The following is a 56,562-nucleotide window of genomic DNA, read 5'->3' on the forward strand; positions in this document are numbered from 1 at the left end:
AGAGGCACTAGATTGCTCTCTGATGTTTATCAAAGATGCAGCGTTGCTATTCTTGAACCAGCAGAATATGAAGAGGCTGAAAATGATCCAAGATGGATGGTTGCAATGCAGGAGGAGTTGAGAATGATTGAGAAAAATCAGACATGGGAGCTGGTTGATAGACCTGAGCACAGAAAAGTCATTGGTGTCAAATGGGTGTTCAGAACCAAGCTGAATGCAGATGGCTCCATTAACAAGCACAAGGCAAGGCTAGTGGTGAAAGGCTATGCTCAAGTGTTCGGTGTAGATTACTTAGAAACTTTTGCTCCTGTAGCAAGATTGGACACTATCAGGTTGCTGCTAGTATTGGCTGCTTAAAATAGGTGGTAGGTATTTCAACTTGACGTTAAATCAGCTTTTCTCAATAGATATCTACAAGAGGAGATTTTTGTTGAACAACCGGAGGGATTTATAGTAAAGGGTCAAGAGAACAAAGTTTATCTCCTTAAGAAAGCTCTCTATGGATTGAAACAAGCTCCAAGGGCTTGGTACAGCAGAATTGATCAACACTTGCTGGACCTAGGCTTTATGAAGAGTTTGGCTTTATGAAGAGTTTGAGTGAGTCCACTCTGTATGTTAAGCATGCTGATAAAAATATTGTGATTGTCTCACTTTATGTAGATGATCTCTTAGTAACAGGAAGCAATGCAGCACTTATTGAGCAATTCAAGAAAGAAATGACAAGGGTGTTTGAGATGACAGACTTGGGAGCTATGGCATTCTTTCTTGGCATGTAGATCAAACAAAATCAGCAAGGCATTTTCATATGCTAAAAGAAGTATGCTAAGGAGATCCTAAAGAAATTTCAGATGGAGGAGTGCAAGCCAATAAGCACTCCTATAAATCAAAAGGAGAAGTTTTGCAAGGAAGATGGAACTGAGAAAGTGGAGGAGACTAACTGTAACACCCTAGGCAAATCCCACATCGGCAAAACACAGGAGAGATGCTGGGTTTATAAGTTGGTGGTTTGTAACTCCTAGTGACGAGTTTTAAAACCGTGAGGGCTTCGGCCCAACATCTCTCCCGTGTTTTGCCGATGTGAGATTTGCCTAGGGTGTTACACTAACTACAGAAGTCTTATTGGCTGCTTGATGTATCTCACAGCAACAAGACCTGACATACTACATGCTGTGAGTATTCTGTCCAGATTCTTACATTGTGCTAGTGAATTGCATCTTAAAGCTGCTAAACACGTGCTTAGATATGTCAAAGGAACATTTGATCATGGAATTTTATTTCAACAAAGCCAGGATTTTCAGTTTCTTGGTTTCTCGAATAGTGACTGGGCTGGTTCCTATGATGATATGAAAAGTACTTCAGGGTATTGCTTCACACTTGGCTCAGGAGTATTTTCATGGAGTTTAAAAAAAGCAGGAGATAGTGGCTCAATCAACTACTGAAGCAGAGTTCATTGCTGCTCCAGCAGCAGTGAATCAAGCTTTGTGGCTCAAAAAATTATTGGCTGATTTGCATATGGAACAGAAGGAAAGCACAAAAGTCTTTATGGATAATCAGGCAGCTATAGCCATTTCCAACAATCCAATTTTTCATGGAAAAACAAAGCATTTCAGTATAAAGTTGTTCTTTCTCAGAGATGTTCAAAAGGATGGTGCAGTGTGCTTGAAGTATTGCAAGACTGAAAACCAGCTAGCAGATATCTTCACTAAAGCTTTTCCTAGAAGCAGGTTTGAGTTTCTAAGAGAGAAACTTGGAATCTCCACCCACTGATGCAAGGAGAAGTATTGAATGTGTGCATCAATAGCTGTAGGGTTGCAGATATGGATGCTAACATGGCTAGCAGAGGTAGCTGCATATGTGAAAATAAGGCTGCAGGCTGAGGTCTAAATGCCAAGTGTCTTTAAGATGTAACGGCCCGGCCCACTAGTGATATTGTCTGCTCTAGGCCGAAGCCCTCACGGTTTTAAAATGCGTCACTAGGAGTTACGAACTGCCAACTTATAAACCCAGCATCTCTCCGGTGTTTTGCCGATGTGAGATTTGCCTAGGGTGTTACAATCCACCCCCCTTATGGGACTCAGCGTTCTCGCTGAGATTTGCCCCACCATCGCTGAAGGTTGCACGCGGAGCGGCTCTGATACCACAAATGTAACGGCCCTGCCTACTAGTGATATTGTCCGCTCTGGGCCGAAGCCCTCACGGTTTTAAAACGCGTCACTAGGAGTTGCGAACCGCCAACTTATAAACCCAGCATCTCTCTCGTATTTTGCCGATGTGAGATTTGCCTAGGGTGTTACATAAGATCAGATTGTAAGTGCTGCAACTAATATTCAGTGCAACATATGCTCTTTGACCAAGTTTTTAGGAGATTTATTTTGATTTTCTGTTATTTACTAGCTGTTAAAGTTAATAGCTAAAGTTTAGGAAGTTTGTTCCTTTTATTTCTGATTTTTTAGTTGCAAACTCATGTATTTAAGCAGATCATTATTCAATAAAAAGAATAACCTTCTCCCATTTTCTTTGGTTCCTAATATGCTCTCTTTCTTAGTTAAGTTTGGCTAAGCTAAAATTCCATCATAAATTCTACTACTTTTTAAACAAGAAGACCAAAATGTGCTGTAGAATGAATAAGTTCACTAGCAGTAAGCTCCTGATAGAGCAGGTTTCAGGTTTCCAGGATTCAGTTCACTACTTTAATTTTCAGTAACAAATTCTTCAAAGTTTTAAAACTTCATAATTAGTATAAGAATGTATAAACATTAAGACAAAGTTCATAGAACTACACAACAATCAAATGGTTGTATAGGATTGAAGAAAGACTAACTTGACAAAGCAGGGCAATGATAATAGGAAAACCTGAAGCAACTGAAACAAGAAAAGAACTTCCTGGTCATTTTCTACATTATTCTGCCCTAGACAATAGGCTCAACTGGGGTTCAAATTCAAGAACTACAGCTCTATAGTTTAGGCATTTTATATAACGATGATGGCTCCCACTGGTAGGTTATGAAATGCAGCACTTCCTCATTTTCTCCAGCGGCCGATAACCCCTCCCATTAGCCTCCATTTCAGACGACGATTGAGAGAGAGAAAAAAAATCGAAGTTTTTTAGGTTCGCAGCTACGGGCTTCAATTCGCCCAATGCCAGCAACCGTCTTAGCATGTAGTGGCTTCCTGTGAAGTCACCAACACCCTAGATCCATGATGCAACCTTCAGCCAACTGATCCTTCGTCTGTGACCATGACCCATGTGCTGAAAGTGAGGTGGGGACCCGCATGAACAGTGCCTGCAATAAAAGAAAATTTTATTTTCAGTTTTCCTTTTTGTTTTTTAAGTGTTTTGGGCTTCAAATTAATTTTTTAATGTTTTAATTTGGATCCTCTTTTACTTTTTAACCTCTGGATCCTCAGCTCAAAATACTAAAGAGTAAAGGGAAACAAAAATACTTATCTTGGATTAGACATTTAATTACAAGATGAATGAATGATGAAGAAAATAACCTATTACTTTAAATAACCTTTAAAAAAGTAATAAAATGGACAGTTACGAAAAGAAAATTGTTTTAATTACTTATGGAGAAAGGTATTAATGGAACTAAATATGTATGTATAAATGAACCAATAGTGCTTAGTGGTTAATGCATTATATCCAAAGGCATTTAGCTGTTTAGCACTTGAAACCTTATCTCCAAGTGAGCTCCAAATTGGGTATGCTATTGAGTGGATTTTTAATTTGAGATTTGATTCTTGGGTAGATTTTCTTTAAATGCTTTCTTTATTATTGCTTCAAATGTTATTATATGTAACCTCTAGTTTTAATGTCAAGGTAGGCATGGCAATTGCCAATAAGAGTGCAGCTGATGGTATCGTCAATGGGAAAAGAATAAAAGAATTTTGATAGCTGAAAAGAGTGCTTGAAAAACTACATAATAGGGCGAGGCTTACGGGGAGTAGTCTCTGGCGATGAACCTAAACCAGAACAAATAGATTGCAACTGCAAGGATTGGATCAAGAAGAATGCTTTGGCTTTACATGCCATTCAAATTTCTTATGAGGAAGATACCATTTCAAAAAGAGGTTGCCTAATGTTGCCTCTCCTAAATTTGTATGGGAAAAATTGGCTGAAATTGCAATCGGAAGTAACCAGTTATAAGGAAGAAGGTAATTTTATGCGTGCACACATACGTGCGCACATGCATATAGGCCTATTGACCTAAAAAAATCAAATCTTTTTGTGTTTTCGTAATTTAATTAAATACTTTAAATCTTGACAGAATCAATTAAAATTTTAAAATAACAAAAATTTTATCTAATTTTTGAATTAAATCTTGGGAAAGCTAACCTAGCATATTAGGTGGATTATTTTAATATTATGTTGTGGGACTCTTGAGCAACATAAGCATCCTATCCACAATCAACAGTTAAACTAAAATTAAAAAATAATTAATTGTTTTTAATTTAGAAAATTGTATTGCTTACTCTCATTTGCAATCCTTAAATTAAACTAGGACTAAGGCATTTCACTATAGAAGAGGAGACATGCCAGAGAACCAGTTGGCGAGGAGATTATGCACATCAAGCCTAGACTTTAGCTTCTGCACCTTCTGCTAATGCTGAAGTCCTTTCCACTGCTGAACCATTTGGGAATGTGCCAAATCTTATTTGGAGATGTTTTGCCTTGTTTTTGAATTTTTATTATGCCTGGACTATTTGAATTCTTACTGCTGCTGTGATATTAGAATTGGTAAACTCATTTTCGAACATATAAGTGCGTCTTTTCTCTGTTACTTCTTTTCCCTCTTTGTGTACACATTTTAATCCTTTTGAAAACACTAGAGTTTTGGAAAAACATTGTTTTTTATTAAATATTTACCTTATTTCTAGTTAAATTTTGTTCCAATCCTTTAGATATGGGAGATGTTTCAGAATATTTTTTAGTTAATTTGTTTGGTTTGTCTTAAAGTTAGTGTTTAACTTTCTCAATTTACGTTATTACTCTTTAGTTATATAGTTAACTAGGGTTACCTTTTATTATTATTATTATTATCCATATGTCAAGTGAGATATGAGACTTACTTATTTATGATACTCTTTCGTCCACAGATGTTAGCCATAATTTTTTTTTTATTTTGTTTAAAATTATCTGTCACATTTATAATACCAAAGATAATTAACTATTTTTTTTTCTAATTTTACCCTTTTTCTTTGTAAAATATAATAAATATTTATATAATTTTTTAGAACTAATATTATCACCTCATTCTTAATTAAACCAGCTATTTATTACTTTCATATTCATTTCTTCATATTTCCAAAAAAGGGTAATTATCTAAATTATTATTTTTTTTTTATGAAAATGATATCATCCAATCATTTCTTTAATCACTATAAAAACTTTAAATGTGACTATTATTTATAGACAGAGAGAGTTAAAAAAAAAATGTCAGCCAGAATGTCACATAAGATATGGCACACTTTGGTGTGCGTATCCGCAAGTATACGGGACGTCTCAAGTAATAGAGTGATAAGTCAAGTATCGTTCCAACGAGGATTTGCCATTTGAGTACCAAACTATGAATGAAGCAATTATTTTGGCTAATGATTGATGAATAAATGGTAAATATAAATGAGCAAGGTAAATTGATTAATCTAATTGGAATGGGTAAAGAGCAAACAAATAAATTCTAAATCTAGTTTGCAATTAAACTAAATTAATAATGGGTAATTTAAATCAAAGTCTAATTATGTTAAAAGTGATTCCAGAGTTGGGGATTTATGCATAAATTAATTGGGATTTTTCTTGGGCATTCCAATTTTTGGGGAAAAATAGAGTTTGAAGGTGATTAATTCTAAATTCCTTTGATATATTTTTCAAGCAAACCAAAGTGTGTTCTAAAATAACCAAACCTACTTTCGTACGATATTTGATTAATTTAAAACCCATTAAGTTTTGTAACCAATCATTAATTTCTCTTAAAACCCTAGTTTATTTCTAAATCTAGGTAATTTTAAGTTCCAATCCTTGATTATCTATCAATGACTTTCACCTTTCGGTCCTTCAATCAAAGATTAACACAATACGCAATGGGTACCAACATTAGGCAAGTAAATCAAGCACACAAGAAAGGAATTAAAACTTATATTTATGTAAAATAAGGAAATACCCAGTCCAAATTCACAAATTAATCTAAATCATATTTCCCAACTCTGAAATCCAAAGAGTTTACTCACTCATAATGGTATTTACAAGAAAGATTAATGGAAAAGTAAAGAAAAACATGATAAGAGGACTAAAATAGAAAAACTCAGGTAGAAGAACCAAAAACTCTGGTTTCTAGAGCTCCAAAAGATGGTTGCAGTAGCTCCTCCCCCGAAAAATGGCGTCTCCTCCTCTCTCTATTTTTATTTCTTTCCTTTTTTGTTTTCTCTCCTTTCCTCCTATGGCAAAAAACTAGAAAATAATGAATTTATATGGTCACAAAAAGTTGCCCTAAAAGTAAATAAGAGCCAAGGAGTGGATAGAAAATGAGGTATAAAATTATCCAAGTCGTGACATTATTCACGTTACGGCGATGCAGCTTAGGTGCGGCTTATCCTAAGCGACTTCTTAGCAAATTTCAGCCTCTAGTTGCACTGTCTGCTTAAGGTTAAGCAGACCCTCAGCAAATCTCGGCAGACTTGGAGTAAAATGGACTTTTCTGCTCATGCTTGACTTCCAGCTTGACTTGTGCTGCACCTTAAGCACTGCCTTTTTACCCTAAGCAGGATCTTAAACAATTCTCAGCAGGTTGTAGAGTAAAAGCTTGAATATGTAGGATTTAAGTCGTGCTTGACTTTCAACTTGAACAGGCTTAAGGTTAAGCTTATATGACATACCCTAAGCAACATCATAAGCAAAGTCTTAAGCAAATTTCGGCTAACTTGCTCTTTCAAATTTTGATTTCTTCAACTTTCCTCCATGCTTAAAGAATTCCAAATTTCTTCAAATCACTTCCCAATGCACTCATTGATCTTCGATTTGCCACAAAATCGTATCAAAAACAACAAAATTACAAAAATCAAATATAAAGTACCTAAATTTAATAAATAAGCTAAAATAAAGCTAAAAACATAAAAGATACTAAAATATAAGGGCAAAATAGATGCAAAACTACCCTAAAATACCTATATGAAATGAGTGTAACACGCTTCTCCAAATTCAATTTTAATTTTAGATAAAATTTTTTGACATTTTAAAATTTCGATCGCTCATGTTAAAATTCAAAGCGTTGAATTAACTTGTAAGAAGATGGATTATTATTTTTATTTTTGGTTTTCTTTTCCTAAAGAGAATATGATTTTGATCTGAAATCAAACTAGTCGGTTTTGTCTAATTCAAGGCTGCTTCATTCATGCCAGTTTCAACCTAATTTTGGATTTGGATTAGATTAGTTCGGTTCCTAAGCCTAAACTAGACCGTAGGCAAGCTTGCCTAAACTAGACCGTAGGCAAGCTTGTTTTCAGCCATAAGCAAAACCATTACTGACCGTTAATCGCTAATATTTTACTGTTATTAATTATTGTTTAGTTAATTTTCCTTTTCTCTATTTTTTTATATAATAGAGACAAATAATAACTCATAATTAATAAATATAAAGACTCGAAGTCCAGACTTTTTCATTATCTGTATTTAATTTAAATAGAAAAAGAACAATTAGTTTACCTTTATTGAAATGGAGTTGGGTTCGGTAAGTGACGTGCTGATGTGACAAATATAGGCGAAGTTGGAGTGTTGATTTGGAGGTTAGGGTGCTGTCTGTGAGCTTCGAGAGCTAGGTTTGTTTAGGTGGGTTTGGATAGGTGAGTATGATCTCGCGGACGAGCTTGAGGAAATGGGTGAGTAGGTAGGTACTGTGGAGGTGCTGGTCTGGGGCGATTCTGGTCGAGGGTGAAGGGAAATGGCGGCTTTGTGTGGCGTCGATGAAAGGGCTTAAGTGAGGGTAGGGAATGGAGGGAGACGAAGAATATAGCATTCAAGGGAGAAAGTGAGCAGATGGATTGGAAAGTTGGTATAATTAAGGGTGTGGAAAGTTGGTATAATTAACAGTGTGGAAATGGAGCGATGATTTTTTTTTTGTTAAATAGAAATGGACACGCGTATCTAAAATCAATGATGAAAATGGACCACACCTCAAAACCATTATAATTTTGAATATAAAATAGTAAAATTAAAATTAAAATTAGAATTAAAATAAAAATTAAAGATTAAAATTAATTTTCCTAATGTTTTAATTAATTTGAATCAAAATTAATTTGGATGCTCCTTTACTTTTAGCCATTGCATAACTTCTCAAAATAGTAAAGAAAAGGGGGGAATAATACTTATCTTGGCCACATAATGCATTAGATACCTAATTAAAAGATGACTGAATGATTATGAAGAAAAGAACCTATTAGTTTAAGTAAGTAACAAAACATAGAAAGAATTATGAAAAAGTAAAAGTGGATTTAATAATTTGAAAATTTGCAATTTGGTCCCTCAATTTTATTTTATATTATACTTTAGTCCCTTGATTTTTAAAAATTAATTATTTAGTCTATCAATTTTGCACTATATTACACTTTAGCTTTTGAATTTTGAAAAATAAATTATTTAGTCCCTGTAATTTTAATATATAGGATAATTAGTCCTTTTATCAATGGATGAAATTATTATAATTTTTAAAATTATGAGAACTAAATTGTTCTATATATTAAAATTAAAGGAGCTAAATAATTCATTTCTCAAAAATTAGGAACTAAAATATAACATAGTGTGAAATTTAAAAACTAAATAATTAAATTTTCAAAATCTAAGGACTAAAGTGTAATATAGGGCAAAATTCAAGGACCAAATTGTAAAATTTTCCTTGACAAATTCTTCACAATTCGTATGAAAAGAAAAATGCTTTCATTGCTTGTGGGGGAAAATAATCAATGGATTGTTAATTAGAACTAAATATGTATATAATAGTGAACTAATTGTGCTCAATGCATGGTTAGCGCATAATATCCAAAAGGCAATTAACAACTCCAAGTGATCTCCAAATTAATTTGGTATGCTATTGAGTGCATTTTTAGTTAAGGGTAAATTTTCTTTATTATTGTTTCAATTCTTATTTTATGTAACCTCTTGTTTTAATGTCAAGGTAGGCATGGCGATTACCAAAACAAGTGGAGGTGATGATATCGTCAATGAGAAAAGAACAGAAGACAATTTAGAAACCTGGAAGGAGTGCTTGAAAAACTACCTTATTGGGCAAGGCTTATGGGGAGTAGTCTCTGGAGATGAACGTAAGCCCGAAGAAATAGATCGCAACTACAAGGATTGGATGAAGAAGAATGCTTTGGCTTTACATGCCATTCAAATTTCTTGTGAGGAAGATACCATTTCATATTTGATGAGGAGGTTCCCCAATATTGACTCTGCTAAATGTATGTGGGACAACTTGGCTGACATGCAATCAGAAGTAACCAGTTATAAGGAGGAAGGTAATTTTATGCGCACATAAAATATATATAAATTGAACAACAAAAAATTTCTACTTTCAATTTGATCCTATTTGATATTGATAAATCTAATAATAATTTTCTTTTTTCATTTTTTCGAAGAGAATATGATTCTGACCTGAAATTGGACTAGACAGCTATAGTCCAATTCAAGGCCACTTTTATTCATGCCAGTTTTGATCTAATTTTGGTTTTGGATTAGATCAATTCAGTTCCAAGTTTGAACTAGATGGTAGGCAAGCTTATTTTCAGCTATTGGCTTTTTGCTATGGCCGTTAATTATTGTTCGGTTCATTTTTCTTTTCTCTATTTTTTTTTCACATATATAATGAAGTTTCAATGAACGAATAATAACTAATAGATTATATGATAGAAGGTATCGCTTTTTTTTAAAAAAAAAAAATCTTCTTCTATAGATGATAAATCACATAATTAATGAATGAAGAGATCCAAATTTTAGACTTTTTCACTCTTTTACTTAATTTTAAACAGAAAAAGAATAATTAGTTTAAATTTTTCTTTTTTTTTTTCTTTTAAGGTTGAATTAATATGTAATATATTTGGTGATAATTATTTCTCTTTTGCATGTTTAAATATTAATTGATGCAGCAACATCAAGCATCCTCGAGTACAGCAGCCTGCACATGGCAGTGGAACAAGGTGACTTGAACACTGTGATGGGATTGCTGAAGAGGAATCCCAATGATGTGAGAGCTAAGATAACAGTGATTGGACAAACAGCACTGCATGTAGCTGTTTTGGCTGAAAGAGAAAAGATTGTAGAAGAACTGGTGAAGTTTATGTCAAAAGAAGATTTGGAAATGAAAACCAACTTTGGTAACACAGCCTTTGCTCTTGCTGCCCTGAATGGAATGATAGATATGGCTAAGGTCATGCTGAAAAAGAATCAAGATTTGGTTACCATAAAAAATGATTACAATGGCCAAATTCCACTTGTTACGGCTTCTTTATATGGTCAACAGGAAATGATACGCTATCTTTCTGAGCATACTCCCATCCATTTTCTTCAACCTCGAACTAATGACAAGAATGGCGCCACACAACTTAATTGCCTTATAACAAATGAGATGTACGGTATGTGTACACACTAACATGTAGACATGGTCACTGGTCTGATATTCAAAGTTTAGGTGAATTGGGATAAGACTATAGAATAAGTTTCAATTATGAATTTTGTTCTGATTTCAATTCGGTTCAATTTTGATCGAGCTCATTATTTAAAATTTATTTAAATTTTTCATCATATATATATATATATATATATTCTAAAAATTTATTTTTTATTTCATCAATTCAATTCTTATATTTTTTTATTATAATTATAGATGAAGCATTGGATCTGCTTAAAAAGTATCCACAACTTGGTTACACCCAAGATTTTCATAACAACTATGCTATCAAATTGTTAGCCAATGAACCTTCGGCATTTTTAAGTGGAAGTAAGCTTGAATTTTGGAAGCAATGGATCTACTCATGTAAGTATATGTATCTCCCAGATTTTTTTAAAGAAATTAGTCTATTATAAATGAAACAATATAAATATGTGAGACCCATATGCAAAATAGATGAATCTTATCATACATCTGCATCTTATTCCATAATGAACCACGTTGCCATGCAATAATTATTACTTAGCCAAAATTAAATCTATTCAAATTGTGTCTTAGGGGTAGGGTTTTGAAGAGGTAGGACGTAGGTCAAGTATATTTCCAAGACTGTGTTAGAATATATATGTTTGGGATAAGAAATTTGATGAAATAATGAGGAAATATAAACTATATATTTTAACTTGAAATTTATATATTTAATTAATTATAAGGTGTGCCGAATGTTTATCTTGGTGAAATGTCCTCTCGGGAGCCTAATGATGAGGAGAATGGCCAAAGGTCTAATAGTCCAGGCTCAAATTATGGGAAAATCAAAACAAAACAAGGTATATTGTGCTAAATACTCAAATCATTTTAATGTGGTGATGTTGTTGATTTGTTGTAGCAGCAATTAACTTTGCAAATCCAATCTTTTAATTGCCACAGTGGTCAATTTATTACATCGTGTTGTTTGGAGATTCTTGCAATTTCTTGGTAAGCAACACTCTATACAACTTTTTTCTGGAAATTCCTATCTAAATCAAAGTGTATATACTCAATCACTCAGTAATCAACATATCATATTTATAGGCAGGCCTTATTATATTTTTTAATAGAACCCACATTGTGATTTTAATTTTAAATAATGTGTCTGTTTTAAATTATATGTATACTATACACTGAGCGCAGGTAAAAGTAACATTTTATTTCTCAACTTATTGTATTGATCTCTCCACTAATTTTGTGCTGCATGTTGCTAGGATTAGTTGTTGCGTTGATCATGGCTTTTGTAGATGGTTTCTAGAGCTAGTTTTCTAGCTATAGTTCTATTTTAATAAAATTTTAAGCTTATCAAAAAAAGCTTACGTTGTATTGATTTATAGTATTCAATCATTTTAGTCCCTAAAAGCATCAAAGATTTAAAGCTCAAACACGCTAAAGCCTTGCAACTCCTCAAAGTCATTGTCAAGGAGATCCCAACATTAAGCAATGAACAACTCAAGAATATTGGCTTGGATCAAGTGATCTATGATGCAATCAAGTGTGGTTCATTTGAGTTTATCAACGAGTTGATCACATGCAATCCAGTAATTATATGGAGAGCTGATAAAAGAGGAAGAACACTATTTGCACATGCAGTCACACTTCGTCAAGAAAAAATCTTCAACCTAATCTATGGATTGGGTGCAAAGAGACGTACATTTGTGATTCAGAGTGATGTGTTTAGAAACAATTATTTACATTTGGCTGCCAAGTTGTCTCCTTCCTTTCAACTTGTTCGAGTCCCTGGAGCAGCTCTGCAAATGCAAAGGGAGCTACAATGGTATAAGGTAATCATTTTTATATTTAGAATAAAAAAAGAAGAAAAATGCTAATATCGGTTGAGAGTGATGCTCATTTATGCTAATGATTGACGTGGGTTGTACGTAGTTTTAGTGGTGGAGTCGACATCAATCAATAGCATCTATATGTGTCAATGGTAACAATTTACAAATAGACATTTTCAATGGCTCGACTGGAAAAAGTTAGGCTTGGCTTGAAAAGGTCTCTGAGCCTGTGAATAGGTCTATGTATAATTGATGCTAGCAGTTCCTATGAAAAAAAAAAAGCTTGAACTTTGGATGAGAGAAAACCATACTTGATTATTTCAGGAAATAGAGAGCATGGTACCACCAAAATTTGGAGAAAGACTCAATGAAAATGGCCTCACACCCGTTGCTTTATTCACTAAGGAACACAGAGAATTGGTAAAAGAAGGTGAGAGGTGGATGAAGAACAACACAGCATCATGTATGGTTGTCGCTGCTCTCATTGCCACTGTCATGTTCACAACAGCATTTACAGTTCCAGGAGGGAACGATGAAACAGGGTTTCCTATTTTCTTAGGTTATGATGCATTCTTGGTATTTATAGTTTCAAATGCATTATCACTCTTCTCTTCTCGCACTTCTGTACTAATATTCCTAGGAATTCTCACAGCACGTTTTGCAGAAATAGATTTCCTCGAGTCCTTGCCTAAGAAATTGATTCTTGGCCTTTTCACTCTTTTCTTCTCTGTGGTAACCATGATGATAGCCTTTGGTTCCACCCTTTTTATTATTCTGGAGAAAAAACTTTCTTGGATCGCTATTCCCGTCACTATTCTTTCCATAATCCCTATTGTTTTCTTTGTATTCTACCAATTTCCTCTCCTGATTCAGATGGTGAAGAACACACACAAACGTTCAATCTTTGACAAACCAAAGAAATCATAATTAATTCGATTGTATGTATTGGATTTGTAATCTTTCGTTTGTTCTATATATGTATGTCTCATTGGTTATCAAGTATCTACTTTCTTATCTGTGTTTAAGTATTTAGAATGTCTTTAGATATGTATTTTTCTTAAAATCCCACTGACTAAATTCCAGAAGTTTTAAGCAAGGACACCAAAATGTGTGGGCTTTTTACCGTACAAGGGTAAGTTCAAAATAAAAATTACAAAACCGTACAAGGGTAAGTTCAAAATAAAAATTACAAAAAATGGGTGCGATATGAAAAATTTACGAGATCAGAGTGAGAAAAGTCAAGAATCCTAAAAACACTAGTGTCAGTAGCGTTTTAATGCTTTGTGCAAATTAAAAAAAAAATAAAAAAAAAAGCTGGACGCTACTATAAGTAGCGTCCAGCTTTGTTTTAATTTTTTTAATATTTTAAATAAAATATAAATATTATTTTAATAAATAATATTATAATAATTAATATTATATATTATAATATTTTTATTATAAAAAATTATTTTTTAATTTAAAATTAAATTAAATTTTAATTAAATAAAAAAATATAAAATATTATTATAATAAAAAAATTAAAAAAATTAAATGAAAACCTGGACGCTACTGTAAGTAGGTCCAGTTTCTTATTTAATTTTTAATTATTTTATTTTTATATTTTAAATAAAAATATAAATATTATTTTAATAAATAATAGTATAATAATTAAAATCATATATTATAATTTTTTATTAGAAAAAATTATTTTTTAATTTAAAATTAAATTAAAAAAATATAAAAAATTTGTAATGTAATTTAATTTTAATTTTTAATTTAATTTAATTTTTAATTGAAAAATAATTTTAATTTTTTATTTAATTAAAAATATTATTTTAATAAATAAAATCATAATATTTAATATTATACATTATAATATTTTTATTATTATAAAATATTATTTTTTTAATTTAAAATTAAATTAAAATTTAATAAAATAAATAAAAAATAAATAAAAAATTTAAGAAAAATTCGACGCTACTTATAGTAGCGTCCAATTTTTTTTTAATTTTTAATTATTTTATTTTATATTTTAAATAAAATATAAATATTATTTTAATAAATAAAATTATAATATTTAATAATATATATTATAATATTTTTATTATAAATATTATTTTTTAATTTAAAGAAATATTTTTTTTTTATTTTTTATTTTATTAAATTTTAATTTAATTTTAAATTAAAAAATAATATTTATAATAAAAATATTATAATATATATTATTAAATATTATAATTTTATTTATTAAAATAATATTTATATTTTATTTAAAATATAAAATAAAATAATTAAAAATTAAAAGAAAAATTGGACGCTACTTACAGTAGCGTCCAATTTTTCTTAAACTTTTTATTTATTTTTTATTTTATTAAATTTTAATTTAATTTTAAATTAAAAAATAATATTTTATAATAATAAAAATATTATAACGTATAATATTAAATATTATGATTTTATTTATTAAAATAATATTTTTAATTAAATAAAAAATTAAAATTATTTTTTAATTAAAAATTAAATTAAATTAAAAATTAAAATTAAATTACATTACAAATTTTTTATATTTTTTTAATTTAATTTTAAATTGAAAAATAATTTTTTATAATAAAAAATTATAATATATGATTTTAATTATTATACTATTATTTATTAAAATAATATTTTTATTTTTATTTAAAATGTAAAAATAAAATAATTAAAAATTAAATAAGAAACTGGACGCTACTTACAGTAGCGTCCAGGTTTTCATTTAATTTTTTTAATTTTTTTTATTATAATAATATTTTATATTTTTTATTTAATTTAATTTTAAATTAAAAAATAATTTTTTATAATAAAAATATTATAATATATAATATTAATTATTATAATATTATTTATTAAAATAATATTTATATTTTATTTAAAATATTAAAAAAATTAAAACAAAGCTGGACGCTACTTATAGTAGCGTCCAGCTTTTTTTTTATTTTTTTTTTAATTTGCACAAAACGCTATCAATGATAGCCTTTTGAGCATTAAAACGCTACTGACACTAGCGTTTTTAGGACTCTTGACTTTTCTCAACCTGATCTCGTAAATTTTTCATATCGCACCCATTTTTTATAATTTTTATTTTTAATTTACGCTTGTACGGTAAAAAGCCCAAAATGTGTTGTAGAATGAATAATTTCACTTGCAGTATGCTCCTGACAGGGGAGGTTTCAGGTTTCCAGGATGCAGTTCACTACTTTCATTTTCAGTAACAAGTTCTTCAAAGTTTTAAAACATTATTGTTAATATAAGAATGCAAACACATTAAGATACAGCTCATAGAACTACTCAGCAATCAAATAGTTGTTAAAATCACAAATTAATCTATGAGCAATATAAAATTCTTGACAAATAAGATTGAAGAGAGACTAAATTGACAAAGCAGGGCAATGGTAATAGGAAAGCCTGAAGCAACTGAAACGGGAAAAGAACTTAATTCTCCCGGTCATTTGCCACATTATGCTGTCCGAACAACGGGCTCAACTGGGTTCAAATTCCAAGAAGAAGAAGAAGAAGAAGAAATGGATCATTATCCCTAATTACTTGGGGTGATGAATCATTTCTTGAGAACTAAATACCTCCATGTAGTTCATACCATATCCAACATCTACTCCATTTATCATCTCTAAATTGAACAATGTGTAAGTAGTATCAAAATATAGTTGTTCCAGTACAAAGAGTGACACATGAACTTTTCCATAGACAAAATTAATTTTGTGCACGCAAATCCTCGTAAGAGTTAGTTTAGTGAACTTCTCATGATAAGCACTTACATGTTAGTTCTAAGTATAGTTTATATCTCAACTTTGTAATAATAGTTGCTTCTTTTCATAAGAGAAAGAATATATTGAACTTTTTCGTAGATAAAAGTAAATTTGAGTATGCCATCTTCATGCGAGTTAATTTAATTAACTTGTCTCGACAAGCACTTACATGTTAGTTCTAAGTATATCTTATATCTCAACTATGTGAGAATAGAATGGCATAAGGAAGAAGTTAGATGCATTATGAAAGAAAAAAAAAATTAAGGGGTCTCCTCCCTTTTACCAAGGGCTTTTAAGGCATACTAATAGCCTTAAAAATTCTAAATCTAATGGTCTAAAATGAACAACTAAAATTTATAGTTTAGATTGTGCCATGACAAATTTGTCCTTTCTTAATTTTAATAGCCCTCAAGCCAATGATCTTTATTTTGGACCTAAAATATTGTGCCAACTTTGTTGCCCTTTTTATTTTTTAAATGCCCTCAATCCAATGGTATGAATTTTAGACCTAAAGTCAATGGCTTTGATTGAAAAAACCAAAATTTGTCTTTATTTTTTTTCTTTATGCCAATATTTTTATTTATAATGAAATTGTTTTTCACCGCTTGAAATGTATAATTAATTTAGACCTAAATAAATTAAATTAAAATACTCAAATTTATGGAAATTTATTTTTCGAAAAGTATAAGAATATAAACTTCAAATTTGCAAATAAAAATTAAAATTAAGCTAAATTTTAATTAAAATTAAATTAAAAAAAATAAATTGAACTTACACGTAAAGTTAATATTTAAATTTAAATTGAATTTAAAATAAAAATCAGATTAAAATTATAGATTAAAAATTAATTTTCTTAATGTTTTAATTTGAATCAAAATTGATTTGGATGCTCTTTTACTTTTAACATTTGGATTCTCTGCTCAAAATACTGATGGCTGTCGAATCCACCAGAAATTAAATTAACTGAAATTACCAATTATAAAATATTTTCTGCAGTAAGTAGTAAATTCAGGTCAAATCCTAGAAACTGAATTATTAAATTTCGTGCACTTATATAATGGAAAAAGAAAAAAAAAGGTTGGGGGGTAATTCGCAGTCCAAGAAGAAATCAGAAATCAGAAATTAAGAATTAAAATTAAATATGAAACTCTCAAATTAAACAAACTTCAGTTCAAGGTAATTCGCATTCCAATGCATTGATTCGATCATAGACAAAAGAAATACAATTATCTCTTATTGAATACTTAACGTAGATTCACCAAATAGTGAGTTAAAATCCCTAACTTCTCTATACTCATCAATTCGAGCCCAGCAATCTTGTTGACTCTAATTATTAACTGAATTGGTGTTAAGCAATCCTCATCAAATTAATAACTGCTTTAAGAATAGGAAGTAGTTAAGCTGAACAATAATTTATGAAGCATAAATTATTTAATTCACCATATTCTTTTCTTAGGTTATTATCAAAAACTGGGATCATAATCAATAAAATCTAATTGCTACTCATTTTCAATCTTACACAACAATTACGGATTATGAAGATGAACTAGCAATTGATCACATCAAACAATTAACTAATAGGCCTTTTTAGCAAATCATTCAATAGATCAAAGACAATGAAATTAGAAAACAATAGATATTCAAAAGACATAAATTAAATTAAGAACCTGGTCTCACAAATCACGCAAAAGAACTTGAATCCCTTGAACTGAATTAAGAACTTAGCCACTCATGTTCATGGCTTACAGAAAATTAAAGAAGAAAATTGAAGAAATCTAGAATGTGAATGGAGAACGAAGGTCTGATCCCCCCTGTGTCGGCTGCTGCCTCTTCTATTTATAATAAATGGCCTAGGGTTAGGTTTTTAGAGTCCCTGAGGTGTTAAGAGTCTTTCTCTCTATAAAAAACTGCAACTGGAGCAAAATCAGGAAAATGATTGTCGATGGATACACGGCCCGTGTATCACTACACGACCCAGGGCTGTGTAACTTACTGGAGCTAAATGGGTATGTCTTGCATTGGCACAGAAGGTTACACGGGTCTCCAGGATTTACACGGGTCAAGTTACACGGCCCGTGTACTTTGTTTCTTCCTCGGCTCTTTGGATTTTTTCTGGCAGAATGTTACACGGGTCCGTGGTTGTGCTTACACGACCCGTGTACTTTGTATCAGCAACACTTCTCAATCCTTTGACCTTTCCAAGCTTCCTTCCACACTTCTATGCTCTGGAACTTACCAAAACCCTGAAAAATACAACAAGAGTCAAATTAATGCCAATGCTAAAAATTTCTCTATTTAACACAATTATTTCAACAACTCTCTAAACATATGCCTAATAGATAATTATACCTTAATCAACTGAATTAGGCATAAAGATACCCTAGAAACACTAAATGTGATGGGAGTAAAATTAATAAATTATGCACTTATCAAATTTCCCCACACTTATTCTATGCTTGTCCTCAAGCATGACTTAAACTCTCAATCAACTCCATTTAAAAGTTCACTTAACTCCATCCTATCACAACATTCTCTAACAAAAGATTAAAGGTTTGAAAGAAGAGGCAAGTAAGGTAATAACCATTACAACAAATTCCATCAACACCATACCAATATATCAACAATTCTTCAACACAAAACAAAAGGCTTAAAATCAATTAAGCTCACACAATTAAAGTTTCATAAAATTTTAAATCAATACATACAAAAACACAAGGCTAATTTATCAAGGTACAATAATTATAGCTCTTTGCAAATCTTAGGGGAGATAGAAATGGTTTTTTTTTTTTTAATTTGAAATTGGTACTTCTCTCTCGTCATAGTTACTTTTTTTTTTTTTAAATGTTACCTTCAGAAAAGTACCTTGCTCATATCCTAGATAGCTTTTAGCCTGAGAATCGACATGGGGTTTATGAAGACCCCTGGTTACTTTGCTTAACTAAATAGAGGAGCAATTTTCAAGTTCAGTCTTTTATTTCCCCTAATTTATGCATCTACGTACTATAAAGTGCCCTGATAGATTAAACAAAGTTCTGAAATATGAATGACATTAGTTTAAGGCACACATAACTAATCATTTCACCATTAAATCAAGCCTAAATGATTTATGCAGGAAAAAAAAATTACTCTATGGTATGGAAAAGAGGAAAAATCCATCATTAAAGTTACTATTACCTTGCCTAAAATCTCGAAAATTCAACCTAAAATAGAAAAATCATTTCAATGACAAAGCACTGCTCTCTGAGAATTAATATAGAATAATGAATCAAGCCTATGAGAACATTTTTTTTTAATTTTTTTTAATTATAAAAAATTGCAGCAATAAATTTCTCCTCCCCCACACTTAAAACTTACATTGTCCCCAATGTAAAGCCCAAATCAAAAAAAAAAAAAAAAAAAAAAAAAAAAAAAGAGAAAAAAAATGCTAGAAAATAAAATAAAATAAGATAAGGGAAAGAAAACAAATCTGATTGTGGCTAACAAGCCACCCATGGGTTGCCTCCCAAGAAGCGCTTTTGTTTATCATCGTTATCTCAACATGGCAAAGGTCCTTAATCCACATAAATTGGGTTACTCAATTTGAGCTCCTCCACTGAATGCTCCTGAAACCCCTCATAAAATGGCTTGAGTATATAACCGTTGACCTTAAACACTTTGTTAGTTCCTAAACTTTGAATTTCAACTGCACCATAAGGAAACACATTAGTAACAACAAAGGGTCCAATCCAACGAGAACTCAACTTACCAAGCATCAGCTTCAATCTGGAATTATACAATAAAACTTTTTGTCCAACCACAAACTGCTTCCTTAGAATTAGTTTATCATGAAATGCCTTGGTCTTTTCTTTATAGATCTTAAAATTCTTATAAGCCTCAAGTTGAATTTCCTATAATACCTGCAATTGTAATTTTCTTTCCTCACCAGCAGTATCCAAATCCAAATTACAATTTCTAACAGCCCAATAAGCCTTATGTTCCAACTCAACAGGAAGGTAACACAACTTACCAAATACCAATCTGTAGGGGGACATACCTATTAGTGTCTTATAAGCAGTCCTGTAAGCCCACAAAACATCATAAAGTCTAAGGCTCCAATCTTTTCTATTTGGCTTTACTGTTTTTTCCAAAATAGACTTGATCTCTCTGTTAGACACCTCTGCTTGCCCACTTGTTTGAGGATGATAAGCTGTAGATACTCTATGGAAAACACCATATCTCCTCAACAGTGCCTCAACAGTTCTATTATAAAAATGCGTGCCCCGGTCACTAATCAAAGCTCTAGGAATTCCAAACCTGCTAAAAATGTTTGACTTGATAAAACCTACAACAGCTTTAGAATCATTAGTCCTGGTGGCTTTGGATTCCACCCATTACAAAACATAATCAACAGCAAGTAATATATAAGCAAAGCCAAAAGAAGAAGGAAATGGGCCCATAAAATCAATACCTCACGCATCAAAAATCTCACAAACAAGTGTTGGATTCTGAATCATCTCATTCCTATGGGTTAAACTTCCTATTCTTTGACATTGTTCACAATTTTTGCAAATCAAATATGAATCACGAAATATAGTGGGCCAGTAAAAACCACTGTCTAATATTTTTCTACCTATTCTCTTGGGTCCAAAATGACCTCCACATGCATGGGCATGAGAAAAAGCAAGAATAGATTGAATCTCATTATCAGGAACACATCTCCTAATAATTTGATTTAAACAAAATTTTCACAAATACGGGTTATCCCACACATAATACTTAGCCTCACTTTTCAATTTCTCTTTCTTAGTTCTACTCAAATCAAAAGGCACAACCTTAGTATCCAAATAATTCACTAAATCAGCATACCAAGGGATTATACCTTGCAATTTAAATAACTGCTCATCAGGAAAAAATTCCTACAAAGGAATTGGCTCTTCTTATGTCACTAACCTGCTCAAATGATTTGCTACCAGGTTCTCAGCTCCTTTCTTATCTTTGATTTGAAGATCAAATTCTTGCAGTAGAAGAATCCATCTAATCAACCTCAGTTTTGCTTCTTTCTTTGCTAAGAGATACTTCAACGCTGTATGATCAGAAAAGACAATTATTTTAGAACCAAGCAAATAGAACCGAAATTTATCTAAAACAAAAACTACAGCGAAAAAACTCTTTTTCGATCTTAGAATAATTGCGCTGAGCTAAATTGAGTGTTCTGGATACATAATAAATCACATGAAAGAGCTTCCCAACACGCTGCCCTAAAAATGCTCTCACTGCTTAATTACTCACATCACACATAATTTCAAACGGTATAGTCCAATCAGGAGCCTGGATAATAGGGGTTGATGTCCATGCAGATTTCAATTTGTCAAAAGCCTCCTTGCACTCTTCACTAAACTCAAAAGAAACATCTTTTTGCAAGAGTCTAGACAAAGGCAATGCTATCTTAGAGAAATCCTTAATGAACCTGCGATAGAAACCTGCATGACCAAGAAAAGAGTGTATTTCCCTCACAGTTGTGAGGTAGGATAAGTTCACAATTAAATCAATTTTAGACTTATCCACCTCAATACCCCTATTAGAGACAACATGACCCAAAACAATCCCCTGTTCCACCATAAAATGACACTTCTCATAATTCAGAATAAGATTTTTCTCAATGCATCGCTCAAGAACAGAAGTCAAATGATGTAAACATGCATCAAATGAATCACCATACACAGTAAAGTCATCCATGAACACCTCAATGCAACTATCAATGTAATATGAAAATATGCTCATCATGCATCTCTGAAATGTGGCAGGTGCATTACAAAGCCCGAAGGGCATCCTTCTAAAAGCAAAAGTTCCAAAAGGGAAAGTGAAGGTAGTCTTCTCTTGATCCTCTGGTGCAATCACAATTTGATTATATCTAGAAAAGCCATCGAGAAAGCAGAAATAAGACTTACCTGCTAACCGCTCAAGCATCTGATCAATGAATGGCAGTGGGAAGTGGTCCTTCCTTGTTGTTGAATTCAGCTTGCGATAGTCTATGCACATTCGCATCCACTCTGAATCCTTGTTGGAACAAGTTCATTATCTTGATTTGCTACCACAGTGACTCCTGATTTTTTTGGCACTACTTAGACTGGACTCACCCATTTACTGTCTAAAATTGGGTAAATTACTCCTGCATCTAGTAGCTTCAAAATCTCCTTCTTCACAACCTCCTTCATCTGTGGGTTCAACCTCCTTTGAGCTTCTCTACTTGGTTTAGCCTCATCCTCTAGTAAAATCCTATGCATGCACACTGATGGACTTATACCTTTGATGTCAGCTATTATCCATCCAATTGCTTCCTTGTGTATTCTCAGAACTCTAATCAATCTGTCTTCTTGAATCTTTGTTAAATTACTTGAGATAATAACTGGAAGTATCTCATTGTCTCCCAAGTAAACATACTTCAGATGCTTAGGTAAAGGCTTGAGTTCAAGAATTGGTGCTTGCACAACAGAAGGTAACAATTTTGTATGAGATATAAGTAAGTCAATCTTTGATACTCCATACCTTTTTGGAACAGGAGGTAATGACTGCATTGCCATTACTGCATCTTGAACCTCTACACTTAATGGCAGATTGGTACTGATTTCTTGAATTCCTTGACTAATCACCACTTCTAACTCATCTTCCATGCTTAACTCAAAAACATCCTGCATAAATGTATCAACAACATCAATAGAAAAAACAGAATGGTCAACAGCAGGATACTTTATGGCATCAAAGATATTAAATTTGACAGTCTCTCTATCAAACTCCATAGTTAAGGTATCATTATCCACATCAATTTTTGTCTTGGCAGTTTTTAGGAAAGGTCTTCCAAACAAAATCAAAGCTGACTTTGATGTGGGAACACTGTCCTCCATATCCAGAATGTAAAAATCTGCAGGAAAAATCAATTCTCCAACCTACACCAACACATCCTCAACAATTCCCAATGGGTAAGCATTAGAACGATCAGCTAACTGAATAATGACAATGGTTTCTTTCAAAGGACCTAAATTCAAAGTTTGAAAAACTGAATATGACATCACATTAATAGATGCTCCTAAATCTGCCATTGCACATTCAAATTTAGAATCACCTATTCTGCAGGGAATAGAAAATGAACCTGGATACTTACACTTAGGGGGTAATTTTCTCTGAATTAATGAGGACACATTTTCCCCCACACTGATCTTCTCATTATTCCTCAACTTGCGCTTTGTAGTGTATAGTTCCTTAAGGAATTTAGCATACCTGGGAACTTGTTTGATCACATCAAGTAAAGGTATATTCACCTCCACCTTCCTAAAAGTCTCCAAAATTTCTTTCTCTTGTTCTTCTTTCTTAGTCTTAGCCAACCTGTAGGGAAATGGAGGAAGAATAGAATTATTAACCTTATTCAGTTTAGGTTCAGTATTTACCTCAACTTTAGGAACTTCAGACTCTTTTGCTCCTTGCTTCTTCTTTTTTATTGTCTCATGTGGAGTCTGATTATCAACTTCTTTCCCACTTCGTAACAGTATAGCACTTGCATTTTCTCTGGGATTCATGACTGTTTGTGATGGGAGCTTTCCAGAACCTTGAGCTTCAAGTTTGCTCACAGATGAAGCTAACTGACCAATCTGCCTCTCTATATTTTGAATGTTATTTCTGATCTTCTATTGAAACTATTGTGTATTGTTAGCCAAAGCCTTAACAATTTCATCAAGTGACATACCTTGATTTGAGGGAGGCAAAGGTGGAGGTGGTTGATTCACTTGTGGTCTCGGCTGATGGTATTAGTTTTGCACCGGTTGATTCCCATAACTCAGATTGGGATGATCTCGCCATCCTGGATTATAAGTATTCGAAAAGGGATCATACCTGCATTGTGGCTATCCATAATTTCCTACTGCATTAGCATGTTGCATTGATTCATCCTCTTGTAATGCAAGACACATGTCAGTAGTATGACCCGAACCCAAACAAATTCCACATACCTTAAAAGTTTGCATATTCCCTACAGCCAACTGCCTCACCAAAGAAGTTAAATCAGAAATCTGTTTCTCAATGTTAGATGTACTTACCTCATTAACCTTCATCGGTGTGTGATCCATTCTCATTCCAAACTGCTGAGAATTTACTGCCATGTTAGCAATTAGCCTCCTTGCTTCAACTGGTGTCTTGTCAACCAAAGCTCCTCCACTAGCAGTATCTATCATACTGCAGTTCATTGGTAGAAGTCCCTCATAGAAATACTGAATCAAGAGCTGCTCACTTATTTGATGATGGGGACAGCTTACACATAGTTTCTTAAATCGTTCCCAATACTCATACAAACTCTCTCCATTGTACTACCGGATACCACAAATTTCTTTTCTTATATTGGTAGCATGGAAAGCAGGAAAATACTTCTCCAAAAATATCTGCTTCATCCCATTCCATGAGTTGACGGATCCAGAAGGAAGGTAATATAACCAATCCTTAGTTGTGCCCTCTAGTGAGAAAGGGAAAGCCATAAGCTTGATCTAATCCTCTGAAACTCCTTGAGGTTTCATGCTGGAACATACAACATGAAATTCCTTTAAATACTTATGTGGATCCTCACTTGCAAGACCATAAAACTTAGGCAACAAATGGATTAGTCAAGATTTTAACTCAAAAGCAACATTTAAGGCAGAGTATTAAATACACAAAGGCTGTTGGTTTAGATCAGGAGCAGCCAACTCTTTCAAAGTCCTAGCAGCCATGGTTTTGTTTTCGAAATTTGAATCCAAATCCGAATCCGAACTTAACTCCCTTGGAGAGTGGACTCTTTCATATGTACTCGGAATCTGCTTAGCCTATTTAGCCAATTTTCTCAACTGTTTAGCTATTTTTTCTACTTCTGGATTAAATATCAACTCACCAGATTGAGAAGTTCTTGTCATAAACAAAAAGAAATCAACGTAAAAACAGAAAAATGCCTCAAAACCCTAGAAAATGATAGAATTTGGCCTCAAGAGGGTAGGGCCAATGAATCTTATAGATTGATAGGTCTTGATCAGAACGTCATTTCCTTCAAAATAGGTATGGGCCGCCCTCCTAATTCAACCAAAAATATGTCGATGAATAGTAACACCATAATTTTTTTACGAAAACCTGAAAATAACAACACTTTACAAACAAAATTATAATATAATATCCTAACACTAAAAACATGAAATCCAATAAATTTCAGTCTCTGGCAATGGAGCCAAAATTCTTGATAGCTGTCGAATTCACCATAAATTAAATTAACTGAAATTATCAATTATAAAATATTTTTTGCAGTAAGTGGTAAATCCAGGTCGAACCCTAGAGACTGAATTATTAAATTTTGTGCACTTGTGTAATAGAAAAAGAAACAAAGGTTGGGGGTGGGGAGTAATTCGCAATCCAAAGAAGAAATCAGAAATCAGAAATTAAGAACTAAAATTAAATATGAAACTCTCAAATTAAACAAACTTCAGTCCAAGGTAATTTACATTCCAATACATTGATTCGATCACAGACAAAAGAAATACAATTATCTCTTATTGAATACTTAACGTAGATTTACCAAACAGCGAGGTAAAATCCCTAACTTCTCTATACTCATTAATTCGAGCTCAGCACTCTTGTTGACTCTAATTATTAATTGAACTGGTATTAAGCAATCCTCATCAAATTAATAACTGCTTTAAGAATAAGAAGTAGTTAAGCTGAACAACAATTTATGAAGTATAAATCATTTAATTCACCCTATTGTTTCCTTAGGTTATTATCTAAAACTGGGATCATAATCAATAAAACCTAATTGCTACTCATGTTCAATCTTACACAACAATTACGGATTATGAAGATGAACTAGCAATTGATCACTTCAAACAATTAACTAGTAGGTATTTTTAGCTAATCATTCAATAGATCAAAGACAATGAAATCAGAAAATAATAGATATTCAAAAGACATAAATTAAATTAAGAACCTGGTCTCACAAATCATGAAAAAGAACTTGAATCCCTTGAACTGAATTAAGAACTTAGCCACTCATGTTCATAGCTTACAGAAAATTAAAGAAGAAAATTGAAGAAATCTAGAATGTGGATGGAGAACGAAAGTCTGATCCCCCCCTGTGTCGGCTGCTGCCTCTTCTATTTATAATAAATGCACTAGGATTAGGTTTTTAGAGTCCCTGAGGTGTTAAGAGTCTTTCTCTCTGTCAAAAACTGCAACTGGAGCAAAATCAGGAAAATGATTGTCGATGGACACACGGCCCATGTATCACTACACGGCCCAGGGTTGTGTCACTTACTGGAGCTAAATGGGTATGTCTTGCATTGGCACAGAACGTTACACGGATCTCCAGGATTTACGCGGGTCAAGTTACACGGCCCGTGTACTTTGTTTCTTCTTCGACTCTTTGGATTTTTTCTGGCAGAATGTTACACGGGTCCGTGGTTGTACTTACACGACCCGTGTACTTTGTATCAGCAACACTTCTCATTCATTTGACCTTTTCAAGCTTCCTTCCACACTTCTATGCTCTGGAACTTACCAAAACCCTGAAAAATACAGCAATAGTCAAATTAATGCCAATGCTAAAAATTTCTCCATTTAACACAATTATTTTAACAACTCTCTAAACATATGCCTAATAGATAATTATACTTTAATCAACTGAATTAGGCATAAAGATACCCTAGAAACACTAAATGTGATGGGAGTAAAATTAATAAATTATAAACTTATCAAATACTAAAGAATAAAGGGGAAACAAATATTTACCATGGATTAGATATATAATTAAAAGATAATGTATATGTTAGATTTTTACTCAAAATTTTAGTGAAAATTGGAGAGACATTTTTCTAATTTGAGTGAGAGAAATATTTCTTAATATGATAGAGAAATATTTATTATTTTAGTGTTATTCATAAATTAAATAGGACTAATTAGATTATAATTGAGGTGACTAACACTTTAAATAAAAGTAGTGTAAAAAAAATTATTTAGCTTTACTCATGAAGAATGGGTTTGCCCGTTAAAGAGAGTAGCTTTCCGCCTCTTGAGTGAATTGCTTTACTAATTACTGAGGATTTGGCTTTACCCATTAATGATGGGCTTTTGCAGATTTTGGCCTAAGGTAGAGAATGATATGGTCCAAGATGAGAGGGCTATTGTTCATTATAGTTATAAACACCCTTTTATGGTGTAATAATTAAAATAGTAAATATATTGAATTATGTCTAGAGGAGAATGAGAGGGATTAACTAATATATTTACTATGAGCAGTTTATTGTGAGAGTTCTTTTTCGTGTAATTAAGTTAATAGGTAGTATAACTTTAAGCTTACAATAGATGATTTATTTATTAATAATGGAAGATGGCATGCCTATAAATGTAGCCCTATGTATAGAAGGTGGGCCACGTAAATATTTACATTTTGTATATTTATTTTATTTATTTATAATTTACACATTTCCGCATATGCAAGATAAATGAATGATAAAGAAAAGAACCTATTACTTTAAATAACCTTTAAAAAGTAATCAAATGGGCTGTTATGAAAAGAAAAATGTTTTAATTATTTGTAGGGAAAGGTATCAATGGACTATTAACTTAAAACTAAATATGCATATATAAATGAACCAATTATGCTTAGTGGTTAGTTCATTATATCCAAAGGCAATAATTAGCAGTTTAGCACTTGAAGCCCAACAACTCCGAGTAAGCTCCTAATGCTATTGAGTGAACATTTAGTTTTACATTTTATTCTTGGGTACATTTTCTTTAAAATACTTTATTTATTATTATTCAATTCTTATTTTATGTATGTAACCTGAAATATATTTTACGGATTAAGTAAAGTAGTTACTTCTAATAATTAAAAATATTAAATCAAACTATATATAATGTTCTCCAACTGAAATAATTCTATTCAATTAGTCATATTGGAAAACAATCTTTCAATAATTAATAAGGGATTTAATCATAATTGAAGTCCCTATTGATTTATTAAAACAATTTAGAATATATTAAAGAAAATTATATGCACGAATAAAACATTTTAATTCAATTAGAAAGGTAAAAATCTAAAAAATTTTAGATATACTGCCATTTGCAATTTATTCCAGAAAATACATTTTTTAAAAGTAATATTAAATTAAACAATTTTAATTCAACATATATTTGTTCAATTATCCTTTAATTAATTATTTCTAAAAACTAATTTCAAAATTTAATATAGAATTAAACTATTTTAATTCACATCTCAATTGAGTCAAAATATAATCACAATTTTTAATTGTTCAAGAGTCAAAATTGAATTTGATTCAAAACTGAAAAAGAAGGAACAAAATTAGGAGGATGAAAATATACACAATACACATAAATTTGATTCACAAATCAATACCTACAACAATAAATCACACCATAAACATTTAAAGTTTGTTGAGTTTCTCGATTCACAAAACGCAGCAGAATAGATATTTAAAAATTTTGAAACCCACTAGGATCTCCTTTAAACCGGTATGGCAAGGTAAAGAACAAGCAACGAGTGAAGAATATTTATTTTCTTGACCCAAGAATGAAACTTCTAGGGTTGGTTTGTTGCAAATCACAAGTCGTTGAATTGTCAAGCCATCAAATGTTAAAAATAAATTTTCTTAATGTTTTAATTTGGATCAAAATTAATTTAAATGCTCTTTTACTTTTAACCATTGGATCCTCTGCTCAAAATACTATAGAATAAAGGGAAAACAAAAATACTTATCTTGGATTAGATATTTAATTAAAAGATGAATGAATGATGAAGAAAAGAATCTGTTACTTTAAATAACCTTTAAAAAAAGTGATAAGATGGACTATTATGAAAAGAAAAATGTTTTAATTACTTATGGGGAAAGGTATCAATGGAACTAAATATGTTATACAAATGAACCAATTGAGCTTAGTGGTTAGTGCATTATATCCAAAGGCAATTAGCTGTTTAGCACTTGAAGCCTAACAACTCTAAGTGAGCTCTTAATGCTATTGAATGAATTTTTAGTTTTAGATTTTATTCTAGGGTGCATTTTCTTTAAATACTTTCTTTATTATTATTTAAATCTTATTTTATATATAACCTGAAATATACTTTATAGGTTGAATAAAGTAGTTATTTTTAATATTTTGCTAATGATCTAAATTTATTTTTGATTTTCAATTATATTATTAGTAATATTAATTTAAATTTTTTAATAAACTTAAAGTTTTTAATTAAATAAATTTTTATTCATCAATTATTTTTATTTTATCATCAATGCTATTGAGTGCATTTTTAGTTTTAGAGTTGATTCTTGGGTATATTAAAATTTTTCCATACAACTTTGTTCAACCTCTTGTTTTAATGTCAACGTAGGCATGGCAAATGCCAATACAAGTGCAGCTGATGGTATCGTCAATGAGAAAAGAACAGAAGAAAATTTTGATAGCTGGAAGGAGTGCTTGAAAAACTACCATATAGGACAAGGCTTATGTGGAGTAGTCTCGGAAGATAAACCTAAACCAGAAGAAATAGATCCCAACTGCAAAGACTGGATCAAGAAGAATGCTTTGGCTTTACATGCCATTCAAATTTCTTGTGAGGAAGATACCATTTCTAATTTGATCAGGAAGTATTCCACCAAAATTGAGTGCCAAATTTGTGTGGGAACACTTGGTTGCAGTGCACTCAAAAGTAACCAGTTTTAAGGAAGATGGTAATTTTATGTGTGCACATTCACTATATATATAGGCCAAATACATGTTTTGCCTCTTACATTTATCTGAAAAGTCAGTTGGCATCCTCACCTTTACTTTGTTAATATTTGAAACCTGAACTTTATAAAAGTTTTGGATTAGATCAGTCCAGTAGCTAGTCGACCTAAACCGTAGCCAAGTTTATTTTCAACTATTAGCTTTTGGCTCTTCAATTACTTTGCGTTAATCACTAACATTTGACCATTAATTATTATCCAACTCATTTTTTTCTATCTCTTTTTTCTATTCAATGGAGTTTTAATGGGCAAGTATGAATGAGATAGTGGGAGGTAGAACTTTTTCTTTAATAGAACTTTTTCTTTAACAACTCTCCTTATAAAGATGATAATTCTCACCATTGATAAATATAGAGACTCAAACATAAAACTTTTTCATTGTTTGCACTTAATTTTAAATAGAAAAAATCAATTAAATATTTGATTATTAGCATTTTGCTTCTGTTAGAATATGCAATTGTGAAATTCTCACATGAAAATGATGGGATGAGTCATATACCAATTGGATGTGGTGTCTGGGTTGGATGTGGTGTCAAGTGCATGAGTTATTGTGACGCCCCTCACCCGTCTATTGTATAGCCGAGCAAGAAGTGCCACATTCGGTGCCGGAGCACCCTATCTTATCTTGTCATGTCTATTGTAAATTTTAATGTCATTTAAGTCAGGTAATTTATGTGTCGAATTTTTTTTTTTATATCTTATTTTTGTGGAGACTCGGACAGATCCTCCTCTATTTTATTAGCATCTGGCGGGTTCCACTATCACCGGTTAACATATTCATAGTCATCTCACATATTTTCATATCATATTCTCTTTTATCATATCATTCACAACTATTTATGAGATCTCAAAATGAAGTATCATCTATTGCATTCATATGGAAATTCATAGATAATAAATTACAAGTTTTCATTTCAATCTCAAGTTTAATTTCAAGTCCAAAATGAAATACATCATAAACTAGTAATTACATCATGACTAAACATAATGAACCAAAATACTTGTAACAGCCCGATCCTTCTCTAGTTAGTATTGTCCGCTTTGGCCCATAGGCCTCACGGATTTATCCCTTGGGAGGTTTCATTCCCAAAAGCGCGCTGACCAGGTGAGGAAGGCTCCCACATATATGACCCAAATCTTTTCTTCCCGTTTCCGATGTGGGACACGAAGTTTCCACCCCAGTGCGTAGCTGGTTGATCAGAGCCGCTCCGCGTGCAACCTTGAACGATGGTGGGGCAAACCTCAGCGAGGACGCTGAGTCCCATAAGGGGGGTGGATTGTAACTCCCTAGGCAAATCCCACATCGGCAAAACACGGGAGAGATGCTGGGTTTATAAGTTAGTGGTTCGTAACTCCTAGTGACGCGTTTTAAAACCGTGAGGGCTTCAACCCAGAGCGGACAATATCACTAAAGGGCCGGGCCATTACAATACTAGTCTATACATGGGCCCTATCAAAATACAAAAGACCGGTGAGGTGACTCTGGACAATGGCAGATCTGGTCAGAGCTCTGTCAGTGCACTACTGGTGCTGCTACTGCGGCTGCTGCGGCTGATCTCCAGTACCTACGCGATGGAAAACCAACGCGCTAAGCATAACGCTTAGTGGTGCATAATTTATAATAACAATAATTTAATATTTGAAATAATATATGCAACTCATAATTTCTGAGTCTTTTACATTTTTATTGCTCTTTAGAAACAATTAACATTATTAGGATCTTTTATGATTACTTATTATATTTTAAGTCTTAATTAATTTTTATCAGTGCTCAAGAAACCTATAACAAATTATAAAAGCTAGATGCATGGGTGTATACTGGTTAGACAGCCATATGTCTATCCAGTATACGTCTGTCAGGCACGAGGCCAGCTGTCAGACACGAGACCCGCCGTCAAGCTTATAAAGCCAGAAATAAAGTAGTAAGTAGGCATATAGCCTGTAGAATAATCATACCAGACATATATTGTCAGTTCATAATTTTCTCAGTAGGTAGTACTGCTATCTGTAGTCCCTAATTGGTATACCAATTTATCCAAACTAAATAAATAAGTCTAGGTATACTATGAGCAATTAAACATTTTTAATTAATTTAGCACTATTCACTGATTACTATTTTCTAGTACTGTTCATTTGTACCATTAATTTCATATTAATAGGACATTAGTTCCAATTTACATATTCATATCATTTTTAATATTTAATTTTCCTTATGAATATTTTAATTATCATATATAGAATTTTTCTCATGAACCTTTCTTTAGGTTCATGTTGATGTGTTTTCTTTATCTAGGAATTTGACTAGGTTAGGATGTCTATTTAGTCATACTTCCTTCATAACAATTGCTCCTCTATGTTTAAACTTGAATTTTAGTTTTTGAATCACTGAATTTGGGGTTATAGAACTCAAGTTATGGTCAAAATACCAAAGGAACAGTATTTTGGACAAATTTCTGGGTTGGCAGTTTTAGTGACTCAACTTGTGCTAACAATTTGATTTGGTTAAAGGCAAAACTGGGTCAAGTGGTCTTCATGAAAAGTGTAGCCCTATGTCTAAGCTTTCCATTGATGAAATTTTAGGTCATTTGGACCAGTATAGAGAGAGTTATGACCAAATGAACACGTACTATTCATTTGGTCATTTTCTGGGTTGGCAGTTTTAGTGACCCAAATTTTGCTAACAATTTGAATTGGTTAAATGTAAAACTGGGTCAAGTGGTCTTCATGAAAAGTGTAGCCCTATATCTAAGCTTTCCATTGATGAAATTTTAGGTCATTTGGACCAGTATAGAGAGAGTTATGACCAAATGAACATGTACTGTTCATTTGGTCATTTTCTGGGTTGGCAGTTTTAGTGACCCAAATTTTGCTAACAATTTGAATTGGTTAAAGGCAAAACTGGGTCAAGTGGTCTTCATGAAAAGTGTAGCCCTATGTCTAAGCTTTCCATTGATGAAATTTTAGGTCATTTGGATCAGTATAGAGAGAGTTATGACCAAATGAACATGTATCATTTGGTCATTTTCTGGGTTGATAGTTTTAGTGACCCAATGTTTGCTAACAATTTGAATTGGTTAAAGGCAAAACTGGGTCAAATGGTCTTCATGAAAAGTGTAGCCCTATGTCTAAGCTTTCCATTGATGAAATTTTAGGTCATTTGGACCAGTATAGAGAGAGTTATGACCACTGTTCATTTGGTCATTTTCTGGGTTGGCAGTGTTTGGTCATCCGGGTTTGGGTAGATAATTGGTCATGATTTTGATAGAATTGGAGCAGGGTTCCTTCATGAAAAATGAAGGTTTGGATGTCCCAAAACACTTCCAATTGGCCTCATACCAATTGGGGCAACACAAAGGGAGATATGGCAATAAAAGCCTACTAGATTCAATAACAACACAACCTGCAGAAAATTCACACTCCCAATTTCAATCTCCTCCTTCTTCCAAACTCCAAATAAGCATATATGGCACTTCTATAAGCATCAATCTCAACTCAACCAAGTCAATTTCAAGTATTTACATAAAGTCCCCACATCATATACATAAACCCTAATTCCAATCGCCCAATTTATGCAAACTCAACTCTTTTACACTTCTTATCATATCAACTATTCAAACATCCTTATGGAACCATTTTTTATCATTTAAAAATAGCAAACCTCACAAGATTCATGGCTTTCAAAATTAGGGTTCTTCAATTTCTCTTTATTTGTTTTCATTTCATGGAATACTCACTCATCTCATCATTCTTACAAGATTTAAAGAAGAGAGGGAGTGGTATTTTTGCACTTACCTTGTGACCCAACTTGCAAACTTCAATTTCTCTTCTTCAAATAGGTATCTAAAGCTTCCTTAGGGTGTAGGGAGTATTTTTAATGAAGAGTGTTATGGGTTTTGGTGAGGAAATGAGGGAGAAATCAAGCTTTGAGCTTGAATGACAATGGTGGAAATGAGGGACCAAGGGTGGGCGGCAACTTGAGAGAGAGAGAGAGAGAAAGAGTGGAGAAGAAGATGGTATTTGGTGGCTTTTGTCTTTTATGGCTATATATATATATATATATATATATATATATATATATATATATATATATATATATATATATATATATATATATACACATATTTATGTGTACTTAAAATTTTTTTTTTAATTGCCATAAGTCTTTTTATTTTCCTTTCTTTTCTTTTCTTTCCTTTTCTTTTCTTTCTCTTCACATTTTCCAAATTCAAATTCATAAAATTAATTTATGTTAATTATTCTATTTCCAAATTTTAATTTGACATTCAGGTCAAAATTCACCTCTAGGGGTGAAATGACCAAAATGCCCTTTATGGTGCATATTGGTTTATTTTTATTATTTTATTTTCTCAAAATTTTTCCTATAATTTCTTAATATTTATTTCATTAATTTATGCCTCCTCACTATAGTCTAAGCGTAGTTTTAGACATTTTGACTGTCCAAACAAGCATTGATTGTCGGAACAGTAAAATGTACGGACTACCTATGGTGAGGGCGTTACAGTTATATTCTTTCACAAAAAAGAACCTATCAAGAAAGATTCTCCCCGATTTGGACCCCAGGATCTCTAACACCTTCTTTCCTTTAATGTTAAATTAATATGTAATGTATTTGGTAATAATTATCTCTCTCTCTCTCTCCATATCTTGAAATAATCAGATATCTTTGTCTAAAAAATATTAATTATTGCAGAATCATCAAGCATCCTCCTGCACAAAAGCCTGTATGAGGCGGTTGAAGCAGGTGACTTGAACACTGTGAAAGTATTGCTGGAAAGGAATCTCAATAATGTGAGAGCAAAGATAACTATGATTGGAGAAAATGCACTTCATGTAGCTGTTTTGGCTGAAAAAGAAAAGATTGTGGAAGAACTGATGAAGTTAATGTCAAAAGAAGATTTGGAAATGAAAACCAATACTGGTTACACAGCCTTTGATCTTGCTGCCTTGAATGGAAAGATAGATATGGCAAAGCTCATGCTGGAAAAGAATAAAGATTTGGTTACCATAAAAAATGGTAACAATGGCCTAATTCCACTTGTTACAGCTTCTTTATATTGTCAAAAAGATATGATACACTATCTTACTAAGCATACTTCCTTCGGTTTTCTTGAACCTCGAACTAATGACAAGAACGGCGTTACACAACTTTGTTGCCTTATCACCAATGAGATGAACGGTATGTATAACAGTAGCACATGTAGACCTTGTTATCGGCTCGATACCGGTTGGAATCAGTCTGAAATCAATGATTTTTTATTCAAAGTTTGGAATCAGTTTGCTGATTTTAATCAATTTTGGTTAGATTTCAATGTGCTTTTAATTTCGAATCGCAGTTTGGCCAGCGTTACAAGCTCTATATATATACTAAAAATTTATTTTCCATTTCACCAATTCAATTCTTATTGTTTAATTATAATTATAGACGAAGCATTGGAACGACTCAAAAGGTATCCTCAACTTGGTTACACTGAGGATACAAATCACAACTATGCTATCAAATTGCTGGCTCATGAACCTTCAGCATTTTTAAGCGGAAGTAAGCTTGGATTTTGGAACCAACCCATCTACTCATGTTAGTATATGTATTTCCCTGATTTCCTTTTTAAAGAATCAATCTATATATATTATAAACCAAAAACATAAATATGTGATCTTATATACAAAATAAATCTCGTCAGCTAATTAGGAGGTAGTCTTGTTGGTCTTACTCCATCTTTAAGTGAAGATGTCTGAAATTTGAGTCTCTTTATCTACTTATTTTATGATTATTTACATTTATAGTGATGAGAAAATGGAGAGGATTGATTCCCACTGGGTAGCCCATCAGTTGTTCCCGGCCTAAGAATTTAAGTGTATTCCCAACACTATGTGATTTTAAGCAGTACTTTACTTATGATTTCTGACTTATTTTGATTAAGTAGCTCTTTTAACATATAAACTACACTACAACTAATTTATTTATGATTTTCTACTTATAAGTGAGTTTAATTGAGTTGTAATCTAAACCAAATGCCTTCTAAGGGTAGTTATTAGAATTAATGTATATGTTTGGGAAAAGAAATTTGATGAAACATTAATAATGAGGAAAACTAAACTATATATTTTTAATTTATTTATATATTAACTTTAATTAATTACAAGATGTGCCGAATGTTCATCCTGGTGAAATGTCTTCTCGGGAGCCTAATGATGAGGGGAATGGCCAAAGGTCTTATAGTCTAGGCACAAATTATGGGAAAATCAAAACAAAACAAGGTATATTATGCTGAATACAAATCTTTTTTTTTTCTTGATGATTTTGTTGATTTTTTGTAGCAGTAATTAACTTATAGCAAATCCAATCTTTTAACTGTTACAGTGGTCATTTTATTACAAAGTGTTGTTTGGAGATTCTTGCAATTTCTAGGTAAGCAACATCACTCTATATTTCTTTTTGAAAAATTCTTACCTACTATGATTTTAATTTTAAATAATTTGTCTATACACCGGGTGTTGGTAAGAACAACTCCTTTTTCATTTACTTGTCGATCTCTCAACTTATATACATTGTATTGATTCATAGTATTCAATCATTTCAGTCCCTAAAAGGATCAAAGATTTAAAGCTGGAACATGCTAAAGCCTTGCAACTCCTCAAATTCATTGTCAAGGAGATCCCAACATTAAGCAATGAACAACTCAAGAATATTGGGTTGGATCAAGTAATCTATGATGCAACCAAGTGTGGTTCATTTGAGTTTATTGACGAGTTGATCAAAAGCAATCCAGCAATTATATGGAAAGCTGATAATAAAGGACGGACAACATTTGCACATGCAATCATACTTCGTCAAGAAAAAATCTTCAACTTAATCTATGGATCGGGTGCAAAGAGTCGTACGTTTGTGATTCAACATGGTGTGTTTAAAAACAATTTTCTACATTTGGCTGCCAAGTTGTCTCCTTCCTCTCAACTTGATCGAGTTCCTGGTGCAGCTCTGCAAATGCAAAGGGAACTACAATGGTTTAACGTAATCATTTTTATATTTTGGCTCTGTTTGTTTTGCTGAAAATATATTCCATTCACATTTTCTACATTTGAGGCACTCAAAAAATAAGTCAACAAAAAATATTTTTCTTATTAAAGAAAAAATTAAGATATTTTTAGGGAAAATGACTTTATTTTTTTAAGAAAAGAAAATCGTTCTCTAGACTTTGACAAGCTTATTAAAATATAAAAATGCTTATACACTGATAGCATAAATACATATCATTAATTTAACATTGTAATTAAACAATGAAAAATATTTTTATAGAATTAATTTTCATAAAAATATTTTTCATACACACGTTATTTTTTACTAAGCAAAAGGAGGCTTAGAATAAAAAGGAAGAAAAAAGCTATATCGGTAGTGAGTGATCCATGTATGCTAATGCTTGATGTGGGCTGTACTTAATTCTAATTATTGATGTTCAATGGCTGGATTGGACCCAAGTTAGGCTTGGCCTAAAAAGGCCTTGCTCAATCTAGATGGTTATCTAAGCCTGTTAACAGGTCTGTCTATGATTGATGCTAGCAGTTCTTAAGAAAGAAAAAACACTTAAAAGTCTACAATATAGAAAATTAAACTTTACTTGATTATTTCAGGAAATACAGTGCATGGTACCACCAAAATATGCAGAAAGAATCAATGAAAATGGCCTCACACCCTATGATTTATTTACCAAGGAACACAAAGATTGATGAAAGAAGGTGAGAGATGGATGAAGAATAACACAGCATCATGTATGGTTGTGGCTGCTATCATTGCCACTGTAATGTTCACAACAGCATTTGCAGTTCCAGGAGGCAAAGACAAAGCAGGGTTTCCTATTTTATTCGGCTATGATGCATTCTTGGTATTTATAATTTCAAATGCATTATCACTCTTCTCTTCCGGTACTTTTGTGCTAATATTCCTTGGAATTCTAACAGCACGTTTTGTAGATGATGATTTCCCCAAGTCCTTGCCCAAGAAATTGATTCTTGGTCTTTTCACTCTTTTCTTCTCTGTGGTAACCATGATGATAGCCTTTGGCTCCACCCTTATTATTATTCTGGAGAAACGACTTTCTTGGATTTCTGTTCCTGTCGCTGTTCTTTCCATAATCCCTTTTTTTTTTTCTTTGTATTCTACCAATTTCCTCTCCTGATTCGGATGGTCTATCAACTCAACTCAACTAAGTCTTTATCCCAAAAATTTGGAGTCGGCTATATGGATTCTCTTTCTCTGCTCTAAACGATTTTTAGTTAAATCCTCAAAAATATGTAATACTTCTAGATTATGTTGTACTGCTCTCTTCCAAGTTAGTTTAGGCCTACCCTTTCTTTTCTTTCTATCCTCTAATATAATGTGTTCTATTTGTCTAACTAGAGCTTCCGTATATCTACGTTTCACATGACCAAATCACCTCAATCTTCGTTCTCTCAATTTATCCTCAATTGGCACCACTCTTACTTTTTCTCTAATACTCTCAGACTTTATCCAGTCTAGTATGGCCACTCATCCACCTTAACATTCTCATCTCTGCAACTGTACAATAAAATTTTCTTTTCAACTTATTGAGAATCTTGAGATCACATAAAACTCCCGTGGCACGTCTCCATTTCAACCATCCAGCTTTAATCCTAAAACTAACATCCTACTCACATCCCTCATCTACTTGAAGGACTGAGCCAAGATATAAAGTGATTACTTTGGGACAGTATTACTCTATCCAAACTAACTCCTTCTTTATCACCAGTTTGGCCTTCACTGAACTTGCAATGCATGTATTCTGTTTTTGTTCTACTTAACTTAAATTCCTTTGACTCTAAAGTACTTCTCCAAACCTCTAGCTTTCTATTGACTCCTTCTCGCAACTCATTTATCAGAATTATATCATTTGCAAATATCATGCACCAAGAGATACTCTCTTGTATATGTTTCGGATGGTCTATCACACACACAAAAGTTCCATCATTCACAAACCAAAAAAATCATAATTATTTCTATTGTATGTATTGGATTTGCACTCTTTCATTTGTTCTATATATGTATAACTCATTGGTTAACATCTCATTTGTGAGGTTTTTCAGGTTTTTTCGTTTAACATGTCAAGCCATAGGTTGGGCCAATGGATTGGTCTATCGGACCTAGATTTTAATTTGGCTTGCTATGTTAAATTTTTCCCAGATTGATTTAAAAATAAATAAAATTCTTGATTTATCATTTCAGTTAGCAAGAATTTTAAGATTTAGAATGTATTTTAGATATGTATTTTCCTCAAAATCCCATATAGTAAATTCTACAACTTTTAAACAAGAAGACCAAAATGTGCTATGGAATGAACAGACTCACTTGCAGTATGCTCAAGATGCAGTTCACTACTTCCATTTTAAGCAGTTCTTCAAAGTTTTAAAACATTCCAATTATTAATATAAGAATGCATACACATTATGAAAAAGTTCATAGAATTACCCAACAATCAAATATTTGTTAAAATCACAAATTAATCTAACATCAATAGAATTCCTGATGAATAAGATTGAAGAAATACGAACTTGACAAAGCAGGGCAATGATAACAGGAAAGCCTGAAGCAACTGAAAAGAGAACAGAACTTAATTCTCCGATCATTTTCTACATTATGATGTTACAATCAATAGGCTTCGACTGAGGTTCGAATTCAAGAACCACAGTCATAGAGTTTAAGCATGTTAAAATGATGATGGTTGCACTAGTAGTTTAGTAAAACCCATAAATTAGTCCTTGCTTTAAGTTTGGACAACCCGTCCGCCGTCCGCACCACCTCCTGTCCCATGTGGCGGTGGCTGGGGAATTGGTAGTAGCCGATATGTGGGTTAGGGTGCATATGTCCAATCTCTGGCTGCAACCAAACGACTCGATTATGCCTTTGTGCTGCCTTCTTTGGATTTGCTTCTTCTAGTTGGTATGCTTCTCCACGAAGAGGCAACTCATCAGATTTTGTGTTTCTGAGATTTAAGGCTTTATTAGTATCATCATTTGTTTTCCATGATGGAGAAGGTTTTACATATGGTTTCACTATGTCCATGCCATATTGCATCAAATGCCCATCAATCATCTTCTCCTCTTCATCCCTTTCATCAACATCATCTGCTTGCGAGATTCTTGAACCCCTTTAAACCTCAACTTCTTTCGCTGCAATTGCATTAGCCTTCGCATACCCACCATTTTCGAGACTGACAAATTTTGGGCTTGGTGGCGTCTTCAATGGTCGTTCAACAATGCCAACATTTTTTCTAAGCAAATTATTGTTTTTTCTAAGCAGATTGAATTGGGTTCTGGAGGAATTAGTTATAAATCCAACGGATTTACACGATTTCTACTGATTTAGAGTTTAAAGTTTCAACTTCTTTTTTTTTTTTTAGATTTTTGCTGTCAATTTTCATTGTTTAGAGTTGATTCAATTGAAAAATGGATTTTGTTTGATTAAATTTTTTGAATTAAATTAAAAGCTACCATTGAAATTTAAATTAATGATCATAAATTAAAGTTTTTTTTCATAAAACAAACCATACATGCAACGACATATCGTTTCTACGGTGTAATTTTGAACATTTTTATGGTGTCAGTAAACGACATATCGTGATGTTGAGCGAGAAGTATTTCCAGCAATTGTTCAGATAATTTCGAAAGAAACCTTCCAAATGCACTTGGGAGAGCCCTAATTTGGAATCTCCTGTCACGAACTACTCGCCACTGCCACCTCGTACAGCGGTCGAGAACGAGAAGGCTGTCCCACGGCTGCTTTCTACCACCTTGGAACCGCACCATAAACTCACAGAAAGGCGGGAGGACAGGGACCACACTGACGTGGAATTGGAAAGGAGTGTTCGGCCAAATGCGGCAGTTTCTGAGTTTGGGTAATTACAAAATTCAGTCAATTAACCCTAATATTTAGGCTAATTTTAAATTAAAATTATTCATCTGTTAAAAATTGAAAATTTCATTATTACCAAACCATTTTAATTTAAGAAGAATAAATAAGTAATAGCTTTCAAGAGGCAATTTGGCTACTTGGGAATTCAGTATGGAGCTTTGCTTGAACTAGGTAAAGATTCTGTTAGCTGAATTCTGAGCTTTGTTTCATTTTGTTTTTTTTGGGTCTTGTTAGGTGATTCGTTGGCAGAATTGAAGTTGCTGATGGAGAGTTTTCACAGTAATGAGAATTTTGTTTCATTTCAAATAGTTTAGCGAATTCTTTTTTATAATTGAAGCACAAGAAGGGGTCTTCTGAGATGTTTTTACTTAAGCATCACATCATGAATTCTTGGTGCATTGGAATTAATTTTAGTCATTAATTCATTATCACTGGATATAGAATCAGAATAAGAAAGATCAGTAGGAGTAACGGATAATAGGAAGGGGATGCTTACTTTCTATTCTCTTTCCTGTTGTATAGCTCAACCCACAAAAGGCTTACAATCTTCACCTTCTCTGCCTTTCTTTCCTGGAAACCCTAGAAAAAGAGGATTCCCTTCTAAGGTACTTTTGAGAATCTTTACAGTTCATTCTGGTTCCACTGGAAATTCGAATGGTGAAAACCAAAGCCAAAGAATTAATTATGCTGGTATGAGACTAGAGGAGACTGTAGAGGCCAAGTTAGGAAAGTTGAGGCTTGATTCTTGGATCTCTTCTCGCATTTCTGGCATCAGTAGAGCTCGCATCCAGTCAAGTATTAAATCAAGGCTGGTTTCTGTCAATGGCAAAGTTGTCGATAAGGTCAATTTACTCTACGCTTGATGCTATTCCACTCTCCCTTGATTTTCATATTGTTGTTAGCATTAGGTTGTTTTGGTTGTTTTGAGGATGGTCAGACTGCCAATTTATTCTTTATTAATTTCTAAGCCTTGATGCCATATTCATTGAGCTGTTCAATTTTATGTGTTGCAACTGCTTTGACAATATGCTTCTATAATCTGATATTTAAATTCGAAATTCGACAATGCGCTTCTATAATCTGATATTTACATTAGAGATTCAACTTCATTTGTTAACACGAGTAAATTATAGTTGAATTTTAATTTCTTTTAATCTTCTGAATTATTTTGGGTAAAAGACTCATGCCTTAGTTGTTTCTTGTTATGCACACAATTTGTGTCCAGTTCTTGGTGAATGCAGATTTTTGAGTTTCACTCATGCTTTAGCAGGTTTCACACAATGTCAAGGCTGGGGACAAGGTCTCCTGCACAATTTCAGAGTTGCAACCCTTGAGGGCTGAACCTGAGGACATACCTTTGGAAATAGTCTATGAAGATGAGCATTTACTAGTTGTCAATAAGCCTCCGCACATGGTAACTCTTGAAACTCCAGAATTCATTGAACATCATTTGGTCCTCTTATATGTATTACTAGCAAGTTATGTGAATAAGTTAATTTCTATTGATTTAGCCTCGGATTGAAATCTCAACCCTGCTATGGATTCTTCATTCTGTGATCCAGGTTGTTCATCCAGCACCTGGGAATCCTAGTGGCACACTTGTAAATGGCATACTTCATCATTGCAGTCTTCCAACAGTTGCAACTTCAAGCTTGGAAGTTCTTTCAGACATGGAAGATATTTCTGATGATGAAGAGTCACATTCTACCCTATGTAGCGCATCTGTTCGCCCAGGGATAGTTCACAGGTTGGACAAAGGCACTAGTGGATTGCTTGTAGTTGCTAAGGTGACATACCCTTTTCAACACCAAAATTTAGTAAACTAAGTAAATATTGTTTCTTGTGGTTTTAATAGTTGATTTTGGCGGTTGAGCAGTGCTACCCTTTAGCTAATTTTTAAGTGTTATCATGTATTGATAGCAGGATGAACATGCTCATGCCCATTTGTCCAAACAATTCCAGCAACACACTATCCAGAGGATATACGTTAGTCTTACTTCTGGTGTGCCCTCTGCATCAATGGGACGTATTGACATCCCTATTGGTCGTGATGTTAATAACAGAATTCGTATGACTGCTATACCTGGACCAATTAAGCAGGGACAGGCACGTCATGCTGCTAGCAGGTGATTTATTGCCATCCATCATTTTCTTTATCTTATGATAGTGATTTGATCCAAGTTGATTGCATGAGTGTTTTGATGGATATTAATAAATAAAATAGCTGCAAGTAATTCTGGGCATTTGATGCTTTTGGCCGTAAGATCAGATCTCGAATTTTTTTTTCCTTTTCCAATCTTGGTGGTTAAGATTCTAACCATCAGTTGGAATATGAATGTGCTTTGTTAGAACTCGTTCATCTTGAAAGGCTTAGAGAGGCTTGGGAATGTTGTGGGTTCAAATTTTGATTGATGGAAATTCTTCTAATGTGATGAGATGCGCTTCATCAAGTAATCAGGGATTTAACAATATCATTGACTGAGGATGTTTATCCTTGTTCATAACTCAGGTGCTGTTAACTCTGGGTAATGAAGAGGCAGCCAGAAGAGGGTAAATACTTTTTAGCAATAACAATTTGGAACATTTTTATCCTGCAAGGGTATGTGGTCCACCATTTGTGGATGTTGGGAATTTTTTTTTATTTAAGGATTATTATCTGCTTTTTCTTTCATCATTGGTGTATTGTTTTGTTTTTCTTGGTGAGTTTGTTTCTTAGTAAAGACAACAAGTGCTTAGAGTATTGAACTTAAAAAGAGGGAGAGTGGGGAGGATTTTGAAATTGAAATATCTCAGGACTTGTTGACACGATGATTTAGAACTATTGAAAAATTTATGATGAGCAATTGTTCTAGTTTGTTTATCTTGTAGTGGCAGTTCTTTCGGAAAAAAGTCTATAGGTTTTATACCAGGTTAAAAAATCATCCTACAATGCTGTTCTCTTATGCTATCTTATCATATAGTCTCCTTATTTGATGTGTAGATTAACTCAGAAGCTTTTCAAGTTATTTTGTTTGTGTGTTCATTTGATTTCACTTTTATCAGGTATAAAGTAATTGAAATACTTGCTGGTGGTGGTTCAGCATTGGTTGAGTGGAGGTTAGAAACTGGACGTACTCATCAGGTATTTGTAATCTATAAGTATAGATCACAATGATAGTTGGACATTATATTCAACACATTCTATCGGTGAATAAAAGCATCATCAAATAAGAAAAATGAATTTGAAGTACAATAAGGAGAGAGTTAATTCTGTTATTAGCCAAATAATCTAATTCTAAAATAATGGTACTTTACCCATTTTAATATTTATTTTTCTTTTAGAAAACATGACTCTCAGCAACCTTTATCATTAGTATTTTTCCATGTTCTTGTTCTCTTTGTAGGTTGCATGTGATATTGCTCCATGTTTTGGGGCTTATTCATTCAGTTATAATTGTTGCTTATATAAAAGTGATGTGTTTCTGAGAAAAAATTGGAGCTATTGCTTGCATCTCTGTTGCTTTGTTCAGGAAGCAGTGAAAGTGGGGCAAGGGAAAGAAAAAGAGCAGAAAATGTGAGAATATTCCCACTTTCTCTTGGTTGGGAAAGTGGTGAAATTTGAAGAAGAGAAAAATGATGGAAAACTTTGTCCCTTGGCCTACCAAACCTCCCACCCGAATTTGGAGAGGAAATAGGGTGACAATTTCGGAATTTACTATTTTATTCTTATAATTAATTCTTTCTAGGAAAAAGCAAAGGCCAATAAAAAAAAATTTTCTTCTTATTTCTCTCCCCTTTTTTCTTCTTTATTTCCAAAACAAGAAGAGAGAATTATTTTCTTCCACATCACTCTTTATCTTTCCATTTTCTTCCCTCCTTTTCTTTGCCCTCTTGCATTTTTCCCCAAGAAAAGGGTGAGTTACTGAAATGTGTATCCTATTGATATTGCTCTTTCTAAGCTTTAGAAATCCCCCTGCCATTTGATTCCTGAATGATGGTTATTTTTGTCACAAGTCTTACAGATATATCCTTTGATGAACCCATATGATTAATTATAATTTCTAAGGCCGGTCATGTATTTAGAAACATAGTTTACATGTGATTATAAGGGGTATTCTTTATGCAATGGTTAGGTTGCTCCATTATGACTTGGTAAAGCATGTTCATATCACAGAAAAAACCTACTTGCACTGCAACTAAAGGCTGTATACAAGGGAATCCTCTTATCTAAGATGTGATTACAATATAAATATATTCCAAAGCAATTAGGTAGTATCGGACTCCCTAAATTGTTGACCTTGTGGTGGCAGCCTGCACAACTATCATTTCCATATGGTTGATTAAGAGTTCTAATCTCATATGGTTTTTATCCTCTTACCTTATATTACTTCTTCGTAGCAGATTCGTGCACATGCGAAGTATATTGGAATTCCTCTATTAGGTGATGAAGTTTATGGAGGCACCAAAAGTTTGGCTTTGTCACGGCTTCGACCCAGAATTCCCCCTAGCTGTCTCAGTCAACTTTCATTATTGCTGTCAGGATTAGGGAGGCCTTGTCTACATGCTTTGGCTCTAGGGTTAGGCCATTAGATGTTAAAGCTTGATCTCATTATTTGCTGCTTCTTCAAAAATGTCATTTGGTAATGCAGAATAGTTTTCTCTGCCCTTTATTTTGTAGGTTCACGCATCCACACACAGGGGAAGAAATACACTTTTCTCGTCCACCTCCTCCAGATTTTGCTGGGATCTTGAGCCAGCTTCGTAAAATGGGCATGGAAAAGGTGTTCCCTCTAAAATACTATTCTCTGATCAAGCATTAGTTTTTATATGTATAGTTGCTGTTTATCTGTGTTCATGACATTTGCAGTTCTCCAAATTCGTCTTAAAACCTGGGTGGCAATTTATGCAGGTTTAATCAGTTGAAGTTTGCCTGATGGGCAGCCCAATTAAGATAATTATAAACTGTTCAATTTTTTTTCTGAAACACTGGCCTGTGAGAACTCAGTTCTTTATGCTAGATCGCAATTGGAAGACAGTATACAAACATTGAAAAATACAAAGCAAGTGGGTAACTGTTGCTGGGGTGCAAGATTCTGGCATGTTATGGAAGGCAATTCCAATTTCCACTTTGATTTTGTTGTCAGTAATTGCATTTCTCTTCATCAACCATAGAAGACTTAAAGTCTCTTTGTAACCTTGGTATGTTGGAGTCACATGGCGCTTTTTAACCAAAAAGGTCTGCAAGCTTGACTGTCTGAGAGAGAGAGATTACCCATTTTTATACGTGTCTGTTGATGACATTAGTTGGTCATTGGGAAAAAAGGTAGATCAAGTATAAAAAGTGTTATCAGAAAGATTTTGATTTAATATATATCATTTTTGTTTATTGCATTTATCTCAAAAATAAGTATTCCAACAAAATTAGTGCAGAATGCTATTACGTAATTCATTTTGATGTAATTCAGCAAATCAAATGAATATGCTCTTCAGTTGATCAACTTCCTTCTACAGGAGACAGACTCAGGGGACCTCCTTATTTTAAAATGAGTCAATACTGAAAAGTGAAAAGTAAAACTTTATTAAAATTAGTGCAGAATGCTATTACGTAATTCATTTTGATGTAATTCAGCAAATCAAATGAATATGCTCTGTAGTTCATCAACTTCCTTCTACAGGAGACAGACTCAGGGGACCTCCTTATTTTAGAATGAGTCAATACTGAAAAGTGAAAAGTAAAACTTTATTATAAGATGCAAAATATTATATTCATGATACTATTACAGCACTTGATAAAGGAAATGTCAATTTGGTGTATGAATTGTTACCACGACTAAACCAACACAAATAGAATTCTGTTCCAATTATACCTTAGCTCTTCAAAATTTGTTCCAGCTATGGTATAACCATTTATAGCCTCTTTTAAACAGGGATCCCCTCAAAGCAAATTGATAATTCTGAGTCTATCTCCCTTCAAGTCTCAACTTTTAGCTCTATCAATTATCCGTTTATTTCTGCTGCAGGTGGGTAGAGAGTAGAGACTCTTTGATCAAGCTTGGGTTGCTCTGTAAATCAATTAACGCATTGAAACATTTAGAAAAGATATCTGTAAACTATCCTCAGCTACATGATGCTTCTTGTGACCTTACGGCGAAGTATGAGAAGTAACATGAAACCTAGCGTATGCTAAAGATGATGATCTTTATCATGGGAGATTGTAATATAATCTACACCATCAGTGATTTGCAATTCCATTCTCAAACATAGATAAGGAAAGATTCAGATATATATCCATCTAGAAAAGAAAGCAAGAGGGAAAGGAAATAATGAATCATGTTGTGTAGTTACAAACCTTCGCTTTTAGAGTACTGAGAACTTGTCATGCTTATTTTTTATTGCAGCAACACTTCATCAATCTCCACGCAAGGTACATTGGCTATAATAGATGCATATTTTCCCTTCTTCAGCAGCTGTCTTTTGAGAATAGGACAGTCCAGAATTTCTAGGAAAGGAAGGGTTGGAGGGAGCCCTTCCTTTGGCAAGGAACGGAGCTTTGGACACTTTGAAATCTCTAGTACCTCAAGTGAGGTGAGGTGTTGAAGCCTTATGGATAAAGACTCTAGATTGATGAGCTTTCCAATTCGAAGATATGTTAGAGATGCAGGAAGCCAACAATCTTGTGCTAAAGACACTGAATTTGGCCATCCGCCAGAAATAGTTAAATACTTGAGTGTCAGAATTCTGTGTAACCCCCACTCAGATAGATGTGGGAGATTCTCACAATTATTGATCCGGACTGATGTTAGGTTGGAGGGTAACCCACCTTCAGGAAATGAAACAAGACCTGGACAAGTAGATATTCCTAGATGTTGGAGTGCTGTGAGGCTTCGCATGTTTTCGGGTAGGGATCTGAGATTTGGACAATAGAAGACATAAAACCTTCTCAGGTTTGGAGCAGGTAGGCCTCTTTCTGGGAACAACTCTAGACCAGCACAATAGCTTATGTGCAGTTCAGTAAGCTGAGTAAGGCAATGCAAGCACTCAGGTAATGTTTTCAAATTTGAATATTTCCTCACACTAAGGCCCTCAAGTGACATGGTGTTCTGCAATATCATTCCAGGAAGAGTTTCCAACTGCATGCAATCCCAAATCTTGAGTACCTTTAGGCTGGTTGGTAACTGACCTCTTGGAAAAGATTTGAGAGATGGACATTTAATGATTTCCAAGCTTTCAAGATGGGAAATATTGTTGATCCCATTGTTTGTATGCGTCATCATTCCATCAGGTAGGCATTCCAGAGATTCACAGTCTTCAATAATGAGATGTCTAAGCATGAATGGAGACTCCAACGTTGGGAAAGACACAAGTTTTGGGCATCGCTTGATCTTCAAGTCTGCAAGTGATGCGAAGCTGAAGAGCCTATCTGGCAGTTGTTTCAAGTTAATGCAGTTACATAGTTCTAATTGCTCAACTCTACTGGGCAGCATTTGATCTCCAGTCTGCCTTAAAGTCATCAGTTCACTGCAATTAATAATGCGCATGACTTTAAGTGCTGGTGAGCATTGCATGAATCTTCCAGGCAAATGGCTAAAATTTGAAATGTTTCGAAGTTGCAAGTTGGTAAGTGAAGATGAGGTGAGACCAGAGTTACTGCCACCTCATTACATTCTTCCAAACTCAAGTCACAGAGAGATGAAAGATTACGAAGCTGAATTTCCAACAATGGGCATTTACTAATGTCAAGTTTTACAAGTGATGGTAGGTTGTTTGGCAATCTCCGTATCAACTTAGGACAATTCCTCATGCGAAGGTCACAGAGGCAAGGGAATTCACTGCCAAAAGCATCTTCTGTTATTGTCGAAGCCCAATCCTCCCATTCTGGCATATCACTGATTGTTAATGTCTTCAAGGATGGAAAAGGTGTGATAGAGAAATCTCCCCCATAGAAATCTAGACCTACACTTTTTACACTGTGTATGCCTTCAATGCACAAATCTGCAAGAAAGGGCAGCTTTCCAAGTGATGGCAATGATGAGCATTTGGTACAACTTTTGAGAGTCAAGCTCATGAGTTTGGAAAATGAAGAATGCCCAATCCAACTCGGAAATGCCATGCCTGCATAGAATTCAATTTTCAGTACTTTCAGGTTTTTATGAGGTTGCAACATGTCAAGTACATCCATTTCCCTTCTGTCATCACTTTCATTTCGGAGTTCAATATTGCTGCTCCATTCCATGACTAACTCTTGAAGATCCTGCTTATACTGTAAGTTTGCTTCCACAGGCAATTAACTGTTTAGAGCTAAATATGTATATAAAATGAACTAATTGTGCTTGGTGGTTAGGGCATAATATCCAAAGGCAATTAACTGTTTAGCACTTGAAGCCTAACAACTCCAAGTGAGTGAATTTTTGTTTTAGATTGTATTCTTGGGTATATTTTCTTTAGATGTACACTTTCTTTGATATTGATTCAATTCTTATCTGATGTAACTTTGTTCAACCTCTTGTTTTAATCTCAAGGTGGGCATGGAAAATAACAACACAAGTGCATCTGATGGTATTGTCAACGAGAAACGAACAAAAGATAATTTTGATAGCTAGAAGGAGCAGTAATTTTGATAGCTGGAAGGAGCGCTTGAAAAACTACCTTATAGGACAATGCTTATGGGGTGTAATCTCTGGAGATGAACCTAAACCTGAAGAAATAGTACATAAAAATCTTATTGTTGCAGTTCATTAAAATTTTTTGTGAGTATAGACCTACAAAATAGAAAATAAATGAGTTAGAGGTCCATCGGATATAAATCCGGTGGGTCAGAGGTCCACCAGATATGAATTTGGTGAGGACTCTCTGACACTCAAGTTAGAGCTAATATGAGAGAACAGTGTATTTGATTGATTAGGAAAAAAGAACATACCTCCATAAATAATTTGATATCTTTATATAGAATATAGACAATGGTTAATTATTGTAAGTCAACTATATAATTATACAAATATTATTAGCTAGTATAGTTATATATGATTATATTTTTATTTATAATGCATAATTATAAGCATTGTTATATTTGGTAATCCTACTTAATATTGCTTATTTTTAATTAATATTCTTTTCTTTATTAAATAAGTCCTACAATGATTGAACTAACTAAACATGGCTAAATCATTAGATATAATTAGGCTTATGGGTTATCTGAAAATCTGAATTACTGAGTCAAGTACATATAAGTTTATATATATATATTTTTAGGGAGTTATAGCACTTGCGATTTTCAATAGCTAAATTATTTATAGTGACATCATATTTATCAAATTAAAAAAATATATATTTTCTCTCTCTAATTTGATATTTATTAGAATTTTTTAATTAATTAAAAATAATATTTTGTGATTCATAATCGATAGCTCTTAACATTTAATTAGAAAAGATTGAATATGTTGCAGTTTGTTTCAAGGAATAGTTATGTAGATGGTGATGGAGCAAGGGAGTGGAGGACATACGTTTTTTTAATAAGCACACGAGAAAATTAGAAAAATTCAGCAAGAACACCTCCGACAAAGACTTGGCCAACCGACTACTCCAAAGACCAAAGAACCTATTACTTTAAATAACCTTTAAAAAAGTGATGAAATATAGAAAGAATAAATTGAAAAGGCATAGGCGAAGAACCGATAAATTCTTCGTAATCCTATTCATTTATACTGTTAATTTGAACTAAATATAAATGAACTAATTGTGCATAGTGGTTAGTGCATAACATCTGTTAGAAGAAAGAAAATAAGTAATAATGGAAATGATTGTGTATTTATCTGTGTCTTATTCACAGAGATATTACATCTATTTAAATATGAGAATATGAGCTAATTTAAACAAGAATAATAATTGATGTAATTATGCTACACAAATCTCCTAAAATTATACTAATTGCTGTAATTATGCTACACAATTCTCCTATAATAATGCTAATTACTGTAATTATGCTAACACCCCCCTCAAACTCAAGGTGGTAGCACAGAGGCCAACTTAAGTTTACTTAAGAAATCCTGAAAGCGAGTGGGAGGATACATTTTAGTGAATATATCAGCGATTTGGCTGACAGAGGAGACAGGAATCAAACATATGGTGCTATGAGCAATATGATGACGTACAAAATGACAATCAATTTCGATGTGTTTGGTACGCTAATGAAATAGGGCTTTTGACCAAAAAGGTGTAATCGAAAACAAAATAATATCAAAAAAAGGTGCGTTCAAAGATAATTATCAAAAAGGGGTGAGTTACGCTGAGCTGGACGAGGTGAGTGCGGGACGCTAATTATAATAGCGTTTTTAAGGTTCGGACGCTATTTATAATAGCGTCAACATCAAATTTTTTAAACGAAAGCTGGACGCTATTCAAAATAGCGTCCAGCTTTCTTTAAATAATAAAAAATTAATTAAAAAAAAATTAAAGGTTGAACGCTGCTTATAGTAGCGTCCAACTTTTTTTTAATTATTTTATTTTATATTTTAAATAAAATATAAATATTATTTTAATAAATAAAATTATAATATATAATATTATATATTATAATATTTTTATTATAAATATTATTTTTTAATTTAAAATTAAATTAAATTTTAATAAAAAAATTAAAATTAAAAAATAAATAATTAAAAATATTTAAGAAAAGTTGGACGCTACTTATAGTAGCGTCCAACTTTTCTTTAAATTTTTAATTATTTTATTTTATATTTTAAATAAATTAAAAATATTATTTTAATAAATAAAGATATAATAATTAGTATTATATATTATAATATTTTTATTTTTTTAATTTTATTATAATTTATAAAATTTTTATTATAATTTTTTTATATTTTAATAAAATTAAAAAATAAAAATATTATAATATATAATACTAATTATTATATCTTTATTTATTAAAATAATATTTTTAATTTATTTAAAATATAAAATAAAATAATTAAAAATTTAAAGAAAAGTTGGACGCTACTCAACTTTTCTTAAATCTTTTTAATTATTTATTTTTTTAATTTTAATTTTTTATTTTATTAAATTTTAATTTAATTTTAAATTAAAAAATAATATTTATAATAAAAATATTATAATATATAATATTATATATTATAATTTTATTTATTAAAATAATATTTATATTTTATTTAAAATATAAAATAAAATAATTAAAAATTAAAAAAAAAGGTTGGACGCTACTATAAGTAGCGTCCAATCTTTAAATTTTTTTTAATTAATTTTTTATTATTTAAAGGAAAGCTGGACGCTATTTTGAATAGCGTCCAGCTTTCGTTTAAAAATTTTGATGCGGACGCTATTATAAATAGCGTCCGAACCTTAAAAACGCTATTATAATTAGCGTCCCACACTCACCTCGTCCAGCTCAGCGTAACTCACCCCTTTTTAGTAATTATCTTCGAACGCACCTTTTTTTGGTATTATTTTGTTTTCGATTACACCTTTTTGGTCAAAAGCCCCATGAAATACATCATTATGAGAAAAATCTATATGGCACTTCTATTATCGCAATGAAGCATTGTGGCAAAAGAATGAGTGACACCCAAATCAGTTAAGAACCACCGTAACCAAAGTAATTCAGATGTAGCATCATCAAGAGCACGATATTCAAAGTATGTGCTAGAACGTGCAACAATAGTTTGCTTTTTGCTACGCTAAGAGATAAGAGAATTACCCAAGAAGAAACAATAACCAGTTGTAGAGCGACGATCTATCAGATCACCATCCCAATCAGCATCAGAATAGCCAGATAATACTAGGGAGGAGGTAGCGAAAAAGTGTAAACCATGAAAAAGAGTGCCTTTGATATAACGAAGGATTCGAAGTGCTGTAGAGAAATGAGTTGAGTGAGAAATAGACATAAACTGGCTGACCAGATGAACAGCATATGAAATATCAGGTCCAGTAACTATGAGATAAACAAGACTCCTGACAAGCTATCGATATAAAGTAGGATCATCAAGAGGAGTGCCATCAAGAGGTGTAAGTTTGCAATTGAGCTCCAATGGGGTTGATACTGTTTTGCTATCAGTGATACCTGCTCGAGAAAGTAAGTCGGATGCATACTTGGCTTGAGATAGATAATAGCCATCAGAATTTTGAGAAACTTCAAGACCCAAAAAATAGCTGAGAGAACCCAGGTCTTTCATTTCAAAATGCGAATTGAGATAATGTTGTAACTCTGAAATACTAGATGAATCATCTCCTGTTATTATCATATCATCAACATAAAGCAACAGAAGAACAATAACACTGTCAGTTCAGTGAGTGAATAATGCAGAATCATGTGGACTAGAGAGAAAACCAAGTTGAGCAAGAGTGGAGCTAAATTTGGCAAACCAAGCCCTGGGAGCTTATTTTAATCCATATAAGGCTCGCCGAAGTTTGCAAACCTTATGAGGAGAATGATAACCAGGAGGAGGATGCATATAAACCTCTTCTGTTAAATCACCATGAAGAAAATCATTTTTGACATCCATCTAGAAAAGTTTCCATTTACGAACTGCAGCAATATCTAAGAGACTGCGAATAGATGTTAATCGGGCCACTGGAGCAAAAGTTTCTTCATAGTCGATACCATACTCTTGAGTGTACCCTTTGGCTACTAAGCGAGCTTTGTAGCATTCAATAGTTCCATCAGAACAGGTCTTGATTTTGTAAATCCATTTGCAACCAACAGGGGTCTTGTTTGGTGGAAGATTAACTAAATCCCAAGTATAAATTTTCTCTAAAGCCTGAAGTTCATCAGTCATAGCTTGCTGCCAAAGAGGGTCAGTACTTGCCTCACGATAAGAACGAGGCTCATGAAGGGTTGCAATAGTAGAGTAACAGTGAAAATCAGAAAGATAATGAGGAGTTTCTCTTACACGAGTAGAACGACGAAGAGTAGTCCTAGGAGGAGATGCAGGCGCAGGTAATGAATCAACAACTGGTGCAGATTCAACAGGGACAGGTGTAGTTGGGCTAATATTGAGCACATCACAATCACCTAGATCAGGACTTGGAAACAGCTATTTGAAGGAGTCAGTGAAAAATAGAGAGTCAGTAGAGTGATAAAATTTGGAAAGAGAAGAGAACATAGTATTGTCCCAAAAGATAACATGACGAGAGATGCATAACTTATTAGAAATAGGATCCCAACAACGATACCATTTGTGTTCAATGCCATAACCAAGAAAACAACATAGACGAGCATGGGGTTCTAATTTGGTATGTTCATGAGGTTGTAAAAGAACAAAAGAAACACATCCAAATCGTTTAAGGATGGAATAGTTAGGAGATCGTCTAAACAACTTTTCAAAAGGAGATAAATTATGAAGAACCAAGGTAGGAAGACGGTTAATAATATAAATAGCCTGAAGAGCTGCTTCTCCCCAAAATTTTTCTGGACATGAGGCTGAAAGAAGAAGAGTACGTACAGAATTAAGAATATGGCGATGCTTGCATTCGGCTCACCCATCCTATTGAGAGGTGTGAGGACAAGAACGTTGAACAAGGGTGCCTTGTTGACTAAGAAACTGAAGTAAAGAAGAATCCCGATATTCCATGGTATTGTCTATTCGGAGAATTTTAATGTCACAAGAGAACTGAGTTTTAATCATTTTTGCAAATATGATATAAATTTATGATAATTCATATCGATGTTTCAAAAAATATATCAAAGTAAACCGAGAATAATCATCAATAAATATCACAAAATAATGAAAACCATTTATTGAAGAAATAGGAGAAAGACCCCAAATGTCAGAATGAATTAAACCAAAAAGAGTGTCTGAAGTAGTATTATTATGAGAAAAAGATAATGCAGGTTGTTTTGCAAGCTGAAAATTTAAACAATTAAATGACTCAAACTTAGTAGATCCTAATAATCCACAAGAAATTAAAGGTTGAATTTTACTGGTAGAACCATGACCAAGACGAAGATGCCATTGGTGAATGGAGGAATAAGGGATTGTAGCTGCAGACACAAATCTCTGAGGAAGATGTAAAGATGCAAGCTCAAATAATTGACCCACTCTGCGACCCTCTCCAAGAATCTGTCTTGTTTGTGGATCTTGTACCTGGACAACATGGGGAGAAAAAATAACATTTAGTCCTTTTTCACACAACTGACCAATAGAAATAAGATTGAGTGCCAAATTAGCGATATAATAGGTGTCAGGGAGATGAAGACTTGAAGTAGACACATGACCAGTATGTGTGATATTCATTTTAGTACCATTTGCAGTATGGATTGGTGGTAAGGAAGATACAGGTTTTGCAGAAGACAAGAATTTAAGATTAGTGGTCATATGATTACAACATGCAAAGTCAAAAAGCGAATAAGAATTACCCGGAGTGGCAAACATGGTAGCAGGAGAATTAGAAGAGATAACCTGTTTGAATAGTGCCTCAAGATCACTCATGGTGATGGCAGTAGAACCCTCAGTAGCAACAGAATGTGATGAGGAAGATCCAGGCTTTGAGACATTCTTGAATTTAGAATGCCCTCCTTTTGGTCTTGGAGGGCGTGTGGGACAATGTTCAAGAATATGACCGTAAGCATGATAATATCTGCATTCTATAGTAGGACAATATGCAAAAGCATGACCAATTTGGTTACAATTCTTACAGAGTTGATTGCCAGATTTCTGATGTGAGGATCGAGTAGTTGCAAGAGCAGTTTCAAATTGAGGAGTTTTATCCAAACTGAGACGAGTCTCTTCAAAATAATCTCTTGAATAGCAGTATCCAATGATGGGAGTGGATTTCGATGTAGCAAGGACGCTCGAACGGCCTCATATTCTGATCGAAGAGCCATTAGAACTTGAATGAGATGAAGATGATCTTCACTGATTTTGGCCTGAGATATTTGATTCCAAATGGGTTGGACCTGGGTAAGAAAATCATTCACAGATTGACCTGCTTCTTGTTTCAGATTATGAAGAGTAGTCCACAACTGATAATAGTGGGCAAGTCCAGTGGTCTGATATCGATTAGCCAAAAAATCCCAGATTTCTTTTGTAGAGTCATAATTAGCAAATTGGATGTGGATGGACGAGACAGAGGTATTGCGAAACCAGGTGATGATCTGATGATTTTTACTATCCCAATCCTCAAGACGGTCAGCAAATTTTGCATCAGTTTCATCGTTCTCTCTTGTCGGCGTAGTGATATCTCCGATAACAATACGCCAAAGCTTGCAACCTATCAAAAAACTTTTCATTTCTTGAACCCAAAGATTATAGTTGGAACCAGTCAGAACTGTTGCAATAGGTTTTGAAATATCAGATTTCTCCATTGATAACAAGATGAGGAGAAAAAAAAATGGTATAATAACAGGAATGAAAGAATGAACCAGAACAGGTTGTAGAGAGAGAAGAGAGACCCCAGAAACTAGAAATAAAAGCTTTACGGCTCTGATACCATGTTAGAAGAAAGAATACAAGTAATGAAGGAAAGGATTGTGTATTTGTCTGTGTCTTATTTACAGAGATATTACATCTATTTATACATGAGAATATGAGCTAATTTAGACAAGAATAATAATTGCTGTAATTATGCTACACAAATCTCCTATAATCATGCTAATTGCTGTAATTATGC

General features: G+C 33.0%; 3 protein-coding genes, 1 non-coding gene and 1 pseudogene across 5 annotated transcripts; 4 read left to right on the forward strand and 1 right to left on the reverse strand.

Moving 5' to 3' along the window:
• Window positions 1-9,170: 9,170 nt before the first annotated feature.
• LOC131177068 (ankyrin repeat-containing protein ITN1-like) lies at window positions 9,171-13,387 on the forward strand. Its single transcript, XM_058142063.1, has 5 exons — window positions 9,171-9,507; window positions 10,135-10,620; window positions 10,872-11,021; window positions 12,033-12,463; window positions 12,785-13,387. The coding sequence occupies exons 1-5, from the start codon at window positions 9,171-9,173 to the stop codon at window positions 13,385-13,387; spliced, it is 2,007 nt and encodes a 668-aa protein (XP_057998046.1).
• An 11,114-nt stretch (window positions 13,388-24,501) lies between these two features.
• Window positions 24,502-24,608, forward strand: LOC131177081 (small nucleolar RNA R71). The gene has a single exon (XR_009146793.1). It is a non-coding gene; the product is annotated as a small nucleolar RNA R71 (small nucleolar RNA).
• A 5,017-nt stretch (window positions 24,609-29,625) lies between these two features.
• LOC131177069 (ankyrin repeat-containing protein ITN1-like) lies at window positions 29,626-38,221 on the forward strand (annotated as a pseudogene).
• Window positions 38,222-41,132: 2,911 nt separating this feature from the next.
• Window positions 41,133-46,327, forward strand: LOC131168777 (RNA pseudouridine synthase 2, chloroplastic-like). 2 transcript variants are annotated; one of them, XM_058142071.1, is made up of 8 exons: window positions 41,139-41,804; window positions 42,233-42,376; window positions 42,525-42,749; window positions 42,886-43,088; window positions 44,005-44,083; window positions 45,343-45,518; window positions 45,620-45,722; window positions 45,851-46,327. In XM_058142071.1, exons 1-8 carry the CDS (start codon window positions 41,451-41,453, stop codon window positions 45,854-45,856), a joined length of 1,290 nt encoding a protein of 429 aa, XP_057998054.1. In that variant the 5' UTR covers window positions 41,139-41,450; the 3' UTR covers window positions 45,857-46,327. The 2 variants fall into 2 exon arrangements, with proteins under 2 accessions (XP_057998055.1, XP_057998054.1); XM_058142072.1 differs by lacking the exon at window positions 45,343-45,518 and having other exon boundaries at window positions 41,133-41,804.
• A 330-nt stretch (window positions 46,328-46,657) lies between these two features.
• On the reverse strand, window positions 46,658-49,225 carry LOC110637963 (putative disease resistance protein At3g14460; the record flags this gene model as incomplete). Its single annotated transcript, XM_021788350.2, is given in 3 exon segments — window positions 46,658-47,003; window positions 47,291-48,583; window positions 48,586-49,225. Coding segments are annotated over 2 exon segments (1,893 nt in total), but the record flags the coding sequence as incomplete, so codon positions are not given.
• Window positions 49,226-56,562: the final 7,337 nt, after the last annotated feature.

This window comes from Hevea brasiliensis, unplaced genomic scaffold, assembly GCF_030052815.1.
Source record: "Hevea brasiliensis isolate MT/VB/25A 57/8 unplaced genomic scaffold, ASM3005281v1 Scaf32, whole genome shotgun sequence".
NCBI lineage: Eukaryota > Viridiplantae > Streptophyta > Magnoliopsida > Malpighiales > Euphorbiaceae > Hevea > Hevea brasiliensis.

Bases quoted from the DNA above. Each gene is read 5' to 3' on its own strand.
- LOC131177068 (XM_058142063.1), top strand. From the start codon at position 9,171: ATGGCGATTACCAAAACAAGTGGAGGTGATGATATCGTCAATGAGAAA. The intron at 10,621-10,871 runs GTATGTGTACAC...TTATAATTATAG, and splicing joins TATAACAAATGAGATGTACG to ATGAAGCATTGGATCTGCTT. The intron at 12,464-12,784 runs GTAATCATTTTT...TGATTATTTCAG, and splicing joins GGGAGCTACAATGGTATAAG to GAAATAGAGAGCATGGTACC.
- LOC131168777 (XM_058142071.1), top strand. From the start codon at position 41,451: ATGCTTACTTTCTATTCTCTTTCCTGTTGTATAGCTCAACCCACAAAA. The intron at 41,805-42,232 runs GTCAATTTACTC...ATGCTTTAGCAG, and splicing joins ATGGCAAAGTTGTCGATAAG to GTTTCACACAATGTCAAGGC. The intron at 45,519-45,619 runs GTTAGGCCATTA...TTTATTTTGTAG, and splicing joins CTACATGCTTTGGCTCTAGG to GTTCACGCATCCACACACAG.